Source organism: Monodelphis domestica, chromosome 7 (assembly GCF_027887165.1).
Source record: "Monodelphis domestica isolate mMonDom1 chromosome 7, mMonDom1.pri, whole genome shotgun sequence".
NCBI classification, from domain to species: Eukaryota; Metazoa; Chordata; class Mammalia; order Didelphimorphia; family Didelphidae; genus Monodelphis; species Monodelphis domestica.
This window is the reverse complement of record NC_077233.1, coordinates 32,156,965-32,229,053: the sequence shown is the minus strand read 5'-3', so window position 1 is coordinate 32,229,053 and position 72,089 is coordinate 32,156,965. Positions and strand designations below refer to the sequence as shown.

Genomic DNA, 72,089 nt, shown 5'->3' with positions numbered 1-72,089 from the left:
CTATTCAACATAGATGTAAGGGAAAAGAATTTCGCCAAGACCTCTTTGGATAATTTTGTGCATACAATTCAATTTATCCAGGGTGTCCCAAGAGTGTTAGTCTAATTTTAAGTTCAAATAGCTTAAAACGGCACTAAGTCTATGGGTAAACCCTGCATTAATTAAGAACCAGTTGTGTACAAAGCTGTGGATACAGACAGAAAAGGAATGAATGAAAAATAATTTCAAAAATTCTTTTTTTCCTGCATATCAAATCTATACAGAGGGGAAACAACCTGTAGAAGAAGATACTGTAGCAAGTCAAATGGAAAGAACTAGTGGATTGTATGTAGGTATAGCAGCAAAGCATTTTGGTCATACATCATCTTTCATTTAATTTCCATTGATAAAACCATTTCTATTTCTGATGCTAAACCATTTGACCATACAAAGAATTTTAGTAGCAGTCCTTCTTTTCTGAATCTTCAGAAAGCTTTTCCTCCAGCTTCGCTTTGCTTTCTTCATTTATAAAATCAAGGGATGCAACCAGATGACCCTCCCAGTTCCTTTTCAATTCTAAATCTATAATCTTAAGAAGTGCAAGAGAGAGCCAGGATGTTATGTCTGGATAGAGAATTCAGTTCAAGCTAGGGAGGGATTCAGGAAAAGCTTGCTTCCTGGAAGCACCTGTGTAAGTCTAAAAACCCTTTCTCTGTGAATGAGGGCACTTTGAATGGATACACAGGCCTCTGACTTTGTCCATACCCAGATCAGAATAACAAGTGATAAGGATGGATAAGGACATGGGAATCAAGGTGATTTAACTAAATTAAGATCCATCGTCTCACATGAATGAGGAAATGAATCATTTTAAGGATTCTTTATCCCCAGTGATTGTCTTTTGATTTTTACCTTCCCATTATTTTATTTCTGTTCTCACTCAATTCTAACATCTTGTTTTTCTCCTCCATTCACATTACTATCGATTAATCAGGCAATCAATGAACAAGCAGTTATCAAGTGTTTACTATATGCCAAGTAGGGACTATATTGGGTGCTGAGAATACAAAGACAAAAACAAACAAACCAACAAATGAGTGAATGAACAAGGAATGGATAAAAGAAGTAAGAAGGAAGGAAAGAAAGAAGGAAGAGAAAGAAAGAAAGAAAGAAAGAAGAAAGAAAGAAAGAAAGAAAGAAAGAAAGAAAGAAAGAAAGAAAGAAAGAAAGAAGAAAGAAAGAAAGAAAGAAAGAAAGAAAGAAAGAAAGAAGAAAGAAAGAAAGAAAGAAAGAAAGAAGAAAGAAAGAAAGAAAGAAAGAAATAGAAAGGAAGGAAGGAAGGAAGGAAGGAAGGAAGGAAGGAAGGAAGGAAGGAAGGAAGGAAGGAAGGAAGGAAACCAAAGGACTCTCTCTGATATGAGAACTCAAGAAACACTTTAGTGGTGGTCAGAAAGAAAACCCCTTCATTTTGCAAATATAGAAAGGTTTCATAATTTGCCCAAGGGCACAGAGCTGACTAGTTGAGGATCTAGCTAAAACCCAGGTCTTCTAACCCCTTGGCACAGAGTCCTTTTCACCACAAAATGGGAGTCCAGTTAAAGGACACACTCACACCCACACAGGGCTGTTCACATAAGTTCACACACAAATAAAACTGTAATAAGTAAGAAATAAATATTAGATGGTTTTCTTCCATGTCAGAAATGGAGAATTTGGAATTTTTAGTCAAATATTACATGGTTTCCAAGCCAGCTTAAACCAGATCATGAGAGCTGCTGGTTAAACTTTTCATGTGAGCATTTCCACCTAGGAAATGGCAAATACTAAAATTGGGACTTGGTTTATTGTTTTATTGATTGTCTTTTCTTAAGGATGTGATGGAAAGAAAGAAAGAAAGAAAGAAAGAAAGAAAGAAGAAAGAAAGAAAGAAAGAAAGAAAGAAAGAAAGAAAGAAAGAAAGAAGAAAAGAAAGAAAGAAAGAAAGAAAGAAAGAAAGAAAGAAAGAAAGAAAGAAAGAAAGAAAGAAAGAAAGAAAGAAAGAAAGAAAGGAAGAAAGAAAGAAAGAAAGAAAGAAAGAAAGGAAGAAAGGAAGGAAGAAAGAAGGAAGGAAGGAAGGAAGGAAGGAAGGAAGGAAGGAAGGAAGGAAGGAAGGAAGGAAGGAAGGAAGGAAGGAAGGAAGGAAGGAAGGAAGGAAGGGAAGAGAGAGAGAGAGAGAGAGAGAGAGAGAGAGAGAGAGAGAGAGAGAGAGAGAGAGAGAGAGAGAGAGAGAGAAAGAGAGGAAGTGAGGAAGGAAGGAACGAAGGAACGAAGGAACGAAGGAACGAAGGAACGAAGGAACGAAGGAACGAAGGAGAGAAGAAAGATTCCCTTGCTTTCAAAAGCTTACATTCTATTGGGACCTTACATTCTGCATCACACTCTTTTCATTTCAAATGGGAATCAGCAGCTTCTTACCTTTAGTTCATTCTTCATTCATTCAACAAAAATTCTCTTTGAATTTGACTTCATAGGTTTAGAGGGTCCTTGAGGTTCCCTCCAGCTCCAGCCTCTGTTCCTTTGGTCTTATGATACTTTGGAGTCAGTAGATCTGGGCTCATGTCCTACCTCTAATGTCTGTTACTTAGTTGTTCATCCTTCATTTCAAAGAGGACCAATAATATCAAGGATATTTGTCCCTTTTTTTTTTTCCTAACTCCAATTCACACAAGACCAAATTCCTTGTAAGGCTGTCATTTGTAGCACTGGCGATTTCTGAGGTATGAAAGCTTATGCTGAAAATCTACCAGGTTCTTTAGAGCTCTTCTGTAGCTAGTTTTAGCCAAGGCACTTCAGATCATAAGCTTATTTAAAACAAAAGTCAATGTGGATTTAAAGAGTGGGAAATGACTTACATTTTATCCAAAGCAAAACATATAAAGTTAATCTGTAGCCAAAAAATTCTCATTGCAAAACCAAATGGAAATTATAATCATTTTGGAATAAGTCACCTTTCCTTACTATACACAGAACAACTTGCTTAAAATAGTCCTTTAAGGGTGCTAGTATAAATAGTATTATCTTTGTTTTACAGATGAGGAAACTGAGGCTTAGAGATGGAAAGTGACTTGGGGGCAGGGGAGAGGGATATACTGTTTTAGTATTAACAAGTGTAGGAGCTGGAATTCAACACAAGGTCCTCTGTCTCCAAATCCGATCTATTTTTTACCACTGTATGATTTTTAGTTTATTTACAGTGCAATATCATCAGTTCCTTTTCACATGGTCACAAGCAACAATATACATCATTAGGTAATACTCCAGTTTTGCCCCTCTCTTTCAGTTAAACCCAGAAGATAACACAAAGTTCTGCCAGCACCTGAATCTGTTCAGAAAAAATAGTTCCCTTTTTTCTTCCCCTCCTCAGTTTCCCTTCAAGGAAAACATATACCCACATGTATATATGCATATGTACTTACCCAGAGTAAAAGTAACCTAGGATAGAAAGGCACTATGGTATAAAGGGAAAAGAATGAAAATGAGTTCAATGAAATATGAGTTCAAATCCTCATTCTTTTACCTGAATTGGAATTCAGTTTGCAAGATCAAAAAATTTGAGCTGGAAGAGGTGGAAGGGACCTTGGAGGCTATTAAGTTTAAATCCTTCATTTTAACATAGAAGGAAACTGAGGCATCAAGACTTGCCCAAGGTCATACATTAATAAGTGTCTGAGGCAGAATTTGAACTCAGATTGTCCTGATTCCTAGTCCAGGATCCAATCCATTGTGCCCCAGTTGCTCACAAAATGATTTGCCCAAGGTTGCACAGAAAGTAATAGGGGAGCTATGATTCTAACCCAGGACCTGTAACTCCAAGTCCAGTATTCTTTCCATTATACCACACAGCCCCTTTCTCATTTATTAAATGTGGTGCTTAGATGAGATGATTTTTAAGGTCTTTTAAAATTTCAAATCCTTTGAGAAATCCCTTGAACTCTTTTAGCCTCAGTTTCCTCATCTATAAAACAAAGAGATTACACTATGCCCACTGGGAGTGAGACTTTTGTTCAGTTGTTTCATGACTCTTCATGGGCCCATTTGCATTTTCTCAGTTGGAGTGATTTATCATTTCCTTCTCTATCTCATTTTAAAGTTGAGGAAACTGAGGCATACAGAATTAAGTGACTTGCCCAGGGTCACACAGCTAGTAAGTGTCTAAGGCCAGATTTGAACTCAACAAGAAGTCTTCCTGAATCCAGGCTCTGGATTATATAGATTCACTGTACCACCCAGGTGCCCTGGGAGTGAGATATCCAAAGTCAACAATTGAGGAGAGTCTTTTGCAGATGGATAAGAACCCTGGATTATGTTCAGATGATCTCTAAAGTCCATTTCCTGATTATCCTAGTTGGTGGTCTTTCTTTCTCCTTTTGAAATTATTTTGTTTTACTTTGGTTGTACAGTATCTTATACTTTTTATCTGTTGTTTTCTTCCAGGAGGCTGTAAGTTCTTTGAGGGCAGGAACTGGCTTAATTATTTATTATTCTTCAGACTTAAATGCGTCTTGAATTGAATGGCCTCCACAATCTATGGTATACATGGCTATTTTTAATGTTGGTAAAATTTATACCCAATGAAAGCATGTCTCTATTTTTTTGGTGGGGGAAATCCCCTTTGGAGCAAAAATGAATAATTATTTCCCTACATTTGAGTGAGGACTCAAGATTCCAGGATGATTTTTTCGCTCAGAGAACTCCTTACCACTTTTTTCCTCTGTGGGGCGTATCCTTCACCAAAGGAAACAGCACTCTCAGCATATCTTCTAGCTTGGTGGAGAAGGTACAGTCTGTACCATATTTATCTTGATTTCTCCAGCCATCGATGACAACTCTTCTGGGATTTTGCCAGATTCACAGTAAATGTCACTCAGATGGACTTGAGTGCCCTTTTCCCCTTTCTTTTCTTTTCTTTTGCTTTGCTAAGATTATTTAAGTAGCAAACCTCAGGTGTCATCTTCTTTTGATTTTCCTGTTGTGCTAGGAGGCTCATTTAACCTGAAATCATTTAAGTTGGAATCCTGATTCAATTCTAGGATCACAGAAGGATCATAAATCTAGGACTGAGAGGGATCTTGGTCCAACTTCCTCATTTTACAGATGAGAAAACTGAGTCCAAGAAAGGAAAGTGATGTCCAAATCACACAGTTAACTACAATGACAATAGTAATTAGCAGCTAAAGACTGTGCAAAGTTGCTGCCCTTAAATCCATTTCTTGAGTGCGTATTTGCCCCTATTTTACAGATTTTATACTATTGTGAAGGTATCTCTTACCCACTCCAGTCCATTCTCCACTTAACCGCCAAAGTGGTGAAGACTATGTGATCCTTCCTACTCAATAAACTCTCACGATTCTCTATTATCTTCAAAATCGAATATAAAATCCTTTATTTTCTCTTCCTCCCTCCTCTCCTTCTTTTCTTTTCTTTCTTTCTTCCTTCCTCTGTTCCTTCCTTCCTCTCTTCCTCCTTCCTCCCTTCCTCCCTTCCTTTCTTCCTTTCTTTCTCCCTTCCTTCCTTCCTTCCTTCCTTCCTTCCTTCCTTCCTTCCTTCCTTCCTTCCTTCCTTCCTTCCTTCCTTCCTTCCTTCCTTCCTTCCTTCCTTCCTTCTTTCCTTCCTTCCTTCCTTCCTTCCTTCCTTCCTTCTTCCTTCCTTCCTTCCTTCCTTCCTTCCTTTCTTTCTTTCTTTCTTTCTTTCTTTCTTTCTTTCTTTCTTTCTTTCTTTCTTTCTTTCTTTCTTTCTTTCTTTCTTTCTTTCTTTCTTTCTTTCTTTCTTTCTTTCTTTCTTTCTCTTTTCTTTCTTTCTTCTTTCCCTCTTTCTTTCTATCTTAAAATCAGTACTGGGTATCATTTCCAAGGCAGAAGAAGAGTAAGGGCTAGGCAATGGGAGTTAAGTGACTTGCCCAGGTTCACACAGATAAGATATGTCTAAGGCTGGATTTGAACTCAGGGCCTTCAATATGCTGATTCATCTAACTGCCCTTGTTTTAAGATATTAAAATTACCTTAATTATGTTCTCTTGTGTGAGCCTCATATCCCCTCAATGAAGTAGCTACAATGATTATTACACCCTTTTTATAAGTAACTCAAGTGCCTCTGGATGTGGACGAATGCATTATGAGAATGAGAACTCAGTTTTAAATATGAAAAGAGATAACCAACTCATATTCAATAGTGTAAACTTCAGACTGACTTTAGGGGAAATTGAGGCACTCCCAGTGGGGACTTTGAAAGACTCTTTGACTCCCTGCCTTAGTGGAGAGTGAGACTAGAAGAGTCTGAAGCTAAGATCAGAGAGAGGATATTAAAGGTTCAAATCCTTCCTCTGCTTTTAGCTAGCAACTACTTAAGTCATTTCTTTCTTTCTGTTTTATTTCTTTTTTTTAATTTTTTTTAAACCCTTACCTTCTGTCTTGGAGTCAATACTGTGTATTGGCTCCAAGAAAGAAGAGTGGTAAGGGCTAGACAATGGGGGTTAAGTGACTTGCCCAGGGTCACACAGCTGGGAAGGGTCTGAGGCCAGATTTGAACCTAGGACCTCCCGTCTCTAGGCCTGGCTCTCAATCCACTGAGCTACCCAGCTGCCCCCTGATTTCTTTATTTCACTGATTATTCCCCATGCATGGAGTACTCTCCTTCACCTCTGCCTCCTGGCTTCTCTAGTTTATTTTAAATTTAAGTTAAAATGTTACTTTCTACAAGAAGTCTCTTCTTATCCTTTTTGATGCTAGAGCTTTCTCAACTGATTATCTGTGTATATGCCTTGTTTATACATAAAGTTGTATGTCATCTCTCCCATTAGATTGTAATAGGGTAAAGACTTACTTTTGTCTTTCTTTGTTTTCCCAGATTTAGCCCAGTACATAGTAGGAGCTGTCTAATAGTACATAGAACATAAATAGGCCAGAGGTTTAAACTTTGTAGGATTGGAGTTTTGTTGTTGTCATCCTAGTTTGGGGCTCCAAACTATAGTTGTGAGAAAATATGTTTTGATTTGTTTATTAATAACTAATAAAGTTTATCCCTCATTGTTGGTTACTCAAAGGCTTCAGGAACTCTCCAAGAATAAATGACCAAATAGAGGTTTAGATCAAAGTAAGGTTATACACAGGATCTACCCATATTCCAAAAATGGTAGAGGTTAGAGGAATGGAAAAGTGAGTATTCTCTTAGTTTTCCTTTATGTATCCAACCTTGCCAGATAGCGCCCCCTACTGCTTATCTATGGGTGAGGCATCTAGGGGTAAAACATTACTCATAGTCATGTAAATGAAAAATATCAGAGGCAGGATTCTAAACTACCTTTCCTTCTTTAAGTCCAGCATTCTACTTACTATGCCAGGTTACTTTATTATCAAAATTTATCAGATATGTCCAAAATAATAATATTATTTTAATCATAAAAACTGATCAAAAGAGAGAGTATGGAATATGTTTATGAATTCTTCATGTTCAAATGCATAAGAAAGCATGGCAAAGTTACTAGAGTAGAGGATGGAAACAAGCACTTATTAAGTGCCTACTGGGTACCAAGCACTGTTATGCACTTTATAAATATGATCTCATTTATTCCTTACAATAACATCAGTAAGGTAGGTGCTATTATTATCCAGAGCACTAGGCTTAAATATCACCTCAGTTACTTGCGCACTCTGTGACCCTAGGCAAGTCACTTAATTTCCTTGATCCTCAGTTTCCTCATCTCTGACTTGGGGATAATAAAGACATTTATCTCAGAGGGTTGCTGTGAAGTTTAAACAAAACAAGCAGTGCTCTGTTAGGCTGGAAGAATTCCTTAAATGTGGTTAATTAAATAAATGAATTTTCAGTTTCAATGAATGCAAAGAATAATTATTTATCCAGTTGTGCTAATTATGATATACATTTCACCAAAAAAATAAGAATATCATCCATGTTTGATTTTTAGTAATTCCTATTACTAAATATACTTATCCAGAAAAAAATATTAATGGAAACTATGGAAGATCTTGTCGGAAATTTATTTGGCAGAAACTGCCCAATGGCAAACAGATGGATTTTTCTTAAGGTGCTACCGAAGGTTGGGAATGAAAGAATGCCCAGGCTGCCTTGGAGAAGATTCATTGGTTTCACAGGCCCCTCCCTTTGGGGACTCCAATTACTTGGTGTTTGTTATTGTAAAGACACCAAGTGACCCTTGATAATCCCCCTATTGCATTACAGTGGGCTGCAGTTGGAAACAGTCTCCAGATAAATATTTTTCCATTTTAGTCTCCTCCATCATACATACAAGTATGTTGGAAGGGATGTTAAATTAACGTTACATGAAAATAGTTGCTGAGCAACAGTGAGGGGGGAATTTAGCCCCAAAAGATAGTGAAGGGCGCTTAAAAATCAAGTAGAAGTATGGAAGCCAATGGTGCAAAATGTGTTGGGAAGCATTTAGAGGCAGCATATGTCCCATTAATTATCCTAAAAATAGAACCCACTCAATATGTCAGGCACTTAAAGAATGGTTTTCAACCACAAGGTCATGGATCCCAAGAGGTAAACATGAAAAGTTGCTCCGTGCACACCCAAAGCTCAATAGCCATTCTGCTTTTCTAAAAGAGGGGTTTAGGGACTGGCCTCCTGGAATGCAAACTCCTCAAAGATTCAGGGGTTTGGGCTTATTTTCTGTCTTTGGAACTCCAGGCCTACTAACATGGTGCCTTGCAGAGCATAAGAACTTTCAAATACATTAACTGAATTGCTGAGTCAAATATGTTTGGACTGAAATTAAAATCAATAAACCCAAGTTCTAATTCCTACTTTGCCACTTACTCTTAGAGTTACCTTGGCCCAGTCATTTCCACTCTCCAGACCTCTGTTTCGTCACTTGTAAAATGAGGAGACTAGGGTGCTTCTTAAATGAAAAAACAGTAACGGTCCTAGAGAAGAGACAATTTCCCAGGGAAACGTGTAATGAAACATACTATATTCCTCCCCGGGAAAAAGGCGAGGGACCACCTGGGCAAAATGATGCATATGCTATCATACTTGGCACATTGATTTTACTTAACTGTTTTCCTTTGTTCTTAGTGGAAAGACCAATTGGGATAGGAGGAAGGAGACAATACAGAGCTGACTTTGACATGAAAGCAAAAGGCATTGCTGAAACCTGCACAATGGTATCAGAGAAAATATCTGCAGAACGAGAGACCCATTTCTGGACATGGCCAAAGTGGGAATTCATTTTCCTTCATTGGTCAGAAAGGTTTTAATTCTATTTATTTTCCTTTATCCCAAGCATATGTCTTGGGAGGGGGAAGGGGGGAAGAAGAGAAAATAAATGTTTTTTAATTGAAAAATAATAACAAAACTAATTTTAAAGAAAGAGTAAAAAAAAAGGGGGGGTCGTGGAGCACGTTTGGATTTGCCCATTCTGGTGGGTTGTAGAGAACATGCACAGATACTCTCTGCCTGCTTTTAATCCAGTCCTCAACAAGGAAGGAGGGGGTGGGATGGAGAGGGGAAGGTTGGGAAAGCTCCTTTTGGACATGCATAGACCCTGTGATGAAGTCACCTAATTGTCTGCTGAGCCAGAACTCCACAGAGACACAAAAGGGCAGACCTACTCCTCCACCTTTCAGCTTAATGAGCCAATGAATAGGAGAAAGGGGACTCTATTTCCCCTAATTAGAGATAGTAATGAGCTTGCTCCTCAAATGCATGACCAGTTCAGGACAGGGAAGAGCCAATGTAGTGCCAGCAGCAGTTTTATATCTATATGTACACACACAAAATCTTCACACATACATATATATGTATATATACATGCATAATATTTTATATACACATAAACACACACAAAACATTTATATAAAATATTTTACATGTATATTTCATGTGTAATATATTTATGCAATGTATGTAATATAATTTTATTCATTATTTATATTTTGTACATTTTACATATTTTATTTTCTATATTATAATATATTTATTTTCTAGAACATATTTAATTTATATTTTATTTATTTTGTATATTTTAATATATTTATTTTATAGAATATAACATAATTTAATTTACTTTATATTTTATTTATTTTGTATATTTTAATATATTTATGTTATGGATAGAATATAATTTAATTTACTTTATATTTTATTTTGTATATTTTAATATATTTATGTTATGGAATAGAACATAATTTAATTTACTTTATATTGTATTTATTTTGTATATTTTATTTTGTATATTATATTTTATAGAATATAACAATTTACTTTACTTTACATTTAATTTATTTTGTATATATTATTTTGTATATTATATATTTATTTTATATAATGTAACATACTATAAAGAAATAATGTAAATAAATATATAATATAAATATAATATTTATATAGTATATATATGTATATATACCTTTTTTTTTCCAGTTCAAACTAAGATCTCATCTAGCTCCAATACTGAACAGCTCCAAAAAACTACAAACTCTCCATTTACCATAATAAAAAGGCTCAAGTCACATCTGATGTGCTTAGAAGCTGGAATTTTTACCTTAAAATGGATGGCTTTCTTGTTTGTTTCCAATTCCAAACTTATGAAACTGATTGTGCCCAAAGAAAAAGAATGAGTAAGCAAAAGTGGGTTCACTTGTGAGGGCTGCTGGGACCTGCTCATTCTTAATGTGGCAGCCTCATCCAAATGGCAGGCGTGGGTTTACTGGGTTCCTCATCACCATTTGATGCAGTGGGCAGCCCGCAGGGCTTGCTATCTTGTACAATGCTATGTTATTTTCAGTTCAGCCTACTCTAAAGAAGCCAGGCAACCTCTGACGCCCTTGCTGTGTAAGGGGACACCCTGGGAGCTCTCCAGCCTGCATACAATCCCAAAGCGATAAGAACTCAGCCCTGCTTGGGGGAAGGGGGCAGAGAAGGGGATTGGCACAGCCCTTAGTGCCAGCTACTTTGCCCTGGGAGAAACTGTGTTGCTAAAGCAGAAAGCCAAATTAATGGGCCAGGACAAATGAATTTGCAACAGCACTGTTTGTTTTGACTGTCTTGGTTAATTATTCATGCTCTACAAAGCACCCTATGCCCTGTGAGGCTGGCTACAAGCCCTCCAGTTCCCTTTCTTTGTGGGAGTCTCAACCAAATCTACTCCTCAAACCCTAGGATTTTAATTTAAATAGAGGATTAAAAATACACAAGCCACAGTGTGTGGGCTTTCTCCAAAGGGATCCAGGTTTTCTGCCCCCTTTGAAGGCAAGGAAAGTTGTCAGTCCTTGGTTTTCTGTGAATGTCAAGAGGAACTACTTTGTAGCCATTTCTGTATGCTAAGGAGTTTCTTAGTTTTTTATGAACTATGAAAAAGTCAGCTCTCTATGGTTTTGAGTAATAGGCAGAAGAAGGCAGGCAAGACTGTATTACTAGAAGATAAATGGTGTAGTGACATTTAGAAATGACTTGGTTCTCCCGCGAAGGCAACAGCAGAAGCCCAAAGGAGAGAGTACATGTAGAAGGAGTGCCTGGACAAAAGGGAGATGGATAACCAGGTGTGGCTACTCTTTCCCAGACTTGCCTGTAAGTTGATGCCCAGAGGCTGCCAAGAGGAGGATTGGATGAGTCCTTTGAGCCCTCCCAACTGCGAAAGAAAGAAAGAAAGAAAGAAAGAAAGAAAGAAAGAAAGAAAGAAAGAAAGAAAGAAAGAAAGAAAGAAAGAAAGAAAGAAAGAAAGAAAGAAAGAAAGAAAGAAAGAAAGAAAGAAAGAAAGAAAGAAAGAAAAGAAAAGAAAAGAAAAGAAAAGAAAAGGAAAGGAAAGAAAAGGAAAGAAAAAGGAAGAGGAGAGGCTTCCATTAGCTGAGCCACCTGGCTTGATTCTGGATAAGCCACTGGTATAAAAATTCACCAGCTGGAACTGAAAAAGGTGAAACTTTTCCATTTGGAACCCAATTTTAGATATCTCTGCAGGGAAGAGAAACATGTACAGGGACAAGTGTCATAAAAAGCTGAAAATGTAAGGATTAGTCAGTTTATTTCACTAAGTGGGATCCAACTCAATAACTGAATTCAGCAAAAAAGGACGACTATGAGGATTTCAGAGAAACATGGCAAGATGGAGAGAGGGAAGAAAGAACAGTTTGATACCCTGCAGGTTATAAAACAAAAGAGCCTGGAGTCAAGAGCCCCCGCTTTGGATCCCAAAGTTTCCTTACTTCTATTTTACCTCTCGAAAAGGTAATTCCTTAGCTTTCTTGAGCCTCACAGTGAGAGGATTGGACTAGATAACCAGTGAGGTCCCTTCCAGCTCTGATCCAACAAAGAAGTATTTTTTAAGCAGCAAGGTGGCACAATGGATAGAGTACCAGACCTGGAGTCAGGAAAACCTGAGTTCAAATCTAAACTCAGACACATGTTAGGACCTTGGACAAATCATGCTAGCCTGTTTGCCTCCATTTCCCCATCTGTAAAATGAGCTGGAGAAGGAAATGGCAAAGCAGTCCAGTATCTTTGCCAAGAAAACTCCAAAACAGGGTTACAAAGAGTCTGACATGACTGAAATGACCCAACACCAAGTTCCAGATATTCTTTGAGGTGCCACGGATACGAGGCAGAAATGTAAACAAGGATCATCTTCAAAAGAGTTTATGTGCCACTGGTGGCAAACAATATACCCAGATAATATATATATATATATATATATATATATATATATATATATATATTATAAAGTCAACGTCAAGTAATGGCAGGAGGGCAGGAAGAACTGACCATTGGGGGATGGGGAAAGGATCATAGAAGGAAAACACTATGTACGTGGAATACAATGACATAAATGACAACACTGGAAAGAAATCAAACTCTGAGTGGTTCTAAGAACCAAAACATGTCTTGGAAATCAAATAATGAAACAATAAACCTCTCTCTTCTTGGCAACACTTTGTGTGCAAAATGTAGTCATTATCTATTTATCACTTCAGTTCCTTAACCATTTTTTCTTTGTGATGAGGGAGAGAGTCCATTGATGGAAGTACAGGGGTGCTGTAAACAGAAGGGGTATTTAAGCCCTATTCCCTTCTCTCCCTTTTCTCTCTCTCTATCTCTAATCCCTTTCTTCCTCCTGTTGTAATTAAACTCCATAAAAGGTTGACAGCTGACTTGAGTTTTCATTTTGTAAACCTCAAATTTCCTTAGACTTATAAATGTTGGAAATTTCACCATTGGGATATTTCATACTTGGAAAATTTCTTACTGATAGTCTATTGGAATGGGAACTCCATTGGCATGGGAGGTTCCTTCTCTTCCCTTCTTAAGATTACTTTAGGACAGAAACCCTTTGCTGAACAATGGAAAGGACTTTGACCTATGCTTGAGCATAGAACAGGAATTTCTTTGAGTCTTGATTGATTTTAGAATTGATACAATGGAGATACTCCACCCTATTCAGTCCTAATAAGATTGAGTAAGGGCTGCAGCCTAGATCAAAATTTAATTATTCTAATCTCTACCATACTCAAGTTAACAGGATTTAGAAAGGGCTGGAACAAAGGAGTAAAGATTTAATCATTTGAAAAATATGACCTTCAACAGACATGGGCAAAAGCCAAAAACCTCTGGGCGGTCCTGGGTTAAGCGAGAGCCTCCATTGACAGGGAAATTGATGAAGAGTGATTGGTAGATGTGAGGACTGAGGGGAGGCAACTTGGATGGTGTCCTTAAAGATAGGAGGGTCTGGAGACTCGGGGGAAGAAGTTGGAGTTTTTGGAGCGGTGTGGTTCCTGGGCTCTGAGGAAGCTTGCTCTGAAGGAAGCTGAAGGTGGGGGCCTCTGAGACTGTTTCTCCATTTTGGACACGTGAGTGAAAGGGACTGATCTCTTTTCTTTGCCCCAGCTATCTAAGGGCTTGGGCCTTTTGGCCCAGCCTAAACAGAAGGGGTATTTAAGCCCTATTCCCTTCTCTCCCCTTTCTCTCTCTATATATATCTCTAATTCCTTTCTTGCTCCTATTGTAATTAAACTCCAAAAAAGGCTGACGGCTGACTTGAGTTTTTCATTTAGGAATTACATAGCTGATTCCTTGGCGACCTTAAATTAATATATATCAGTCTTTTAAAGTGATTCCCTTGTAACCTTGTGGCTGACCACACGGGAGTCTAAAGAATCCTCTCAATAAAACTTTTTCCTTGCTTTTTTACTATACTGTTTCACCACTTAGTCCTTTTTTTTAAAAAAAAAAAAACTTGGCTTAAAGACACAGCTGCTAGAACACGTGAGTATAAAAAACTTTTTCTCTTTTCTCCTTAAGTTAAATTGGAATCAGCAGTTTTTTCTTTTTCTTCCCTTTAATCTTAAGGGACAGCTGGGTAGCTCAGCGGATTGAGAGCCAGCCCTAGAGGCAGAAGGTCCTGGGTTCAAATCGGACCTCAGATACTTCCCAGCTGTGTGACTCTGATAGACAGAAAACAGCTGTTTTTAAATCTCAGCAACAGGACTCTAAAGTCCTGGCTGGAAGAACTGTTTCTAAATATCCTTTCCCTTAAGGAACAACTTCCTGGATTAAAAAAAAAAAAAAACCCTGTGGAAAGTTTGTTGCTTTGCCCTGCTCCCCACGTGTTTTGTGAAATTACAAAATATACATATAAAAATGAGTACTACATTCTTTGACAATTATATGGCAGCTGAAGAAGTAGGGGCATTGAGGAATGAAGGATACCTCCAAATTTTTATATTAATAGGTACTGTCATTTTTGTACTCCTCAATACTATATTTAGAGATGAAAAAATAAAAAATATTGAGGATAAAATAAAACAAAATGAGGATAAAATAAAACAAAATGAGGATAAAATAAAACAAAATGAGGATAAAATAAAACAAAATGAGGATAAAATAGAAAATATTGAGGATAAAATAGAAAATGTTGAGGATAAAATAGAAAAAAATGAGGATAAAATAGAAAATATTGAGGATAAAATAGAAAATATTGAGGATAAAATAGAAAAAATTGAGGATACAATAGAAAAAATTGAGGATACAATAGAAAAAATTGAGGATAAAATAGGAAATATTGAGAATAAAATAGAAAAACTTGAGGATAAAATAGGAAATATTGAAAATAAAATAGGAAATATTGAGGATAAAATGGGAGATATGGAAGATAAAATAGGAAAAATTGAGGATAAAATGCAAGCCCAATTAGAAGATCTAAAATGTTTCTTACAGGATCAATGGGCAAACACCCACTCTACCAGAAACAGACCTGTTTCTGAACCTTTGAATGAGGAAATTTCCTTCCCTGAAATAGAGATGGAAAACACCTTCCCTATAGCCCAGTTAACAGACTGCTTCTCTCGTGCAGTGCAAATCTTGTCTGAATTTAATCCCCAAAACCCTTCCCCTGCAATCCCAGCTTCTCATGTTCCTTCTCCTACAGAAAACCAAATTCCAATGCAAGGGAGATCTTGTCCTCCTAGAGAAACCTGTCCTTGTCAAACTGACCCACAGGTGCAAAATTCAACTAGAGGCCTGTTTCCTCTAAGAGAAGTACCTGAAATAGGACGAAATGGGGATGTGGTGACTTTAAGACATAGGATACCGTTTACTCCCCAAGAAATAAATGAATTTACACGAAATATCCCCACATATGAACAAGATCCTTTTCTAGTAACAAAAAAGATGGGAGACATATTTTTTCAATATAATCCGTCTTACAAGGACGTTGAGAGCTTACTACAGGCTTTTTTAAGTGAACGTGAAAAAAATAAAATAATTGCTCATGTCAACAAAACCCGGGGGCGTAATGCAGCACATTGGCCATCTCAGGATCCCGAATGGGACTATAATAATCCTGAGGACTATCTACAACTATACCGTTGTAGAGAGGCCATCCTCACGGCCATGAAGGAATGTGCGGACAGTACAGATAAGTGGATGGAACTGGAAAAAATTAAGCAAAAGGAAAACGAAACACCCTCCAGATTTATGGACAGAATTATCGAGTTTGGGGACAGATACTTAGATTGGGACTTAAATAAAGAGAATAGTTTAAGACAAGTTAGAAGAATCTTTGTAAATAATTCTTGCAAAGTAATTAAAAATTATTTTAAAACACAATGCCCAAGATGGTCAGATATGGACCTTGAAGAATTGCGAAAAACAGCTATATATGTTTTTAAGGGAAACGAAGAAAAGGAGAAAGAGAATAATGATGACATGGAGGAAATGAAGAAAAAAATGAGATGTGTAATAGATAGGATAACTAAATTAGAAAGTGGGCATGATAATGAACCAACGACAATTGCCCCTCTCCAGAAATCCAATTATCAATCCATTACTTGCCACTTCTGTGAGAAGAAGGGCCACAAAATGATGGAATGTAGAACCTTTCTTAAGATGTTTGGAAGGAATACACAGTTTAATAATGGTTTTAGAAATAATAACTATAGAAATTATGATAATGGTTATAGAAACCAGAATTCTAGAAATTATAATAATGACTATGGAAATAACTATAATGAATATAGAAATAAGAACTTTAGAAACCAGAATTATAGAAATAGGAATTGGGAATTTAATGACAATGCTCAAATTGAAGAAAATTTTAATGATAATACTCAACAATATATGAGAAATGGCGCTCGTCCAAAAATTACTCGAGGTGCTAATGATCCTCAGAGAGGTGCCCTTCAGGAGGGTGCCCAGGGAACTTCCCAGTATAATAAAGATGATTCTTCTTAGATTGTATTGATTTTGTTGATATTAATTAACCTTTTTCAGTTTTTTTTCTCCTCTCCAAATAGTAGGAAAAATGAATAAAGAACTTCACCATTTGAGATGCTTTTTGGACATCCGCCTATACAGGCTAAGCCTTTCTCCCCGGCTTATACATCGCTATTAGGGGGAGATATTACTATTGCTTCCTATATACAGGAGTTACAGCACAAACTACGTGAACTTCATGAATCTGGAGCTGCAGTACAAGCTGGACCATTAGACTTTTCTCTGCATGACCTGAACCCAGGAGATAAAGTTTATATCAAGAATTTCAAGCGAACTGGAGCAACTGAACCTTCATGGGAAGGACCATTCCAAATATTATTAACTACTCCAACATCTATAAAGATTGGAGAAAGAGACTCTTGGATTCACTGCTCACATGTGAAGAAAGCATCTTCTGCTGAGACTGATTGACTCTATCCTATCATATGAATTGTGACTCTATCTTATCATAAGAATTGGAGATAATAATCCATAGACAAATGGATGCTGGTTTTTTTTCTCTCAAGAATATATTGAATTACTGATTTTTTTTCTTATTTTTTCTTATTTCTTTTCTTTTATTTTTTGATCAGAATATTTGATTTTTTTTCTCATTTTTTGTACTGAAGGTACACATAATTAATATTAATATTTTTTTCCCTGCAGTAATACAAGTTAATATATATACTCTTGCTATAATATCAATATATGCCTAAAAGCTTTAAACTATGGGAACCTGCCATTTATTGATAAAATATTATAGGACTGTGATTAATGTTTGTGTCTGATTCCAGGAAAAGGGATAAAAACAAGGAGCACAGACTAAACCTGAATAGTGCCAATAGAGCACACTAGAAATATTAAAGTGAGACTCGAGGTTGCGACGCTTAACTTATGTTTAAGTCGTAGGACTTCCTTGTATCTACACTCTTTTTGAAGTACTCAAACAAGTAAAAAGCTTGACTATCATGCTGGCTCCCTATATCTCTGAAGGAAAAAAATCAGACAAGGGAATGACATTTCCCCATCAAAATAGAATTCTAATTCTTTCCTTCTTATATTATGGCAACTTCCTGTAGTCTTGGCTACAAATGGCTAAGTGAAATATTACTGTATTCTGTCCTACATACTTGTGGGATAGAAATTACTTTAAACTGGACCTATACAAGGCCTATTTTGAATTTTTCTTATGTTTTTGATTATTTTTCTATTCTTTTGATAATTGACACATATACCCCCATAACTGAACATTGCATTCTGAGCTAAACTTGATATATTTTTTAAAATACTTACTTCAGGGGGGATTGTATTTTAATTTAAAATCTAAGAATTTTTGAATTTTTTTTTGTTTGAGATTTTATTTTTATAAAAATCCAAGACTTTTGTTTAAGATTTTACTTTTAAAAAAAAAAATTCAAAGACTTTGATTTTGTTTGAGAAAAGATCTTCAGGAAAGAAGCTTGAAACTTTTATATCCAGAGAATGAACTGTTGCAGAAAGATGCCAAAAACCTACACTTCATCAAGAAGATCAAGAATGAACTTTGGATGTGATTGATTGGACTGAACTTTTGATTGAACATTTATTGTAACATTTATGCCAAAAGGGACTGCCCCTAATTTGGCTTTCTGTCAATGCGCCTAGCAAACATTGGTTTTGCTTTCTTTTCTTTTCTATTTCCTCTCTCACTATTCTAATTTCTCTTAGAAAATTGAATATTGTGTATATCTTTAGTTAGAAGTGAATTTAGAACTACAAAATGATTATGTTAAATGATCAATGGGGAGACTAGTCTCCCAATGATCATCAGGGGGGATTGTAAACCTCAAATTTCCTTAGACTTATAAATGTTGGAAATTTCACCATTGGGATATTTCATACTTGGAAAATTTCTTACTGATAGTCTATTGGAATGGGAACTCCATTGGCATGGGAGGTTCCTTCTCTTCCCTTCTTAAGATTACTTTAGGACAGAAACCCTTTGCTGAACAATGGAAAGGACTTTGACCTATGCTTGAGCATAGAACAGGAATTTCTTTGAGTCTTGATTGATTTTAGAATTGATACAATGGAGATACTCCACCCTATTCAGTCCTAATAAGATTGAGTAAGGGCTGCAGCCTAGATCAAAATTTAATTATTCTAATCTCTACCATACTCAAGTTAACAGGATTTAGAAAGGGCTGGAACAAAGGAGTAAAGATTTAATCATTTGAAAAATATGACCTTCAACAGACATGGGCAAAAGCCAAAAACCTCTGGGCGGTCCTGGGTTAAGCGAGAGCCTCCATTGACAGGGAAATTGATGAAGAGTGATTGGTAGATGTGAGGACTGAGGGGAGGCAACTTGGATGGTGTCCTTAAAGATAGGAGGGTCTGGAGACTCGGGGGAAGAAGTTGGAGTTTTTGGAGCGGTGTGGTTCCTGGGCTCTGAGGAAGCTTGCTCTGAAGGAAGCTGAAGGTGGGGGCCTCTGAGACTGTTTCTCCATTTTGGACACGTGAGTGAAAGGGACTGATCTCTTTTCTTTGCCCCAGCTATCTAAGGGCTTGGGCCTTTTGGCCCAGCCTAAACAGAAGGGGTATTTAAGCCCTATTCCCTTCTCTCCCCTTTCTCTCTCTATATATATCTCTAATTCCTTTCTTGCTCCTATTGTAATTAAACTCCAAAAAAGGCTGACGGCTGACTTGAGTTTTTCATTTAGGAATTACATAGCTGATTCCTTGGCGACCTTAAATTAATATATATCAGTCTTTTAAAGTGATTCCCTTGTAACAATTTAGGAATTAGATAGCTGAATTCCTTGGCGACCTTAAATTAATATATATCAGTCTTTTAAAGTGATTTCCTTGTCACAATCCAGAAAGGGTTATGATGTAAAAACAAAATCATCAATAAAATTTATCTTTGGAAATCTGATGCAAGGTATTGTGTTAGGAGCTAAATAAAGAGGAAAGTCCCTGTCCTCAAGAACAGAGGTCCCCAAACTTTTACACAGGGGCCAGTTCACTGTCCCTCAGACTTTTGAAGGGTCAGACTATAAAAACCTAACCCTAACCCTAACCGGGCAGCAGCATACACAGTGCAGAATCCCCTCCCCCAGATCACTGCTCACCATGCTGATGTCTTCCATTGTACATCCACATAATCCTTTGCGTGGCACCTTAGAATGAGGCACCACGCAAAGGATTATGTCTCCGGAAGGAATATTGTATGTGAGCAACACCGCAGTTTGTGGCGCTGCTACATACAGTGCTCCTCTCACTGACCACCAGTGAAAGAGGTGCCCCTTCAGGAAGTGTGGTGGGGGCTGGATACATAGCCTCAGGGTGCACATGTTGCCCCTGGGCCATAGTTTGGGGACCCCTGTTCAAGAAGTTTACATTCTATCCACTACTACTAACACTAACATTTAGATTTCCTCATTTGATCCTGGAAGGATGCAGTTCTACTCAGATTAGAATAATCAGGGCTGTGTTAGAGCCAGCTCTAAGAGCCAATTGTTAAATTTTGAGTGTGACCTTGGAAATTGGCAAACACTGCCAATTAGGGCTTGATTTATTGGTTTTTTTTTTTTTTTGGTTACCTAGAGTTTAGAAAGTGTTGGAGAAAATGTTAATACTATAGATTAAAGTATGTGTTGCCTATATTTTCCCTTAGAGAACTGATTTTTATACATTTACCAGAATGGCACTAAATAATACAGGAGAGGGTATATGAGGGAGAGACTCAAGAGGAACTCTAAGCAAACTGCTCAAAAATTTTTTCATTTTCAAGCTGATTATTTTTGGCTTTCAAGAAACTATTTTCTGTTTCCAGATGATTTATTTTGCTTTTTAAGTTCTTTTCCCAGTTGTCTTCAGCCTCTCTTAATTTTTTTTTTGTATTTTTTGTATTTTGAGTTCTTCCAAAGCCTGTTTCCGATTCACTGGAGTTTCTATGTTTTTGCTTGGTGTTCCTTGATCTTCCTCTGTTTTATTTGCTCTTTGTTCATTGGCTGGATAGAAACTATTGATTGTAATTTCTTTTTTCTTTTTCTGTTGCTTATTCATAGTTCTCCCTTCTTTCCCTGGCTGTAGTTGCCTGTAGTCTTGCTCCTCTCATTATGTGCTAGAACTGTGGGTTTGGGCTATTCTGTCCTGAGGGGCTTATTTTCTGTTCTGCTGTTTGATCAGGTTAGTAAGATCTTCCCAGGCTGACAGCAGAAGCTGAAAAGGACTTCTCACCTTGTTGTTATGGTTGTTGCCTGTAGTTGGTTGCTGCCTTTGCCCCTTGGAACTTAGTCAGCAAGGCTCTCAGATCAGTCTGTGGGGGAGGGGTATTGGAGCTTGAGCTTCCCTGCCCTCTGAAGGCTTCTTATCTACCCTATTGATGAGATTGAACCAGGGCAGAGGAGTTGATCTGCAAAGCTGAATGTGCCCTGAGGCCAAAGTCTCCAGAAAAAGGGGGGGGGGCAAGATGGAGTGTCTTGGCTGATACTGGGTTGCCTCCTCTCTGCTTCTCCTCTAACTGCCTCTACATAGCCTGTGTTTTACACCCTGAGCCTGGCACAGCTTTGCCGGCAAGGTTTTCCCTCTGGACTAGCATCCTTGCCCACCCCAAGATCTCAGTCACCGCTGGAGGCTCAGCGCTGTAGGTGAGGAAAGAGTCCTGGGTCCTTCCTTCTTCCTTCTCATTAAATCTGTGTGTTCTAGAGTTCTAGAGTTTGGGGGGGCATACCTTTTAAGTTGGGTCCAGGAGGAAGGTTCCCTAGTTCTGTCCTGTTGTTAGATTTGGTTTTCAGTCTCCTCAAAGCATTGTGTTTTTGATGGGTATGAACTTTAAATTATTCCACCCTACTTATTCTAACAAAAACAGGAATGTCTACACCCATACTTAAAGATTAAGTATTTAGGAGGATGGCCTATGATAGACATGTGCTAGCAAATGACAAATCAGAAACAACTGACAGACCCCTGGGCTGTCCTAAGTCAAGCTTAATTTACTATTGGTACATATGAGACTCAGGAAAGTGATGTAAAAATCGTCTATATATTTCACGTCACTTCCTCTCTCCAGCCTCTTTGGGAGTGGAGAGGTGGCTGGTGGCAGCTTACTGAGTGTGTCGGCATCTTGGGTGGCAGCTGCTATTGTCCGGGTTTAGTGGTAAGTTTTCCTTGATACAATACTGGAGGAAGCTGAGAAGCCTAGTTCAGGTGAGGCATCTTAACTGACCTCTCTCAGAGTTTAGGCTGATTCCTTTCTCCTTTACCTTCCAAACATTATCCTCTTAGAAAGCCTCTAATCTTCTTCAGAGACCTCGTGGCAGAGGTCTTTGAACTTCCCCTGGCACAGGCCAGGCGGGATAAATCCTATACCCTCCCTCTCTCTCTCTTCTCCTTAATCCTTCCCTCTATGTTAGTTAGAATCACCATAAATTTCCAACTGACTTGGGTATTTTATTTGGGATTTCCTCTGGCAACCAAAATTAATTTAGATTTGAGTCACAACCCTAAAATTATCCTTACATGGGTGAGGAAGGGTTTATGGAGGTCTGAGCTGTTTCCATCTCTAAGCCACCATCTTGACTCCCTCAAAAAATTTTCTAAGCACAATTTGAAAGCTGGAAGGAGCCTTAGAGGCAATCACATCCAACTCACTCATTTTCCAAATAAAAAACAAACAAACTTGGATCCTGGGAGATCATGACTTGCCCAAGGTCTAACAGATTATAAATAGCAAAGCCAGGATTCAAACCAATTCCTCAGACCTGATTTGAATCCTATCCACAGTAGAAGTCACTCCCTTTAGGATGCACCCATTTTACATTCACTCAGTCTTCTTACCTCAATGGGGCATATCAATGCAAGGACATGGTTTAGACGCTCAAAAGAGCAGAAGGGCTATGAACTAAGTTGGGTAAATATCACAGCAAATTATTTTCCTACAGTCTAATGCTCATTTGATGTGCCAATGGGCAGGGTATAGAAGAGAAACATGAGACCACGGCAGACAAATAATTCTCTATGCTGGAATGCAGAAGGGAGAATGGTGATAAGACAATCTAACTGTACTCTTAGCATGTTTTTAAACACTTAAATGTTGAGAGTCCAGCAATGGGAATTTACAGCTTTCAAGATGACTCCAGTAAGTCTAAGGATGAAAGGCTTTAATCTTTACTTTGATGTTTTAAAGATTTGTTTGCAAAGAAGAGAAGGAATCCATAAAATGGATTAGGTTTTAATAAGCTTCAGCATAGCTAGTAGAAGATTTTAAGATTCATTTCCACATTTAGACCAGGATCTTCCCCTTCCTTGGATTTTCTTTATACTGGAGAAGAGTTATGGTGCCTAACCATAGAGATGGTGCTGGTTTTCAGGTCAGTTGGGTTCTATTTGGGACTTCATCCCCAAATAACCTACTGTGTGTCCATGGGTGAAAGTATGACAAAGCTTTCACATCATATCTTGAGCTTTGCAGATTTGTCTCTTGAAGAAATTCTTCCCCTTCCAGAAAATTGCTCTTGCAATTTAGGTATGCGACAATCAGAGAAGGGCAACTAAGTGCCACAGTGGATAGAGAGCCAGGCCTGAAGTCTAGAAGACTAATCTTCCTGAGTTCAAATCTAGTCTTGGATACTTATTAGCTGTGTGACCTTGGGCAAGTTGCTTTTCTCAAATTCTTTGACTCAGCTCTTGGGGAAATTACTCAGGATTTAGATGTTGGCTCATGTCTAGGGTCTTCTCAAAGGGAGAAGGAGAAAGGTAATCAATGTACAATATTATCAAATTGAGGCAGTTTAAAAAACTTCTTACGCATAAAAGAAATGTTTACCAGTCACAGGTGAGCATTGACAAAGACTTCACCAAAGTAAACAAACAACTGTATTATTGATTCTCTTCAGGGATGTTGATACTTAAAACCTATACATGAAGCAATTTTAGGACTGCTGATGAAGCAGTTTCTATCTTTCTGTCTCCACCAAAGTCTGCGTCTTCTGATGAGCTAGATCAGGGATTGGGCTCATACATTAGCCAGGGGTTGTTTTCTCCAATATTGTGGAGACGGGTACTGATGACTCCTTCCAAAGGGCAGCCAGCATGGACCCTGGAGCTAGAATCTCTGAACCGAGGGAACTCAGAAGGTACCTTCAAGCCTGGACATGCTCATCTTGGGACTGAAACGCATCTAAGTTTCAGGATCAGGTAAGATCAGGAAAGAACAAAGACAAAAAGGAGCTCAAAACCCAGCATCAAATTCACCCACGGAGGGCCTGGGCTTTAGCTACCAAGTGCTAATGGCCACATGGCAGCAAGGATAGGAAATAGGGTGGGCTTCCATGTCCCTCAACCCTTCCCTGGAGGGTCACTGGCTGTACATAGAATCTAAGGATAAAAAAGGTAGGAGGGAAGGTTGTGGGTTTTTTTTTTTAATATTCATAGAGTTATCTGTTCTTCCTACTCAGAGGAAGGGTTAAAAGAAGATTAAAAGGGTTAAAAGGGCTGACTTGTCATCTGAAAGGGTCAAACCTCAGAGGTGAGGAACTCTTAAGTGGCCAAATGGAAGTAAACAGGAATTTTCGTGTCTCCAGAAGGTCCACAGGTTGAGCTAGTACATATTGTCAGTCAAACTCAGGAAGGGCAGATTTGAAATACCCTGTCAAACATCAGAAATCTATGGTTATGGGGCAACCAGGTTGCTCAGTGTTTGAGAGCCAGAACTAGAGACAAGAAGTCCTGTGTTCAAATCAAGAAGCCTCAGACACTTCCTAGCTGTGTGACCCTGGACAAGTCACTTAACCCCCAATGCCTAACCCTTACCACTTTTCTGCCTTGGAATCAATACTTAGCATTGATTCTAAGACAGAAGGTAAGGATTAGGAAAAAAAAAACAAAGACAGAAGGTTAGAGTGTGTTAAAAATCTATGATTGTAGACACTATGGATTCTGTTTTTCATGGAATCATAGAACCTCAAAATTGGAAGATACCTTAATGCTCATATAGTTCATTCTATATGTAAAAAAAATACCTTCTAAAATATATGACAAAATAATTGTCTGCTATATATTTTAAATCCTTACCTTCTATCTTAGAATCAATACAGTGTCCCAGTTCCAAGGCAGAAGAGTGGTAAGAGCTAGGCAGTGGGGTGAATGACTTGCCCAGGGTCACATAGTTTTGAAGTGCCGGAGGTCAAATTTGAACCGAGGTCCTCCCATCTCTAGGGCTGGCTCTCTATACCCTGAGCCACCTAGCTGTGCTCCCTCCCCTTTTTTTCATATAATTTTTGAGTAAAGACCTTCAGTGAGAGAGAATCTATTCTTTCCCTAAGTCAACCCAGGAATCTCTGCCTTCTTCCCTTCCTCCAACCCTCCTCTCCCACTGCATTCCCCTTTTTAGCTTCCTTTTGGTGTTGTCTTTGCTCTTTAGAAGGTAATCCCCTTGAGGAAAGGACTGGTTTTCTTTTCTTCTTTATATTTGTATTCCTAATACTTAGCACAATGGGGGCTTGCACCTAGAGATCACTGAATAAATGTTTCTTGACTTGACTTACCCAAAGCCTAAACTGATCGCTGTCCAACTTCCACCTGAGTTCTTTTTTTTAATAGTATTTTATTTGATCATTTCCATGCATTATTCGTTAAAGACAAAGATCATTTTCTTTTCCTCCCTCCCACCCCCCTCCCCCGTAGCCGACGTGTGATTCCACTGGGTATCACATGTGTTCTTGATTCGAACCCATTGCCATGTTGTTAGTATTTGCATTAGAGTGTTCGTTTAGAGTCTCTCCTCTGTCATGTCCCCTCAGCCATTGTAGTCAGGCAGTTGCTTTTCCTCGGTGTTTCTACTCCCTCAGTTTGTCCTCTGCTTATGGATGGCGTTCTTTCTCCTAGATCCCTGCAGATTGTTCAGGGACATTACACCGCCACTAATGGAGAAGTCCATTACGTTCGATTATACCACATCCACCTGAGTTCTTTAGAGCCAAGGAGGACAAATCAAATCCCTCTTCTAGATACTCAGTCAGTTATCAGGTCTTTTATCATGGCTCAGGGGTGAGCCATCTCCTCAATATGGCATCATCAGCTGGAGTTTCTTTGGCATATTAATGGTTCCTCTGAATACTACCCAGAGAGCCCAAATTTCCTTCTTAAAGTTCTACTGATAGCATTTTGCCTCAGTATTTCCATATTTCATTGTTTTCTTTATTAAAAAATAATAATATTCTATCATATTAATATATCACAATTTTAAAATTAAGCCATTTTCTATTTGTAGTTCATATAGATTATTTTCAGATTTTTGTTCAATTATAAGCAAAATCGCGTTCATAACTAGATAGAAAAGGGAATTTTTTCTCTCCTTTTACACAAAATAGTTAAGATAAATATATCCATTGTATCAAACGCATTGATTAATTCTAGGAATCATTGCACAATCCTCTCCCAAAAGTTTTGTGAAAGGGAATTCTTTATTCCTTTTGTCTATTTTGATTTAATCAAATCAATAACTTAAAGTACCTAGATAACCATTTTTAGCACCTAGCTAACCATTAAGTAAGAAAGTTCATGAGTCACTTACTGGAGAAAGCTCATACCTCCAAAGGCCACTGCCCCCCATGGGCACTGCTAAGCAAAATGGGAGACTGTGATTGGTTCCTGTGAAGTAGGGAGCAACAGGAAGTGACATTGAGAAAACTGCTTTAAAAGGGCCAGCCCAAGCATCCATTCATTCACTCTGCATTGGTGAGCCCAGCAGAAGAGAGATTCTTCTTGGATTCATTCTACGTTGGTGAGTCAGGCTGAAGGGAGACTCTTGGAGGCAGTTACTTTTTCCTGAACTCATCCTGGTCTGGAAGCATTCTGCAGTGGAGAAGCTTGCTGGGTGAGTGACTTGGGCTGAAGAAAGAAGCTTGCATTGGTGGATTTCTGACTGAAGACACCACCGAGACTTCCACGTGGAGATTGGGACTTGAAGGAGCCTTTGCCAGGTGCTGAGCTGGACTTCACTGGTAGGCCAGACAATTCTTTACCTACTTCCTATATTTTCCACTTTAATATCTCTACCTTGTTGTAATAAATAAAATAAATAAAATTGTTGTAATAAATTAAAAAAGAAAGCTGCTAACAGTTTTTCTTACTTAAAGGTCAATATTTTGTAAATGGCGGCTACAATCTTTTATAACTCTCATATTTAGTCAAACCTATTTTTACATCTTACAGTTTGCAACAGTCTGCAGTCTCACCAACAATGTAATAGAGTGCCAGTTTCTTCACAGTCCTGTCAACATTAAAGTGTGTTATTTTACCCTATTTTTGCCTGCTAGGATTTAGCCCATGTGAGGTAGTAGCTTAAATTTGTCTTGACTTGCTCTTATCTATTATGAAATTTAAGTGTTTTTCATGTAGTTATTATTTATGTCCTTTAATTATTACTCCATTAAGGACTGTGTGTTATTTTTAAAAATATTTATCAGTTTATTTGGCCTGAAAATATTTTTCCCATTCTGTTTATTTATTTTCAATTCTAGAGATATTAGTTTCTATTACACAAGATCTCTTCATCTTTGTATAATCAAACACATTGATTTTCCCTCCAATGATTTCTTCTATTTGTTTGACTAATGTCAAAGTGCTCTTTCTCTCCATGTTGGTATTGTTGTAGTAAGGGGTTTCTAGCAGGGCATAACAGGGCAAGCTGACAGCGTGAGACCCTGCAGACCAATATTCCATCAGAAATCCCAGAAATAACCATTTAGCACCCCTGGGCTCTCTTGACTGCCAGAGGAAAGCAGCCTTACTCTACCAGAGTTCACCAACTTCTTTCTGCAACTGCTCTGTCTCCAGTCCCAGTTTCTGGGACTTACCAAAGGGCCAACAGGCAGAGAGGGTCTTTTCACCAAAGAACCAAGGAAGGAATCACTCCACTCACCACCGCAGGATACAAGGAAAGAGTCTCATCCTCCAGTCCAGCTCACAGATATACAGTCCAAGACTGAATCCCCGAGCTGGCCTTTTAAAAGTAGTTTTCTTGATGTCACTTCCTGTCCCTCCCCCACTTCACAGGAACCAATCAGAGTCTTTCAATTTGCCTAGCAGTGGCCTCTGGAGTTGTCACCCATTGTAGCAAGTGACTTGTGAACTCTCATACTTAGTGACTGGTAAGGTACTAATTAGGGATACTTAAGTTTTTGATTGATTAACTTAAAAGTTGCTGATTGATAGACAATGAGAGCTTGATTCACTCTTCACTCTAATATGTAACAGCAAATAGAAATTTTTTGTCTTCCATTTCATGTTATATTATTGTTAATTGTAGAATATATGAGGCAGCAACATGGCATGGTGGATAGAGCACCAGGTCTGGAGTTAGGAGGTCTTGGGTTCAAATTTGACCTCAGATACTTCCTAGCTGTGTGATCCTGGGTAAGTCACTTAACCCCAATTACTAGCTCTTGCCACTATTCTACCTTAGAACTGATACTAAGACAGAAGGTAAGATAAAGCAAGTTATGAATCCAAATCAAATCTTTACCATACAGCTACCTGATTTTCCCATGGTTTTATTAAGTAGTAATTATATTCACAATGCTTTTAAACCTTTGTGTAATTAGAATTGTAAGATTTAAATTAATATCCAATAACTCCAAGTATTATATTTTATAAGATTTATTAATAATCACTTTAAGTAGAGGAAATAGAAAGGCAAAAATAAAAAGCCTGAGTAAAGAGAAAATTTTCCCAACTGCACTAGCTGGAGAAGAGAGAGCGAGGGTGGGATTACAGAAACTTTATTTCCAAAACGTGGGGACGAAAGTGGGATTCTGGGAAATCGAGTCCCGGGGTACAAAATTCTAATTACACACCTTGATTTGTAAAACACAGACCTCTCATGTACATTGAATTCTATTGCTAGCTTTCCCGCTCTACTTCACTGAGCTAGTCTCAACTTTTTTCCACTGACATTTTAAAATAATTTATCTAAATTTTAAAATTCATTTTGATACATTTATATACATTTATTTTACATGTTTATATTTCATATAGATTTATTTTATATTTTTATAAAACAATAAAATTGCATGCTTTTTTTACATTTTCTTATTTATAGGATATTTTAAAAGCTAGGATGAGAGATCCGTACATTCTCCAGTTCTTTTTCCTGATCTTGTCTGTCTACTTTTCCATTCAACTCAGTTTAAACCAACAAATATTATTAGTCACTTCCAATGGGCAAGGCAAGCAGGCAATCAGTAGCTTATTAAATGTCCTCTCTATGCCAGGCATTGTGCCAGGTGCCAGGGATACAAGAACAAAGACAGAAACTATCCATAAGGTATAGTCATTTCCAGGGAACTTAAACTCTACAGAAAAAAAAAAAAACAACCATGAGGTTAACTTCAAAGAGTTGTATTCTACCAGGGAGATGGAGCATCCATTTAACATTCATACTTCAATGAGCCTGTTGCTCTCTCATCCCTCAGAGAGTACCAATTGCAACTTGTCCTCACTTGAAGTTCACTCAATGCTGAGGACTTTCCTCCAGATTTCTTGAGCTTAGTTGAGGGCTACTGGAGCACAGAAGCCATCCATCTAGCATCCTTCACTCTCCTTTACCTCTTTTTCCAATCATCCATTGCTTTCATTGTAATTTTTACATTGATTCTTTTGTGCATTTTGTCATTGGGACTATAACATAGCTACTTATGGCCATCATTCATTTCTCTGTCACTCTTTGTGTGATTCAAAATTTTGATTTATCTGAGACCGGGTATTCCACAATTTACAGACATATGATATAGTTGCTAAAAAAAAAAGAAAGAAAGAAAATAGATGAGTTTTTGTTTCAGGAAGGAAGTGGGAATTATTAAAAGTATTTTCCCAGGGCCAACTAGGTGGCTCAGTGAATAGAGAGCCAAATCTGAAGTTGAGAGGTCCTGAGTTCAAATCTGGCCTCAGACCATTACTAGTTTTGTGACCCTGGGCAAGTCATTTAACCCCTGTTGCTTAGCTCTTATCACCCTTCTGCCTTGGAACCAATACTTGATTCTAAGTTGTGTAAAAATGGAGATTTGAACCCCAGACTTCAGTCCCCAGAAGTCCTCGGCAGTTCCCAGAATTCCCTATAATCTCACTGGAGATACTCACCTGGGCCAAGAACAAAATGGGTATTTAAACTGACTATATCACCTATTTGGTCTCTCTGCTTCCCCTCCTAAGCACATGAGTCTCTCAAGATGTCGGAAGTGAAATTGAATGGGCTCTTCAGCCCTCCTAGACACGTGCTTTTCTTATTTTATATTTTCTTATTTCCTTGATTTCTAATAATCTTTAATAAACCTCTAAAAATATAATACTTTAAGTAGAGAAACTAATTTAATTTTTACAGATGGAAGGTAAGGGTTAAAAAAAATTTTTTTTCCCAAATGTAGTGCAGCTCACTCTCTCTCTTTCATGATGGAGCAGCTCTATCTCTATTGGTTGTCCATTCAACTATATGACGTTATCTGAGCACTCGGTTTCTAAACTGTGCTCTCTGCTGAGTCCTCCAATGAACTCTTTTATTTTTCATTCTTTACAGTTTTTAAAATATTCTGTTTTTTTTCAATTACATGTAAATAATGCTAACATTTGGTTTTTAAATGAGTTCCACATTCTCCCTCTCCTTCCCCTCCTCCCTCATAAAGAAGGCAAGCAATTTGATATAGATTGTGTATGTATAGTCAGGCAAAACATATTTCCACATGCAATGAGCTCCTAAGGATACTGCAGGATATTTTCAATTTCTGAGGCAAATAGTGGTTGAATATTTGCTGTTTACTACTAACACTCAGTGAATCCTAATTCCATTCTGACATCACATCTTTGCAAAATTGTGATAACCAAATACTGGGGCAGCTGGGGGCTTCAGTGAATAGGGAACCCGCCCTGGAGTCAAGAGATCCTAGCTTCAAATCTAACCTCAGAACCTCCCAGCTGTGTGACCCTGGGCAAGTCACTTAACCCCAATTGCCTAGCCCTTAACACTCTTCTGCCTTAGATCTGATACTTATATTGATTCCAAAACAGAAGGTAATGTCTTTTTTAATGCCATTATTCTTTTCCATGAGCATATCAGGAACTGTGATGTTAGACACTCCAATGTAGACACTCCAAGGTTATTAAGGAAAAGGGTACACATAATGGTAAGCCCAAGGTCATTTGAGGAAGGAGAGAGAACTGACAGCTGGGGATCAAAGAAAACTGCCTAGAGGAAGTAGCACTCAAACAGAATCTTGGGAGAGGCAATCAGAGTAAAGTGACTTCCTCCAGCCTGGGTCATTCCAACCCTCTGCCTTGTCAGGGAATGCTCCCTGACTTCTGGACACATTGCATCTAGGCATTTCCTAAGGGGGGACTTTAGGTCCACCAGAAAGAGAAAAAGAGGGAGAAGAAAAGGAGAGAGAGAGGGGAGACAGAGACAGAGACAGAGACAGAGACAGAGAAGAGAGAGACAGAGAGAGACAGACAGAGAGAGAGGAGAGAGAGAGAGAGAGAGAGAGAGAGAGAGAGAGAGAGAGAGAGAGAGAGAGAGTGAGAAAGAGAGAGAGAGAAGAGAGAGTGAGAAAGAGAAAGAGAGAGAGAGAAGAGAGAGAGAGTGAGAAAGAGAGAGAGAGAAGAGAGAGTGAGAAAGAGAGAAAGAGAGAGAGAGAGAAGAGAGAGAAAAGAGAAACACAGAAAGAGACAGAGAGGCAAGAAGGGAGAGAGAGACAGAGACAGAGAAGAAAGAGACACAGAGAGAGGAGAAACACACAGAGAGAGAAGAAAGAAACACAGAGACATATTGAAAGACAGAGAGTGAGGTGAGGTGAGAAAGGAGAGAGAGAAAAGAGAGAGAGATGGAGGAGACAGAGACATGGCAAAGACATCCAGAGAGCTCGGGTTCACATTGCACCCTTATCCTGCTTCCCTGCCAGGCTCTCTTTCTCCTCTTGCCTTTTCTCCAGGGTCCAAGCCAAATTACCACTTGAGTAACAGTATTCGGGGATCTCAATGTCTCCTGGCATTTCAATATACTAAAGTGTTCTTTCCTTGTGCCTTTCACTGTTTTGTGCCACTGCTATGAGCTGTTAATTGCCTTTTTTTTCCATCTGTGAGAGGGCTGCATTTTAATGAGGTAAAATGAGACCCAGAAAGGGGTTCTTTGCACAGTAGCCCATAGACTTTCAAGTGCACAAAATAAGATACCTTCAGAATGAAAATAACCAGTTTCTTGATCCAAATAATCCAGCAATAAAGATATCGTGATAGAAAATAATTTCCTTTTGCTTTACATAGGAAATAGAATAATTAAAATTTGGGGGGGGGAGCAGCTGGGTGGCTCAGTGGATTGAGGGCCAAGCCCAGAGATGGGAGGTCCTGGGTTCAAATCTGGCCTCAGACCCTTCCCAGCTGTGTGACCCTGGGCAAGTCACTTAACCCCAGTTGCCTAGCCCTTACCACTCTTCTGCCTTGGAACCAATACACAGTATTGATTCTAAGACGGAAGGTAAGGATTTAAAAAAATTTATGGACAAAAGTGGCCATCTCAGAGTCATAAAACTTCAGCATTAAAAGGGGATCTCTCCATTGCCAACTATTCCAATCTATACCTGAACAAATTCCCTCTATGACATATCTGGCAAGTGTTTTTCTTTTGATCATCTCTAAAGACAACCCATTTCATTTGGGGATAGCTGTAATTGTTAGAAAATATTTTCTTATTTCAACATCTTAGATTTGAACTAGAAGGGTAACAAAGACAATCTAGTCTAACCCCTTCATTTTACAGGTGACAAACCAAAACCAAGAGAAGTTAACTGCCAAGGTTAAGTGGCAGAGGTGAGATTTGAACACAGATCTTCCTGACTTCAAATCTCTCTCTCTCTGTCTCTCTCTCTCTGTCTGTCTGCCTGTCTGTCTGTCTGTCTATCTATGTCTTTCTGCAATCATTCATCCTAGTTCTTTCTTTTGTGGCCAAATAAAATAAGTCCAATTTCTCTTCCAATTGACAGTCTTTCAAAAACTTGACAACACCTAAAAATAATTATAAAATCTCTGATACTCCAATAGGTCTGTGATTCATGGATGTGTGCACTGTAGCCAGTGATGCAGTTTGCAATCTATCTCTACCTGTCTGTCCTATGATGCTCTCATTTATGTCTTCTCAAAGGATCATCCCCATGGATTCCATCTTTGTGCTCTGAAGCTATTCCTTGAGCCCTCTTCCTTCTCAAGGATACCGATGTCACACGTAGGCTGGCCATTGGTTCTTCCTTCAGTCTAACTACAAAACTAGCCATCTTTTTGAGCCATACATTTCCACAACATCCATTCAACCTATTGTATGTCATGGATCCATTTTATGAGGCACTTGGTTTGCACAGTGGATAGAGTGATGGATTTGGAGTCAGGAAAATCTGATTTCAATTCTAGCCTCTGACACTTACTGTGCATGTCAATTAACCTTTGTTTGCCTCAGTTTCCACAACTTTAAAATAGGCATAATAATAGAACTTGCTTTAAAATGGGCATAACGATAGCACCTACTTCCTAGGGTTGTTGTAAGGATTGAGAGTTAATATTAGAAAAACACTTAGCACAGTGACTGGCAGATAGTAGGCACTTGATGTTTGTTCCTGGGGCAGCAAAGTGGCTCAGTGGATAGAACAAGGCTTAGAGATGGGAGGTCCTGAAATAAAATCTGGCCTCATATAGTTCCTATCTGTGTGACTCTGGGGAAGTCAATTAACCCCATTGGCCTATTCCTTATCGATCTTTTGCCTTGGAACCAATATTTAGTGTTGATTCTAAGAGAGAAGGTAAGAGTTTAATAAAAGTTTGGGTTTTTTTTAAGTTTGTTCCTATCACTTCTTCCTTTTTGCCTTTTGGCAGCCTGGTAAAACCTCCTCAGAATGTTTTTGAATGCATAAAATAAAATACATAGTATTGCAAAGGAAATGAATTCTGTTAAATAAAGATGAATTTTTTCTCATGAAATTTCACAAGTGCCCTGAAATCCACCCAATCTTTATATAAATTCTAGGTTGAGAATCCCTATTTTAAACAGTTTCTCATTTGAAATGTTTTGTTTGTATTGTGCAATATGGACCACAAACCTCCCCCTTGCCCTTTCAGTGACGGTCAACTTTGTTTCTTCAGAGACTGTGTGGAGTTTATGGATTTTAAAATTAATAATCAATAACTAAAAATTATATTTTATAAAGTTTTATTGATAATAACTAAAACAAAAGAACTGCCTGACTTCAGCCTGGTAAACAGGTCCAAGAGAGGAAGAGGGAGGAATTACAGCCATTTAAATACAATCACGCAAAATGCAGGGACGCAGGAAAAGGGAATTTTGGGAAATACTAAGGGACTTCTGGGGGATGAAGTCCAAAGGCTCAAAATCTCCATTTATACAAGTTCCATGTCTCCTAGACCGGCAGCAAAAATGATCTCAACTTTAGTCATCCTCTACTTTATAGCTTCTTTATATCTTTTCTTATCAAAAAAATTTGGCTGCCTGGGACCATGAGTACAGCAAAGGAAATATAATTTCTTAGTTTAAGTTTCTCTGATTGCTAGAGGCTAGCTTCGAACAAATCCTTTTCTCTAAATGTGACTAAAATGACAATTTAATGATTCAGTCAAGTAGGACAACAATTTGATCTGAATACGCCCATCCCCAAATATAGGCGACATTCCTAAACTCAGATTGGTGTTTAAGTATTTAAGGCTGGAAAGGACCTCAGCAGGCAACTAATCTAACATTTTGTTTTACCGATGGGAAGACTAAAAGCCTCAGCATTTTAGTCCTTTATCTAAGGGTCCGTAGCTATAGGGGGAGAAAAGTGCATTTATTTAATTGAGAAGAATTTTCTTTAACTACCCTATAAAGAAGCAGGATGTTCACATCAAACACTTATTGGAGGGTCACAGCATCATAAAGTTAGAGGTGAACACACTTATCTTGTTCAAAAGCCTCATTTTACATATGAGGAAACACGTAAATGGTCAGAATCTATTCTTATGGACGATGGTAGGGAAGTCACTCTTCACTTTCCTCCAGAGTAAAAGAAAAGGTCAGACTAGATAAGTACTAAGTATCCATCCAGCTGAGAGGAGATGACCAGCAATTGCATTCTAGAGTGAAGAAAACTTTGAAAAATCAATTTCAGAGGGCAGCTGGGTGGCCCAGTGGATGGAGAGTCAGGCTTAGAGATGGGGAGTCCTGGGCTTAAATCTGGCTTCAGACACTTCCTTCTTAGCTGTGTGACCCTGGGCAAGTCATTTAACCCCCATTGTGTAGCCCTTACCGCTCTTCTGCCTTAGAACCAAAACTTAGTATTGATTCTAAGACTACTGTGAAAGGCGCATTTTTGTACTCAGGGTTGCTGCTCCAAAAATGGGTTGCCATAATCATTCGAGTAGAATGGAAGCTCTATACACATACACATCATTTTCAAATGCCTTTTCCTCCAAGATGGTTCCCAATTTATATTGTCGAGGCAGCTAGATTGCACAATGGTTAGAGCACTGGACCTGGAACAAGTTCAAACCTGGCCTCGGATGCTTACTAAACCAGGCAAGTCACTTAACCCTGTTTGCCTCAATTTCCCCATCTGTAAAACGAGCTAGAGAAGGGAATGGCAAACCATTCTGGTATCTTAGCCAAGAAAACCCCAAATGGGATCATGAAGAGTCAGGCATGACTGAAACAACTAAACAACAAAAATGTAGTTGTTTTTATATCATTGTACTATGAGCTCCTTCAAAGCTGGGATTATTTTTGCCTAGTTGTTTTAATGCTTATCACATCACTTGGCCATAGAAAGAACTTAATAAATGCTTGTTTTTTTTCCTTTAAAATAACTTTTATTAAATATCAAAAACATTTTTGAGACTAGCCCTTTATATTTAAAAAGTCACTCTGATAGTGGAAATTGTGCAGAATCAAAATGCTTGGTTTTTTAAAAACCCTTAATATCCACGTTAAAATGAATACTGCGTATTGGTTCCAAGGCAGAAGAGAGGTAAGGGCTAGGCAATGGGGGTTAAGTGACTTGCCCAGGGTCACACAGCTAGGAAGTGTCTGAGGCCAGATTTTAATCCAGGATCTCTCATCCCTAGACCGGGCTCTCTATGCACTGAGCTCTCTATCTGCCCCCTTAATAAATTCTTGTTGAATTGGGAAAATAAAATATTATTTTTAAAATGCTTGTTGACTTACCTACATCAATGAAGGTACTTTTCTCATTTTCAGGTCTCCTAGATAAAAGGAAATTTTCACAAATTCGATTTAACAATTCTTTATTAAGTATCTATTACAGGGCAGGTGAAGTAGGAAGTGCTAGGGAGACCAAGATGAAGAGAAAATAAAAATGAAAAAAGTCCATGCCCTTGAAAAGCTTCCATTCTACTCGAATGATTATGGCAACCCGTTTTTGGAGCGGCATCTCTGAGTACAAAAATGTGTGCCTTTCACAGTTAGAAAGTCAGTGGAGGATGACTGCAAGGTCTGGGGGAAGTGTTGCCTCCATGCAAGGTCAAGCAGAACGGTTAGCCAACCTGCCTCCCCGACACATGATTTAATGCCAGGAGCAAGTTCTGGCGAGGGCCACGCATGCGAGGATTCCTTTGACACAGCCCTTTGCTAGCTACAGAATTCTCATCTTGTCTGAAACCAAACCTCTCCTGAGGCCCCTTTCACTTAGCAGCTGGCCCCCCAATTTGAAGATTTCTCCCCCGATATTTTCCAAGGCTCATGCTTTGACCCATTGGCCTGCAGAACTCTAAAATGATCCAGGGGAGGAAACAATGTCTAGCATCCCACTTTCCAATTTTTCTCTTTGCCTAATTTAGCCACTTTCCTTCAAGGATCCTCTTGTCAATGTTTCCACCCCCTTCTCTTCCCTTCCCTTCGCCTCGATGTCCACTTGGGGACATACACACACATGCACACACCTATGCAGGTATGTCTGTGTGTACTTCTTCCCTTTTCTGAATTTTTTGGCAGGTTTTCCTTTTTCAAAGAAAGTGCCAAATACTTGTGTCATATAAAGATAATCACACAAAACACATTTCTGCAGAAAAAACTATATATATGTATGTATATATATATATTGCCTTATCTTCTGTCTTAATATCATAGAGTTATATTCTAATACACAGACTTAATACTCTAAGACGGAAGAGTAGCAAGGGCTAGACAATCAAGATTAAGTGACTTGCCCAAGGTCACACAGCTAGAAAGCATCCTGAGGCCACATTTGAACCCAAGACCTCCCATCTCTAAGCATGGCGCTCTATCTACCAGGCCACCTAGTTGCTCCAATACTCTTAATAACAATTTATTCCCTTCTGCTTTTCCCCAATCCCCCCACTCCCCTCTGCCTCTCTGCAATGGCAAAGTCAGGCTGAGGGTTCTAGGGAGCTGTTGGTACAGGATTGAATGAGGGTTGTTTGTAAGAGTCATATGTATAGAAATAACTAAACCCAAAGGAGATGTTGAGGTCTCCAAGAGAGTGTGTACAGTAGAAAGAAAACAGGAGAGAGCTTTGGAGTAAACTCACACAAATGATGTGAGAAACAGATGGTGATCCAGTTAGGGGTTACAGAGCCTGGGGCACTGGGAGACCTGAATTCAAGTCCAGACACACTTACTAGTTGGGCAAGTCACTTCACTTCTGTTTGCCTCAGTTCCCTCCTCTGTAAAATGGGGATAATTGTGGCACCCACTTCTCAGGGATGCTGAGACCAATTTTGCTTTATGAAGTTTCTATGGATACCATTGAGAAAATAGGAAAACGGACTGTTGACAACCAGCGTCATATGTTCTAGAGATTATGTTTCAATTGAATGAAGCCGTAACAATAGGACGAGAAAATGCAATAATAATGTAAGAAGTGCTTAGCACAATGCCTGCCACATAGAAAGCACTATATAAATGTTGGCTGTTATTATTATAAGAATCCAAAGAAATGGTCAGACAATTAGAAAGAGTCTAGAGTAAGGAAAACTCAGGAAGAAGAGAATATTTAGAGAAGAGAGTGGCCAATGGTACCAAAAGCTACAAAAAGATCGTGAAGGATGAAACCTGGGAAAAGATGGTTGGATTCGGCAGCCGAGAGATTGTAGAGAACCTCAGAGAGAATAAATTGAGGTTCTTGATAGAATCAGAAACCAGCCTGAATGGAGGAGAAATAAGCAGGAGGTGTGGACCTAGAATACAGTTTTAGACATCTTTTTCTAGTCTGAGTGAAAGAGAGAAAAGAGGGTCAAACAAAGAGCTGAAGGGATGCCAGTGGTCAAGTGGGTTCCAGTTCCAGGTTCATCTTCTCCAAACCATCTTCCTTCTGAATGTATTTCCTCTGCTACAAAATAATACCCTGTGTATATTTGAATGTTTATATGAATATTTGTGTGTGTGTGTGTGTGTACTTCATAAATGTGGGTTGTCATTGTTTCGTGTGATTTTATTACTGTAGGAAACTCCCATTGGGGAGATTCCCCACCTACCATTGCCATTTTGCAACTTAAAGGTTTATCCAAGGCACAGAGATGATACAGGACTTGCTCAGTCACAAAGTCAAAATGGGAAAGAACTAGGAGTTCTCACTCCAAGACCAACTCCTGGTTGTTTCTCAGGTCATTGCTCTTCTTGTCATTGTTGTTGCCTTAGTTAACATGGCGCCCGTATGCATCAGATTTGGTCCTTTTCTCCAGATAAAGCATCTCAATTCCAATTCTGCCTTTCCCATTTCCAATTTAAGACTGACACACGCAAAATGATACCGGGAGGAAGCTCAGAGAAATCATCTGGATACCAGGCTAGAGTAATTATGCCAGACAAAGTAATCATCATCAGGATCCAGATAAAGACCACAATGGAGGCAGATGGTTTAGATTTCCCAATTTCCTTTTACTCATTCTTTCAGAGGCAAGTTAGTTTAAAGGAGCAGTGAGTGGTGAATCATGGACTCAGCTTTATCATCAGTGGCTTATTGGTTAGACATAGACTGAGTGAAGTTCATCAGAATAGAATTTGAATCTGAAAAGCCTCTAAGCACCAATTCAGATCATTTCCCATATGACAGCACTCATATGTAAATGGTGATTTCCTCAGTTCTTTTTATAAAGTCCTCTCCAAAAAGTTGCTCACTTGCTTTCTGTTGGGGGACAGTGAGGGTGAGGGGAGATGTGGGAAAGATGTGGAATATTCTCTTTTGCTCATTTCCACTTTTTTTTAAACTCTTATTTTCTGTCTTAGTAACAATTCTTAAGACAAAAGGGCAAGGACTAAGCAAGCAGGGTTAAATGACTTGACCAGGATCACACTAGGAAGTGTCTAAGGCCATATTTGACCCCAGGGCCACCTGAATCCACTCTATCCACTGCGTCCTCTAGCTGTCCTTCTTCACTCCCTCCTTAAATGTAATGTTTTGGACTCAGTAGCATACCATAGAACTGATTGCATATGATAACTGGACCAATTTTGCTTCATGAAGTTTCTATGGATACCGCTGAGAAAATGGGAAAATGGATCATTGATGACCGACGTCATATGTTCTAGAGATTATGGTTCAATTGAATGAAGCCATAAGCAATGCTTTTCTGGTCCAAACCAATGATGCATGTGTGGCACCATTGATGGTGACACCAAGGGACATTTTGGTACGGAAAGGGGGTGTCTTCCATAAGCTGAACTCTCCCTTGTCATCTATTAGGGACCGTTATCCAGGAAACTGTCCAAAACCTTCTCCAGTCTACTTGGATTTTCACTTGAAGTTGGGCAGAATATTAGAATAGCCACCATCATTTTAGATGCCGTGCTGTGTCTTTGCTTTTCAGTGTACCCTCAATGCTGCCATATACATCTAAAACACATCCAAATCCTACCACCTCGCATAATGTCCACAAGACTGCATAAGCCATAGATTGTTTCTGCCCTGCCAGGAAGAATAGAAGCTCATGGCTAGCGCAGAACTTTGGATGAGCCTGAAGCTCACCTTCTATTACTTCTCTTGGATGGTCGAACCACTTCTGGCCCCGACTCCTCTACCCTCAATCCTGGATTGTCTGATTGCCAACATGGGCTGGAACTCATTCCTTCATGCTGGCAAACATCTCTACTGGGGGTCTTCTTTTCATAATACTCTTATTCTTTCTTTTTTAAACCCTTACTCTTTCTTAGTAACAACTCTAAGACAGAAGGGAAAGGGCTAGGCAAAGGGGGTTAAGGACTTTCCTAGGGTTGCACAGCTAAGCTATGTGTGAGGTCAGATTTGAACCCAGGTCCTCTCAACTCCAGGCCTAGTGCCCTAACCATTGGGTCATCTGGCTGCCCCCCATACATTCTATCTTAAGGATTTGAGGACTTTGGCTGTCCATTTCTCCCCACCTCTACTTCCACTTTCAATTTAAAGCCTCCTTAATCAACTACAGCAGTCCCTGGAACCATCTTTTTATAATTCTATGACAAATGAGCCTGTCGAGGCCCTTTTGGTGGATACCTATGGGACTGGTCAGTCAGTTTAAAAGTACCAACCCCTACTCTGTGCTGGATGTTACAGGGTACATAGAGACAATATGGTGTAGTAGGTAGGACTCTGGGCCAGAAATCAGAAAAACCTGGTTTCAAATCCCACCTCAGATATATGTGACTCTGGGCAAATCATAATACCTCTGAGCCTCAGTTTCCTCATCTGTAAAATAGAGAAAATAATAGAACCTACTTCATAGATAGGATCAAATGAAATAATGTGTGTAAAGGTCTTCATATGCCTTAAATCTACAGATTAGCTATTATTACAAAAAGAATCCAAGACACAATCCCTCCCACAGGATGTCAAAGTCTTCTAGGATCAAAATAAGCTATATTCCTAAGTAAAGAAATAGGAACACCATCTTTACTCCTAGAAAACTAAACTACAAATGAGCAAGACCAAAAGCAGAACTGGAACCCAGGTCTACTTGACTCCAAGGCTGGATCTCTATCCACTAAAGCATACTGTCTCTTATTTGGAGTTGGGAAGAAAAAATATTAGCAGCTAACAGACATTATTAAGGTAAAACACAGGGCTATAGGTCAGAGGTAACTTGCTCTTCAGTAGACTCTCATAAACTAGACACAAACTTTAGTGTGTGTATTGGAAATGGTATTTCTGAACAATGTGGGACACCTGAGACCTCACTTTTTTCCTAGATCTCTGAGCATTGCTTATTTCTGCTGATAGAACCCAAATCAGATGTTTACATTTAAGCTAGGAAACAGCTTTTATGGAAACATTGGTAGACTTTTTTCTATTTTTCCTCCTTCCTTTATTTCTCCTATACGTCCTGCCTTTTTTCTTCCATTTCTCCTTTCCATCCATCCTCTTTCCATTCCTTCTCTTCCTTCTTTCTTCACTTCCTTCCTTCCTTGTTTGGTTCTTCTTTCCTTTTTCACTCCTCTCTCTCTCTCTCTCTCTCTCTCTCTCTCTCTCTCTCTCTCTCTCTCTCCTCTCTCTCTCTCTCTCTCTCTCTCTCTCTCTCTCTCTCTCTCTCTCTCTCTCTCTCTCTCTCTCTCTCTCCATCTCTCATCAGCTCCTTTTGACTAACCTGATTTGTCACTCTGACTTAAATTCTTGTCTCTCCTAAACACACCATTCTATTCTATCCTCTTTCAACACTCTCTGGTTAAATATGACAAATTGTGTCCAGACTAGGGTCATGCTGTACCTGTTACAGAGTTAGGACCATCTGTTTAACAGAATTGCCAGCTCCATGGGGTGTCTAATTTTAAGATTCCCCTGGTGGAGAAGAGTAAAATAACCCAGGGATACTTGTCTTCCTTCAGTCTCCCCCCAAGCATGTTACAACTCTGAGCAGGGGCTCCTAAGAACAGACTAAACTAGCATTGGAGAAGTATTGACATGTGTGCTGGCCCCAGCATGGGGGAGCTGCCTCATTCCCCCCCTTCCCAAAGCCTGAAGACATTTTTTGCATGTCCTACCCCTCTGTCCAACTGCCCAAAGCAAGGACTTCCTCCCTCCGTTCTCTCAGGTAATGGGGCAGGGGACAGCTTTAATTTGTCCTCTGAACACTTGAACTTGAAAACCTTTGCCAACATTGGACTAAACAAAGAGAATCTTCCCTATGATCTTTTCATCAGTCTCCTTACCAGAAATGATGCATGATGACAACTTTCACCAATGGAAATACTCACCCTGAATCCCTCTTGTTTTGATTGATGCTTAACTCAATCACCTTTTACTACATCTAAGTATGACTACAGCCATGTTTTATTCCACTTCCCAGTTGTTCTCCACATCCACCTTGCTTATTCTCCCCTCTGCACCCCACTATTTTCTGACAAATTTCTATTTCTTGAACCATAATCAATTCAACTTTGTCATGGTTCCTGGAAATTATGTTAATATATTGCCCTATGGCTTTACTTGTAATTTCCCAAACCAAAATCCTTCCCATTTTACTACTCCCTTGAGAGTTGTCTTCTTTTAGAATGTAAGTTCTTTATGCCTACAAGGCTCAAAAATTCTGCATACCAGGGCAGCCGGGTGGCTCAGTGGACTGAGAATCAGGCCTAGAGATGGGAGATCCTAGGTTCAAATCTGGCTTCAGACTCTTCCTAGCTGTGTGACCCTGGGCAAGTCACTTAACCCCCAATGCCTAGCACTTACCACTCTTCTACCTTGGAGCCAATACATAGTATTGATTCCAAGACGGAAGGTAAGGGTTTAAAAAAATTCTGTACACCCTTTGATCCAGCAATATCACTACTCGATCTATATCCCAAAGAGATCCCAAAAGGGAAAGGACCTATTTGTACAATAATACTTATAGAAGGTTTTTTTTTGTTGTTGGGGTGTGTGTGTGTGTGTGTGTGTGTGTGTATGTGGTGGAAAAGAACTGGACATTGTGGGGATGCCTATCAGTTGGGAAATGACTGAACAAGTTGTGGTATATGACTAAAATGGAATACTATAATGCTATAAGAAATGACAGGCAGGATGATGATTTTGGAAAAACTTGGACTTTCATGAACTGATGCAAAGTGATGCTAGCAGAACCAGAAGAGCATTATACACAGTAGCAGAAATTATTCTCAGGAATATAATCATATAAGATGTTTAAATAAGTTACTTGAAGGTAGGGATTATCTTAACACTTTTGTATTTGTACCACTAGCAATTAATAGTACTTAGCACATAGTGAGTGATTTTTATTCCTTCCTTCTACCAGTTATTCATTCATATTAATATCCTTTATTTATGTTAATTACAGAGATTAGGCTATGCAGGAAACCACATTTTCTTTATTGTTGCTTACTGATCATCAGATCCACCCGAAGAAATAGGTGGTTTCACTCTATTTTACAAATAGGGAAACTGAGGCTTCAAATGAAGGATTGGCTTATACAGTATTACATCTTAAGTAATCGTGGGAAAAGAACTCTGAAGGACTGTTAAACTTCAGCCAGTCCAGTACAAGTCTTTATAGGAATTCATAGAATCAGAGCTTTGGAAGGGACCTTAGAGATAATCTAATCCAACGTCCTCATTTCATAGGTAAGGATTAGAGAGGATTAAATTACAGTAAGAGGTTTAAATTCAACCATTAGGATTGAGGTATGATTCAAATCCAGGTGCTTCAACTCTAAATCTAGCCCTTTTCCAACTGTGAGTGCCCACTCCCCCCAACTTACCCATTTGTGCATGCAGATCCAAACATGCTTGATGCTTTCCCCAATAGAATGTAAAGTCTTTGAGGGCAGGGAATGTTTTATTTCTGACTGATGCCAACACCTTGGACAGTGCCCATCACATATCAGGAGCTTTAAAAATGCTTGATGATTCATTATCCCACTGTCTGCCCAGTCTGCTAGGGAACATAGATTTAGAATTGGAATGGACCCTGAAGGTTGTCTAGTCCAGCACATCATTTTACAGATGAGGAAACTGAGACTCAGAGAAGAAACTCTATTTATTGTCACATAGATAGTGAATAGAGCAGCTAAGATTCCAACCCCAGTTTTCTGGCTTCAGATTGTAGCAAGGGAAGGAGCAAAGTAGAGTGCAAGGAGTGATTAACAGCCCTCAAGCCTGGATTCTGTAAGAGAGCTGACTGGGTCAAGATTCTAAAGGGTTGGACAGCTTTCAACTCTCTCTGTCTGAAGCTGGATTTCAACACTGAAGCTGTGAATCTGGGACTCTCCCTGGAAAACCCATCTTTCAAGCTGCCTGCCTTAGATTATCATCAAGAAGGGGTTGAGAGGGAATCTCCATTCATTCTGGTGGACAGAGTGATTTTGGAAGAGAATTTCTCCCTTTCCTGGATCTTGTAAGGACTTTACAACTGGATTACTGCAGCCTGACTCACCAAGGACTCTGGGGAGAGTGAGAATCTGGGATTCCTGTTTAGATTTTAACTATTAATTAAACTTTAATTTAGTTTAGACAGGTTAAGCTTAGTTTATAAACTATATTGAGTTAAGTATCTGGGGTTTTAATAATCAGATGGTTCATTAACCCCTTTCCTTCCCCATCATTCCCTTCCTTTATTAAAACTTATTTACATAATTGAGTGTTTCCCTTTCCTACACCCTTTGCCCCTTCCCTAAATTCCCTATAACAAGATCCAGAGCTTAATTCTATGCTACCACCCTTAGAGTGAGTAATAATAATTATTGCAATAACAATAATAAATAGCTAGAATGTATATTGTGCTTTATGGTTTACAGAGGAGTTTGTAATTATTAACTCATTTGATTCTCACAACAACACTGTGAGGCAGGTGCAACCCCTTTTACAGATAAGGGAACTAAGTCACAAAGAAGTTAATTGACTTGTCTATGGTCACACAGCTATTATATGTCTTAAGCAGGATTTGAATTCAACTCTTCTTAACTTTGGGTCCAGCCTTCTCTCCACTATGTTACATAGCCAAAAGAGTACATGTTTATGTAGTATTTAAAGGTTAGGCTAGACCTTGGAGATGGTATATATTATTGGCATAAAATATATACCCTTACCTTCTATCTTAGTATCAATTCTAATACCGAAGGGCAAGGGCTCTGCAATCAAGGTTAAATGATTTCCCAGGGCCTCATAGTCATTATGTATTAGAGGCAGGGCTTAAAATTGGATTTTCTGACTCTGAGGTCAGTTCTCTGTCCTCTCTGCTATCAATGATTTAAAAAACAAAGTTTTAAACTTTTAAAAAGAACTTTTCCTGCATTATCTCATTTGAGTCTCATAATAGCACTGTTATGTCTTATCATCCTCCTTTAAAAAAAAAAAGAAAGAAAGGGGTTCAGGGACAGTCAATACTAAGGAAACATCTAGATAGAATTTGAGTTTGTGTCTTCCTGACACCAAGTTCAATGCCATATCCACTATGCTATTCTGATTTTAATGGATTAATAAATAAGGGACTCATGTAGGGATCAAAGTTCAAACTTAGGTAAGAATTTAACTCCAAATTTATTGATTTAATGACTCACTAGAGAATAGCCTTTCAGACTTGTTATCTTTACAAAAAAAGTGAGAATATGAGTGTCTTGACCTAGAAAAGGTACAATAGAAAGATCACTACCAAATAACAATAGCATGAAATGTTTCCCCCATGAGAGTTGCTAATATTCAGAGTCATAACTAGGGTTGGGTAACCAGGGATTTTTCTAAGGATGCTGAATTTAGAGGGTGCAGAAACCACAGAATAAACAGATCTCAAAGCAATAGAATTTAGCTACTAATTAATAAGGACAATTAAAGTAGAGAGCTACCAAATAGTTGGCATGGGGATGCTTTTTACTACTACATTCAAGCCTTGCCCATTGTTTGCTGGTTTCCTAGGACTTCTGTCTTCCCCATCCCTTCCTTCCAACTTCGTCCCATTTCATATTACTTATCCCTAGCAATGCTCAGTTTATGATATTTCCCCCTTGCCCCCCAATTTTTAGTTATATCTCTACTGATCCTGAATGTCTGGGGTCCAAGGAACCTAGCCTTCCAACTCAGAAAGTATGAATAGACAAGGAAAGAGAATCCTTAATTTCCATAAAATGTTAGTTCAAGGGCCACCTCCTTCATGAAACCTTTCCTGATTCTCCCACCTAGTCATATCTCCCTCCACAAAAGTACCTTGTGTTTATTTTGCACATATTTAGGCATGTACATATTGTTTCCACTGATAGAAGAACATAAGCTCCCTGAGGGCAAGAACTCATTCATTTCTTCTGTTGTATCCCCAGAGCCTAATTCAGTGTCTATTAGTTGCTTAATAGATGCTTGTCAATTAATGGATTTATCTACATCCATTTTAAGCCAAACAAATGAGATCTGGACAAAATGGGCTGGCTGTTTTCCTCCCAAGGCATAAGTCATTCCATGGATGTAGTCTGGTGCTCAGAGACTTGCATTTCTACTCTCAACTATTAAATAACAACTCAATGCTTGGGGGGTGGAGTGGAATTAATGCTACCAGGGAGTAACTAGGCAACAGGGAGAATGGAGTCCAAGATCCAGTTGCTAAAGACCAATTGGACATTCCATTTCGCCAGTCCTCACTCAAGGACTGACTCTGACCCTGGAGCTACCCAGTGTATTCCCAATGATGGGATGAAGTTGTCAATAAGAGGCTGGTGAGGGCTCAGCTTACTCAGCTGGTAAATTATAGAACAAAGCTCCTACTCTCGTTGGAGGTGGTTGCATCTGGGTTGTTCTTGCCCTCTGAGTTATGTCTTGAGCTAATTTTAAAGGCTTGAGGATTACCTAGTTTTGTCTTCGGGTCCCTTTGCTCTGCTCCAGAATTCAACTTGCTGTTCGGAAAGCTTCCCTGGGAGACCAGAAAGCCAAACGTAAGTTTATTTCAGCATTGACTTTGAATCAATGAATCTACTTTCAGTCACCCTTGAAGGATTAGTTGGTTTTTGTGCCAGTGTGTGTAGGGAAAGGGGTGGGAAGGAGAGATATGTTTGTGGATTCTTGGTTACCAGTAGTTAAAAGATCTAGGCTCAGTTTTGTTCCTTTAGAAGTCCCCTAGAAAAAAGTCTCTCTCGTGCGTGTTACTCAATGGTGTCCATAAGCAGCTGCACTAAAATGTCAGACTAATTTGCACAGCTGACTCGGGTCGCTGAAAAGGGAGGAGAGTAAGAGTCCCATAAATCCACTCCTTCCAGCCAAAGCCTGCTTAATATAGAACTAGCATGAGCCCAGCAGTGGACAGACTCTCAGGCTCTCTTTGACGAGTGTTTTGGAGGAGGAGGGGAGAAGGAAGAAAAGGCTGCTTAAAAGTTGGTGCAGAAAGACACCATCCTATCCCCTGAGAACCTCCTTGAAGCCTCAGCTTCATTTGTCAATTCTTCATTTCCCCTTCCATCATCTAGAAAGATGTCTGAGCACAGCAAAAATTCTGATCAAGATGAACATCTTGGGGAGGATATTGATGAAGATGAAATCCTGGCCAACCTGTCCCCCGAGGAACTCCGAGAACTACAGTCGGAGATGGATGTCATGGCTCCGGACCCCCAGCTCCCCGTGGGAATGATTCAGAAAGATCAAACGGAAAAGCCCCCCACCGGCAACTTTGATCATCGTTCTCTCGTTGATTACATGTATTGGCAGAAGGCATCCAGGCGCATGCTGGAAGATGAGAGAGTCCCTGTCACCTTTGTGCCATCCAAGGTAATAAGCAAAAGCTACACGTATATCTTCGTAAGGGTTTTGAGCTTACAATTTGGACCGCCACTAGTTTCTTGTTTCTTTAGGACTCACTGTTTTTCTTCCATGTACATATCAACATACAACATTGAGTTCCACATGTGGAACATGAGAATTTTTTTTTAATCTAACTTAAAGGTTTTTTCGGAGTGAACGAGTATCTCTTTTGAGTTTTTCCTTCCTTTGAAACGTGATAGCAAGTTTACAGTATAAGATTACACTGTATAGAAACCAAATGAGTACATAGAGATGCCCCAGAGAAATAATGAAAATAATGGATATTTACATAGTGCTTCAAACTCCGCAAAGCACATTATATCAATCATCTCATTCGAAACTCATAACAACCCTGTGATGTACTGGCCAGAGCTCTGGGCTTGGAATCAGGAAGACCTGAGCTCAAATTTGGCTTCAGGCACTAGCTGTGTAAACCTGAGCGTCACTGAGACTCATTGTGCCTTAGTTTCCTCATTTGTAAAATGGAGATAATAATAGCATAAATAGCATCCCAGAGCTGTTGTGAGTGTCAAATGAGACAATAATTTAAAAGCACTCAGTACAGTGCCTGGTGCATAGTAAACATTATATAAATGCACTTATTAAATGTACTTATAAGTACTATAAGTGTTTTTGTTCCTATTTAATTGATGAGAAAACAGACAGGATTTGCCAATGCTCATAGAGCTCACAAATATAAAAGGCAAGAAATAAACCCAGGTCTATCTGACTCTCAAGTCTAGCACCCTGCCCATTATTTGGTGCTACAGGAAAGCAAGACAATGAGAAGAATTCACATAACTTATCTAGAATCTATAGTGGCTCAATATATAAGGAACATCAATGGACTGCATGATTGTGGCTGTTGACCGTCCTTTCAATCATATCTGACTCTTTCTGATAGCATTTGGGGTTTTTTTAGTTTTTTTATTTTATTTAGTCAATTTAGAACATTATTCCTTGGTTTCAAGAATCATATTCTTTCCCTCCTTCCCCTCATTTGGGGTTTTCTTAGCCTTGACACTGAAGTAGTTTGCCATTCCTTCTCTGGTTCATTTTATGGATGTGGAAACTGAGGCAGGCAGAGTCCCCAAAGTTACACAGCTGAGAAGTGTGTGAGGCTGGATCTGAACTTAGGAAAATGAGCCTTTCTGATTCCAAGCCCAGAACTCTAACCACTGTACCACTTAGCTAGCTATCAAGACAATAAAGAAACTGGTCCTTGTTACTCATTCTCAGAAATGTCTTTTATAAAAAAAAATTCCAATTTATTTAAAGTTGGAAATTTTAAATTTGGAAATTGGAAAAAATTTAAATTAGAAAAATTTTTAATTGGAAAAAAATTTTAAGTTGAAAATCAAGATTAGGCTCACTAATCAAAGTTGAAAGGGTAATAATAAGAATAACTAACATTTATATAGCACTTACTATGTGCCAGGGATTGTGCTAAGCCCTTTGCACAAATATTATCTCATTTGGTCCTCACCACAACCCTAAGAAATGGGTGCAATTAATTTGCCTCATTTTACATTTGAGGAAACTGAGGCAAACAGAGGTTAAGTGATTTACTCAAGATCACAAAGCTAGTAAGCTCTCAGAGATGGATTTGAACCCAGGCCTTCTGACTCAAGAACCAAGGCTCTTTCTACTGTATCATACTGGCTCCAATAAAACGATTTCGTTCAATAACCTGACTGTGAATTCATCCATCTGCTGAGCCCAAAGATTTGTTTCATATATCACTAATAGACGATTTGCTGAATTAATGAAAGGGCCCTCCTATAAAGTAACTTAGAACCTCCCCACAGACCCAGATCCACCTGTGACCCCGTGATCAGGCCACTTGTAATTCAAGATCATTGTAAGTGGTTTCCTAGTCAGTGGAGTACGCACTTTATATTCAATGAGTTCCCCAGCATGGCTTTTCTAAGACAAACATGGAGCCAGGTCGCATTACATTGGTATGCACTTTTACAACTCATGGACCAGGGACCAGCAGCCTGCTCTGTCCTAGGTCATCTCTTCTGCATTAAAAAAAAAAATTCTTTTAAGTGTTTTCTCAGCAGAATTTAAACAACTTGACTAACAGCACCCCCTGCTGGAGCCAACAAAAAATGTGACTGCCAATGTGACTACCAGTTCAAATACAGTATTAATCGACTACCGACAGATTCCGGCTCTTCCCAGGGAAATCAATCCTTTACCAAATGAAGTCAGCATCACAGATTATATATATAAAAAAGTGAATATTTGGTCTATTGCATAGGAAAGGATCTTTTTGATGTTCAAAAGAAAGAATCAAATGAACATCATTACTAATATTTCAAAGGTTCTAGAGGTGGAAGGTCCTCAGAGGTCAACTAGTACAACCCCCCTCAGAGGAACTTGAAACCCAGGGCTCTTACATAACTTGCCAGGGTTATATAAGCTAAAGATAACAAAGTCAGGACAGCTAGGTGGCGCAGCAGATGGAACCCAGGGCTTGGTCTCAGGAAAACTCATGTTAATGAGTTCAAATCTGGTCTCAGACATTTATTAGCTATGTGACCTTGGACAAGTCACTTAACCCTGTTTGCCTCAGTTTCTTCATCTGTAAAATGAGTTGGAGAAGAAAGTGGCAAACTGCCCCAATGTTTTTGCCAAGAATTCCCAAATGGGGTCACAAAGAGTTGGACACAACTGAAATGATTCAACAATAACAACAGAAGCCAAGTCACATTTAAACTTAAGTTCTCTGACTCCAAATCTAGTGATCTTTCTGCTATTTAAAGCAGGAAACCTTTGTCTTCCTGTCCTAATCAATTATTTCCGTTATTAGAAATTATGGAATATCCATGGGAGGTGACAATTGAAGAGTCAGAGTGACAAATCATGTTAGACAAAAGGAGCTGATGAAAGAGAGAGAGAGAGAGAAGGGGGGGGAGAGAGAGAGAGAGAGAGAGAGAGAGAGAAGAGGAGGAAGAGAAGAAAAAACCCTAGTGAAAATATAATTAATTAATTAACAAATGTTTATTATGTTCCTACTACGTGTCAGTCATGGTGCTAGGCATTGATGATACAAAGATGGAATAAATTTTTTGCACAATGTGCGACAAGTTGTATTTTAGTGGTTAAACATTTCTCTTACAGGACAACCCTGCAGAGGCCCATGAAGAAACAGATAAGGATAGCACAAATGTACCAGGGACTTTAATAACAAAAGTCAATAAAGAAAATGAAAAGAATGAAGCAAAGTCAAACAGCATCGAAAGTACTAAAGAAACAAAAGATGGAGTGGAAGAGGACAATGAAGAGGACGAGGAGGACAGTGAAAATGAAGATGAGGAAGATGGTGGAGAAGAGAATGACAAAGGCACTAATGAAGAAGAAGAAAGGAAAGCCAGAGAAAAACAAAGAGAAGAAAATAAAAACAGCTTAAAGTTACTGACAAAGCTCTTTGCAGAGGCAAAAGAGTGTCCGATATCACTGGAAAAAAGTGAAACCAAAATCTCAAAACTGGATCCCAAGAAATTGGCCCTGGACACCAGTTTTATGAAAGTGAGCGCCCGACCTTCAGGAAATCAAACAAATCTCGATGAAAGCTTGAGGCAAGTGCGGAAAAACGATCCAGAAATGAAAGAACTCAACCTGAATAACATTGAAAACATACCCAAAGAGATGCTATTGGACTTTGTTAATGCCATGAAGAAAAACAAACACATCAAAACATTTAGCTTAGCCAACGTGGGTGCAGATGAAAATGTTGCATTTGCGTTGGCCAACATGCTACGGGAAAACAGAAGCATCACTACTCTCAATATCGAGTCCAATTACATTACGGGCAAAGGCATCGTAGCCATCATGAGGTGTCTCCAGTTTAATGAAACATTAACAGAGCTCCGCTTTCACAACCAAAGACACATGCTGGGCCATCAGGCAGAGATGGAGATATCAAGGCTCCTGAAGGCCAACAACACACTCCTTAAGATGGGCTACCATTTTGAGCTGCCTGGTCCTCGGATGGTGGTCACCAATCTGCTCACCAGAAATCAGGATAAACAGAGACAGAAGAGGCAAGAGGAACAAAAGCAGCAACAACTCCGAGAGCAGAAGAAATTAATAGCCATGTTGGAGAATGGGCTCGGGTTGCCTCCTGGGATGTGGGAGATGCTGGGGGGCCCGATGCCAGATCCAAGAATGCACGAAATACTGCAGGATCCTCAAGTCCCCATCTCCCAAATGCCTCCCTTTGGCCTTCATCGGAGAAATGAAATGAGCAAGAATCCTAGCCAGCCTGAACCGTATAGAACTGACCCGGACTCCTTTAAAGTGGTCAAACTCAAGAGAATTCAACGCAAATCTCGCATGCCAGAAGCTCGAGAGTCACATGAGAAAACCAACCTCAAAGATGTCATCAAGACCCTCAAGCCGGTGCCGAGGATTAGACCTCCTCCTCTAGTAGAAATCACACCTCGAGACCAGCTGCTGAATGACATCCGGCACAGTAATGTTGCCTATCTGAAACCTGTAAGTATGATTAGAGGGGAAGGAAATGGATGTCTACTCACAGAACTGTGTGTTTTGAGTTGAGAAAACCCTCCTCGTTCAGCCTAAAGGGACGTGGAGGCAATTTGAGTGAGTGATAGGTTTCCATTTTCAAATACGTGTCACTTTTCAGTCTTTTGGGTCATGGGAACAAAGATCTATTGATTTTAGAAGCCAGATAGCTCAATCCACTCGATTTAAAGTCAAGAAAAATTGAAGGCTAGAAAGACTTAACCTGGGTCAGAAGTAGGGTCTGAAATGAAGTCCTATCGCTTCTATGGTACAAAACGGGCTCTATGTATCTATAATATGGCCAATTCGATTATTTAGGAGCTAGCAAGTAGAACTGCCATGAGCCTACTTGAAGGAATAAAGAAGAATGTTCTGTAATTAGTGCATTAATAGAAATGCTTGAGAAAAGTATGGGAGATAGCCCTGGAAAGTGGAAAGAGTCTTGTGTGCTGGAGTTAGAGAAACTGGGCTCATAGTCCTGTCTATGTGAACTTGGGCTGATCCCTTTGCCTCGGTTTCTTTATCTGTAAAATGAATTATCTTCAGAGACTTCTTCAAGTTTAATTCTAGGATTCTCTTAGATAGTCATCATTTCATTGCCAGATAGTCAGGACTTTCTACAGGTACCTCAACCAAAGTCCCTCTCCGATGCTTCATTGAGGCATGGAGATGACCCTGGGTTCTTGAGGGCTATACAAGAGAAGTTACTGCCAAATTGTATGCCAACTATAATGCTTGGTGTAGGCTATACTTCTGCTATTCAAAGACTGGTCTAGCTAAGTTAGAAAAGGATCAAACGTAGAGAGATGGCCACTAACCACCAAGAAGCTACGGGAACTCAATGAAGAGAGCCCAGGACCTGGAGTCAGAAAGACTTGACTTCTATTCCAGCTTCCGACATTTACTAGCTATGTGAGCCTGGGCAAGTCTCTTAATCACTATTTGCCTCAGTTTCTTCAACTGTAAAGTGAGGATAATAATAGCACTTACCTCCTAACCTCTGCTTGCATCAGTTTCTTCATTTGTAAAATGGGGATAATAACAGCACCTACCTTCAGGAGTTGTTGTAAAGAGAAAAAAATATATAATATTTGTAATGTACTGAGCACAGTGCCTGGCACATAGCTGGCACTATATAAATGCTTATCCTTTCCATTCCACTAGAGATGACATGATAGCTATCTTCTATAGTATTTGAAGAGCTGTGAAGGAGAGGAGAGGCTGGACCTTGCCTCATTTGGGTCCAAAGGGAAGAAGTAGGAACAATAGGGAGAAGTTACAAAGGAGAAAATTTGGGTTCAGTGTCAGGAAAACAAACCCAACAGCGCTGTCCAAAGGCAGAATGGGTTGCCTAGAGAGGCAGTGGGCTACCTTTCCTTGGACATCTTCAAGCAGCAGCTGGATGACACTTGTCATGTATGATATAGTGGGAAATTGTTTCATGTATAACCACTGAGGTCTCTTCCAAATTCTATGGCTCTATGAAATTTATTTTGGACACAGCATCTCCTGAAATCCATCTACAAAGGCATGGCAGGGCTATAATCCTCATCCATGGAGGAAATGACCATACCTGTGCTATTATAGATCCTTGGACAAGTTTCTCTCTCTCTCTCTCTCTCTCTCTCTCTCTCTCTCTCTCTCTCTCTCTCTCTCTCTCTCTCTCTCTCTCTCTCCCTCTCTCTCTCTCTCTCCTCTCTCATTTATTAATTTCTCTATCTATCTAGGATAGAATGCTAGGATCAAAACTCACAAAAGAAGTCAATTTAGTAAGCTGTAAGGACCCACTAAAGATATTTGAATAAAGGAGTAATATGGTCACAGCAATGCATTGGGGATTTTAAGGAGGTAGCAGGTGCAAAGACGGATTGGAAAGGAGATAGAAGGAGGGCTGGAAGATCTAAAACAGCTATCTTCTTCACTTCCTTGGCAGTCCACCTGTGCCTAGGTAATGTAGAAATTTAGATCAGTGTCTGATGAAATGAGAAGGGTCAAACATAGTGAGATTTTATTGTATTTTCAGAATGATCTATATTTTTTACATTTAGAGAAACTACCCCTTCCTTAACATTATTTTGTAACATCCTGGCTCAGTTTCCAGTTTGACACTTATCTGTTTTTGTTCATAACAGATACAGATGGCAGACAGAGAACTGACAGCCATCGCAATGATGGCCATCACTAGATGTAGAAAGATATCCACATTCAGAAAGCATAGGGGCTGCCACACTGACCTTTTGATGACAAATCTAAGGTCTCTCTCCTCTCTAATTCTAAGACCCCATGACTCTATAATCTTATGGTCCAGTAACCAAACATATGTGATTTTGTCAGGAAATATAATTGGTAAAAAGGTTCCAGATTATAACATGGGATCACTCTATTTTAAAATCATTATTTAAAATTTCCCTCTAAACTTTAAGAAATGTATCTGGTGAATGGATCATAAAAACATTTAGCTTCTTCCCAATACAAAAATACTTTATTTTCTACTTAAATATTTCTATTTACATGAAAAACTGTAGCATCCCAATAATGTCAATTTATCATTCTTCTTATCTTTTCAATTCACTTCTGTCTCTGCTTGAGGCAGGATCATAGGTTCAAGAGTTAGATAAGGGACCTCTGAGATCATTTTATACACATACAAACTTCCTTATTTTATACAGAAGGGAAATGATGCCCAGGAATTTGAAGTGCTTTCCTTAATGATTAAAGCTAATGATTGAAACCAGATCTCCTGACTCCAAGTTAGCTTTCATTCATTGCATCACCTGGTCTATACACATGGAGGCAAAAAGCCAGTACAAGTAAATAAGGTCATGCCTTGTTCATCATGACAAATTGCTATATTTACTCTTTCCCCAGCCAGTGCAGTCCTTAATGAGGAAATTTCTGGTCTAGTCCTAAGAGGGATTGACTCATACAAAGTTTCAATGATGCTATCATATCTCTGGAGAGAATTACTAGAGATTTAACTATTTTTTTTTTGGATGTGAGTTGACCACTTTCTCCCCTTTTCTTTTCTTTTTTTTAACCCTTACCTTCCTTTTTAGAATCGATGCCATGTACTGGTTCCAAGGCAGAAGAAGGGGCTGGACAATGGGGGATAAGTGACTTGCACAGGGTCACACAGCTAGGAAATGTCTGAGGCCAGACTTGAACCTAGGACCTCTCACCTCTAGGTCTGAGTCTCCATCCATTGAGCCATCTAGCTGCTCCTTTCTCCCCTTTTCACAAATCTGCCAAGTAGCTATTCCTTATAGACACACGTTTCCATGTCACTTCCTTACTCCAGCCCATTTCAGGATTCTATCAAAGTGATGGTCAACTGAAATCTCTCCTTCTTAACTGTAAATCAGTTTCCACATCATTGGGCTTCTTTTGGAGCATAGAGAAGAACAGATCAGGATCTTCTGCCTAAAAACTCACTGTAATTGAAAACATCGAGATGCAGTAATGTAGCCAGCTGCAAAATCTGCATGACCCACCTTTAAAAGGTTTAGATGGTGGCAGCCTAATATTTCATTTAAATATGATATTAATACATACAAGAATTATTTATGGTCAATAAAGCGAGATGTAATATGCCTCATTTCCCAGATCAAAGGGTTTTCTCTTTTGAAAAAGCCAGAGATACTGAATTGTAAATAACTATAATAATGATCAAATTTTGTCCCTAGAAAAGAAATAAACAAATGTACCTCTCTTCCTTTGTTGAGGTAGAGACTATAGGTTTTAAACACTGAATAGATTGACAATTTTGTGGAGGTCTCAGCAAGTTTTGATTCTTTGCCTTTCCCCGCCATCTTTCATTTTTTTATTCTTTGCTCACTAAGTAGGAGAGGAGAAAAGACATATTCAGAAATGAAGGTGATGCCAAAAGAAAAGACATCAATAAAAATGTTTTCAAAAGAAAGAGAAAGAGGGCAGTGGGTCATCCCCAAGCTGCTTCCTTTCAAGGTGCAGTTTAAAAGCTATAATGATTTTACAAATAAAATTGGGCAATATTTACCCATGTTCCTCATCTAGAGGGTTTTCTGAACCACAAGGGGGTCAATTGTTGGCCTCATTAAATGTCTAGAGAGCTGGGACCACAGCTTTGCCTTGCTGATCAAAGATGGGGCCAAAGGAAAGACTAAGCAAAGCAGACCATCCCTGCTATAGAATACATGCCTTGTTTCTAATTTCTTCTCCCTGGATCCTTGGGTTTGGTTATTCTGCTTTATCTGAAGGGCTTCTGACCTGAGCTTACCAATGCCCTCCACTTTGCTCTTCAGCCACATCCTCACTCCACCCCTGCCCTGGCTTGACTGGTGGGATTTTGTTATGGTTCAGTCATTTCAGTCATGTCCAACACTTCCTGACCCCATTTGGGGTTTTCTTGGCAAAGATTCTGAAGTGGTTTGCCATTTCCTTCTCGGGCTCATTTTACAGATGAGGAAAACTGGGGCCAACAGGATTAAGTGACTTATCCAAGGTCACCCGGCCAGTCTGAGGCCAGATTTGAACCCAATCTCCAATCTTTAGGTTCAGTTTTCTCCATCCACTGAGCCTCCCAACCCTTTAATACTACATCTTAGAATAGGGATAACCATGTGTTTCTGAGTATAAAGATATTTTTAGTTTAAAATTTCTAAGTAGTTCACCAGCAGCCATTTCCTGACAAAACACATGACAAAAACCAACTGTTTATTATTTAAAAGTATTATTACTTTTCAAGGAAACTGAATTTTATGGATGATGACAGCATTTATATACATTTGAAAGTAGTTTTTAGTGTGTGTGTATATGTGTAAATATAGTATACGTCCTACAGGACACCATAAGTAGCTTTGCTTACTCATGGATTCTGTACACTTTGCAGTAAATCCATTGTCCCCCAGGGGTACACGGCCCGCTGGTTGGGAACCATTATTCTGGAATTTAGCCAGGAACCCAAATCAAGCTCATTTGTTTGCAAATTTGATCCTTCATCATTTACTGAGATCTGGACAACATCTGTCCTCTAGTCCCATAGTGTCGCTTGACTTCTTCTCAGTTTGTCATGGATCCCCAGTAACAGCTTTGAATTATATCTTGTCAGGGGCAGAGAGGTAGCACAGTGGACAGAGTGCCAGACCTAGAGTTAGGAGGATCTGGGTTCAAATCTGACCTCAGATACTTCCTAGCTGGGTGAGTCACTTAACCCCAACTGCCTAGCCCTTGCCACTCTTCTGTCTTAGATTTGATACTAAGACACAAGGTAAGAGTTTGTTGTTTTTTTCTTTAATTATATCTGTCTGTTCTTTCCATACCCCAAGATGTCATTCACAGTATCCCTCTATAAGTGGTCCTCCCTTATCATCTCACTCATCCTGGATTTCAACTCCCTCTGGGCTTTTTTTTTAAACCCTGACCTTCCATCCTAGAATCAATATTATATATTGGTTCCAAGGCACAAGAGCAGTAAGGGTTAGGCAAGGGGGGTGGGGGTGGCAGGGTGGTTAAGTGACTTGTCCAGGGGAGTCAAACAGCTAGGAAGTGTCTGAGGTCACATTTGAACCCAGGACCCTCCAGCTCTGGGTCTAGCTGTTCTCAATTCACTGAGCTACCTAGCTGCCCCTTCACCTCCCTGTCGACCATTTTTGCTCAGTTTTCCATATTCTAAAAATCCTTTTCCTTGAAGGAAACCACAGGAACATTCTGGATGTCATTTTCATTGCATCAAAGATAACCTCAATATTCCACACATGGGAGGCCACTTGTCTGAGAACACGAGGATGCCATAGACAAAAAGAGTGAGGTTGGAGAAGAAAACAGAGAGGGGGGAGGGAGTGTGGCCAATGACTGCTGTTTGGGATGGGTTGCATCTGACGTGCCATAAATGTCATGATGGCCACTCGAGATGTGTGTCTGAAGCTTAGCAGGGCCAGTGCGGGGCTCCAGGCATTGGTTTGGGAGTCACAGCCTTGAGTGTGAATGGGACTGCCAGTGAGCGTTGAGGACAGACTCTTGGGGAATGTCCCTGTTACAAGGTCAGGAAGAAAGTGAAGAGCAAGTAGAGAAGAAGGCATGGGAGAAGAGTAAAAACCAGGAAAGGCAAGAGAAGGAAGAGCATTCAGCAAAAGAGAATTACAGCAATGGAGCAGAAATCAAGAGGGAAGAAGTCTAATTGTGGGTGGCCCCATTAGAAAGACATTGAAAGAATGAATGGATGAAAAAGAATAGGGAACCGTTATTTAGAGGAGAGGAGAGCTGAACAGAGAGGAGAGAGGAGAGAAAAGAGGAAGAGAGAGGAGAGGGGAAGAGAGGAGAAAGATGGAGAGGAGAGGAGAGAAAAAGGGAGGAGAGGGCAGGAGGAAAAGGAGGAAGAGAGGGGAGGAGGAGAGAGGAAAGGGGAGGGGAGGAAAGGAGAAGAGAGAAGAGAAGAGGAAAGAGGAGAGGAAAGCCATTTCAGTACTGGCTTTGTCTGTGGAGTGGATTTCTAATTAAATCCCAGGTGATCATGACCTGGAGCACAGGGTTTCTATTTCCTCTTGCCATGAAGCAGGACAAGTCCATTTCTTTATTCTTTTTGTTGCTTAGCTCTATGGGGAGTATTAAGGGACTCGGCAGGGAATGTGTGTAATTAGGAGCAATATAGAAAACTCTGTCCATCCCATCCCATTTTCTCCCTCTGGTTGGAATCAGGTCTGAAATCTTGGAGCTCTATCTTTTGTTTCTGTCTAATTTCTGTGACTTCCGGTTGATCTTGACTACTGATGAAACCTGACTTAGCCTGTATCACAGTGTTGGGAGAGCGAGTTGGCTTTGTTAAAGAAGGTAATAATAAAAAGAGCAGAGTGAGACCAACCCAGGATCTGGACCCCCTTGAGGTGACTTAATGTCTGCCCATGCAGGGGTGTGCTAGAGTCAGTTCAAGACTGGTTCTATGAGAGCTGATAGTTAAAATTTCAGTAAAAGCATTTGTCCTTTGGAAATAAGCAAGCGTTACAAATCAGGGTTGGGTTTTTTGTTTTGTCAATTTGTTAATAATGCAGATTACACTTTTAAAATGTGTTGGGTATGCAGTTTTTATTGAAGTATTTTTAAATATAATTCACTCCAAGAGCTGGTTATTAAACATTTGCCAGCACAACCAGCAGTCCACCTTTTTATTTTTATTTTTTGGAACCGTTCCTTCCATCTTAGAAGCCTTGGAACCAGTACAGCCCTAAAACAGAAGGTAAGGGTTTAAAAAAAAAAAAAAGATGAGCAGGAATTTCACAGGCAAACAAATCAGCTGGCAGCCCCTCGAAGAGACATCCAGCATGTAATAATCATAGAAAAAGGCTTTGACCAGGAGTTAAAGAACTTTGGTCAGTTCTTAGCTCTTGCTACCTGTGTGACATCTGAGAAGTCTCTGCTTTCTAGGCCTCATATATCAATTAAGGGGGATGAACTAGAAGAACTCAGGTTTCTTTTTTTTTTTTACATTGTTGGTATTTGAAGCCTTACTTTATTCTAACCATCAGAAGATGGTCTTTTTTTTTTTTTTTAAATATATTTTATTTGATCATTTCCAAGCATTATTCGTTAAAGACATAGATCATTTTCTTTTCCTCCCCCCCTCAGGTTTCTTTTTGCCTAAGTCCCTGAACCTATAATCCTATAAACTGCAACTAGGATAGGAAACAGGGGCTCTAGCTCAAAGTACTGAATTTAAGAGGGTACCACATTTAGAATTCCAACAGCACTTGTAGTCCTTCAGAGTAGAAAGAACAGAGGTTAACATCTATTTATTAAATATAATTAAATTAACACAACTAATTAAAAATTAAAATTAAGTTAAACTAACTAAAAACTTAAATAACAAAATTAATTTATTTTAAAATAAAAAGTTAATTTAACTCATTGAAAATAAAATTAAGTTACTATAACTAATCAAAAATAAGTTAAATTAGCCCCAAATTAAAATGAAACCTTAAAATTAACTTAATTAAAATTAAAATGAAAGATAAGTTAATTTAACTAATTTAAAATTAAAATAGCATGTGTCTTTCTGTGTACATACTCTGCCCTGGATTGCTCTTTTTATAACCACTGTGCAAAAAGAATACTTATGTGGTTGTCCCAGAAGCTACTGCCCTCAGCCAATATCACAAAGCCCGTCTGTCCCCCACAGGACAGTGTCCTATTCTCCTTCCCCAAACTATGGTGTGCTTTAAAAGTCCCCTGTCCCATGTGCAATCGATGGCGGACCCAGCCAAACCATGGCCAGAGCCTGACGCCTTTTGGGAGGAGGAGCCACTAAGAACAGTGGAGAGAATGCCCAAGATTAGGAGGAGGGAAGGAGCTCTGACGGATCCTTCCTGTGTGTCCTTAAACAGGTAGCCTCGCTTTTCTCAGCCTCAGTTTCCTTTTCTGTAAAATGGGGAGGTTCGACTCAATCAGCCCAGATCTCTGAAGCCAGGGGACCGCTGTGTCAGCACTGGTTATATTCAAGCTGCCGCCGCAGGGTCTCGGGGCTTTGGGCACCTCCGCAGAGCCTGGTAGTGTCGGGTTGCGGTGGCTCCCAGCCCGTCTTCCTTGGTGAGCCAAAGGTCTTCTGTTGCCTAGCACCACCCTGGTGCTCTCTGTATTTTTAACTGAGATAAAGCCGGGTCTGCTGCAGCTGTCTGAGTGATTAGCGTGAATTACATTTAATAATAGCTAGTAATATTTCCTGGCCCCTTTAAGGCTTGCAAAAGAATGTTACTTGGGTTTTTTCGTTTGTTTGTTTCCATTTGATTCTCATAGCTAGTCCTGTGAAGTAGGTGCTATCATGACGTCCATTTTACAGATGAGAAAACTGAGGCTGAGGTCACCTAGCTAGTCAGATGATTCGAACCCCTTTCTTCTTGACCCCAGGTCTGCTATATCAGGTCAGAAATCGTGTCAGCCTTTAGTGGACTCTAGAGTGAGCTCAGATCTTGAATGAGCTCATGCTCCCTTGTTTTTGAACCCTTACTTTCTTAGTAAGCACTCTAAGACGGGAGGGCAGGGGCTCCTGGTCCCTTGTGCTCGGAAGCATAACTCCCGTAAAAAAAAAATAATAATAACATTAAATTTTAAAAAATTAAGACTTGAAGTCAGCGTGCGGGTTTCAGTCTTTCATTCTAGCACTATCCAGCGAATCCTGGAGCTCTTTAAGGCGGACAAAGCCTGCTCCACAATCAGTTCCCAGAATTCCCACCACCCCAGCGAGGTGTGCGCCAGAGCTCTGAGCATCTCCAGTGATGTACCTGAGGAGAGAGTCTGAGGGAGGTTAAGTAATTGACCCATTCCGGGAAATGGCTCCCAAACGGTCCCCATACCTCTCAGAGCGGAAGTCTTACTGACATTGACAAAGGGAGTGTCCTCATTAGCAATGCCCAACCCCAGTGAAATGCCAAGTCCGGTTATTTTCTAGGTCCCATATGGCTGATGGGAATAACGATAAGCATAGAAACTGGACCTTTGACTCCATTGATAAAAGGAACTCCCAGATGAGGGAACTCCCTCTACCAGTGTAGAAGAGTATCTTGTAACTTGTTAAAGGGTGTTTGAGAGGCCATGCCCAGCCAGGATGAGTCAAGAGCTGGATACAGACAAAATCAAGATAGTCCCTGCCTGCCTTCCAGGACTGTAACGTGCAAACATCGCCATAGACAGTAGACAGCCTTCTTCTTTTGGTTCTGGTTTTGTTTTTTTAACCTAGCTTTCATTCAGGATCAGGCCAACCAGGATGATGTCACATTCCATTAAAATTTTGCACTCTTTGAATTGGAAGCAGCCCCGCCAGCAGCATGAATCCTTCCATCATGGCCTTGACAGCTGCTCATCTAGTTTGAATTCTTCCAGTAACTGGGGGATTAGACCACTGGTTGGCTGACCCAATGGTAATTAACAGCCTGGACAGCTGGTGACATTGCTGGAAAGAGGGAGGAGTGAATCCCTTCTGTGTGTCACATCAAAATGGTCAGAACTCACATTTATATGTGGCTACCAAATCTGTAGAGCCTTCACAATTTCTGCAGGTGTGTATGTGTGTGCATGCCCAAGTTTATGCTCAGAGGCTCATTCTTTTCTACCAAATGCTAGTTACACAAAAGGTCATCACAAATAGTGAATAATGAATAAAGCATGCAAAAAGGAGAGGAGAAAAACAGTTTCAAATGGACCAGAAAATATATGGAATGAATGTTCTCTAGAGATGGGAGTGGCTTAACTCAACCAAGAGATAGATTCCCCTTTCAACCAAAGAGAAATTCCTCAAAGTGTTTAGAAAGGGAAGTAGGAAATTAGAGTCAAGTTGAAAGTCTATCTCCTGTCTGTCTATTTGTCTGTCTCCACTTGTCTAAAGTCAGTTCTCAAGATATAGATTCTATGGGATCACCCTGGTGCAAATATCAATAATATGGACATAGTTCTTGATCAATGACATACATAAAACCCAGTGGAACTTCGTGTTGGCTATGGGAGGGAGTGAGGGGAGGGGAGGGAAAGAACATGAATCATGTAACCATGAAAAAATATTCTAAATTAATTAAGTAAAAATTTCCAAAACTTAAAAAAAAAATGAACACACACACTAAAAATAAAGTCAATCCCCCAAAAAGTTTGGTACCACCAGAGACATGCTGGTAAAAATTTAGGCTCTGTGGAAAAAAGAACTCAAAGAGTGTACAACACACTTTTAAATTAATCAGCGTTGTTATCATTTTTTAAAGTATAGACAATCATCAAAACAAGTCAATCTCTGATTTTTAGCATTTGCCGATTTGCAAGGTATGAATACTTACAACTGAAAGTTTAACATTGATTCTTAGGAGCCAGTTTAAGATGATTCCAGTATACCCCTGGGTACCACATAAGTCCACTCAAAGAAGGTAAAGAGGAATGTTTCTCTTCTCCAAAGATCTCACACCTACTTCCCCTACCACGTAATTACTGGTCCCAATAGGTACCCACAAAAGGCCCCGGGCTTGGCTTCCAACTTGAATTATTTTTAAGGTCCCTTCTAGCACAGATCTATGATCTCATCAGATCATCAAAGATACCGTGGGAGGTAGGGACTAACATGCATTATCCCCTTTTTATAGAGGAAGAGATTGAAACAAAAGAAAAATACACATTTCCAATATTAATGGTCTCTTGCCTAGTTTATACTCCCTCTCTCCCCCCTCTTTTTTTCCACCATAGGTACAACTACCTAAAGAACTGGCATAAGAGACACAGAATCATCTGGAAGAACAAGAAAAAAGAAATGTTGTACAACCATCACTGGAAAGGCCATTCTTCAGAATCTTGGTGGTGGACATGGGAACCATGCAGACGACTAGTGGCATTTGTTAAAATCAGTGTGTTTGAACAAAACAAAAGAGGGTTTTCTGTGGGAGGTGGAGAAGAAATAATCCTAAAAGTTTAATCTCTTGGGGGTATGATTGTCTTATTTCATGTGTATTTTGGTGAACTAGTTGAAACATAGAGTAACATTTCAAGAACATAAAATAAGGGGAAATTTTATGACTCTCTTCATTGAATTGTGTTGTCTTGGACACAGCTTTCTACCAATAAATATGCCAGAAACATTAATTGTGATGTTGCTATCACTCCTCCTGCCTTCTCTGCCACATTTGTGAGAACATGAGGTCAGGCCTCTAGCTAGATCCCTAAAATAGCTGCAAATGTCCAGAAAGGGCTCATCTGTGACAGCATTAGGCTCAGCCCCTGGTCTACTTCACAGGATCATCTGTCCCCCATCCTTGCCCTCTCTCAACAATACTCTAAGTAAAATTTTGAATATATAAGCAGCAGTCACATTCAGCATAGGACATGGTACCAATGCTAGCTGACCCATGAAGGATGTCTGGATGAGTGTCACACACACACACACACACACACAAAAGGAAAGAAGAAATACCTGCATACAAAATTCCCTGCAGTAAATTTCCTTTAAAGTCTAGGAGTCAGTAGAAGACATCATGTAATATTTTGAGGGAGAGAAATGTTTTGATGAATAAAATATCTCTATACAAGTTACTTGTTTTGTTATGCATTCTCTTTCATAAAGGAAAATTTTAGTTTGCCAAGGAAGCACTCAGCAGGATCCTTGAATCCTTTTCTTGTGTGTGTGTGTGTGTGTAAGAAAGAGAGAGAGAGAGAGAGAGAGAGAGAGAGAGAGAGAGAGAGAGAGAGAGAGAGAGAGAGGTGGGGGTGGAAAGGGAGAAAGAGAAAAAGAATAAGGGGGAGAAGGAGAAAGAGAACAAGAGAAAAAGAGAGGGAAGAGGGAGAGAGAGAGGGAGGGAGAGAAGCAGAGAAAGAGAGAAAGAGGTGGTGTGGAGAGGGAGAAAAAGAGAAGGGGAGAGGAGAAAGAACAAGAGAGAAAAAGAGAGAGGGAAGAGGGAGAGAGCACAAACCCTTTTCTGATGATATTCTATTAGATAAGTTTGATGCCATGATGCACTATGAAAGGGATTGCTGCCTAAAATTGCACCCTTGATCATGACACCCTCCAGTTTAATATTATTTAGTGGCTCCTCATCAATGTTCATGTTCCTTAGTCCTCTTCTTCTGGCCCTCTGCAGTTTGTTCTGTCTTTGGGGCCCTGATTTCTTAGCTACTTGCTATTATTAGCAGAAATTCTCATTCCAGGTGTTTGGAACAGTGAAAGCAAAGTCCACCATTTCCCCCCACTCAACTCTTGGAAGGAAAATGGGTCCCAATGAGTTGCATTGATAGCATGGAGAAAGCTGCTTTCTGTCTACTAGTGGGGCAGAATCCTGTTGTTTCAGAATTGATTCCTCTCTTGGAAAAGAGGAGAGACCAATTCCCATCTGGCAGAGTAAAAAACATGGAAGCTGTTGCCTCCAACTCTTGAGAGAGCTGAGATGAGCCCACATGGAGCCTAGCCTATAACCTGACTATTTCAGACGTCACAAGCAGGCATTCAAGACTTTTGTCTTTTGTGGTCTTTCTCTTGGCCCTGCTTTCTTTCCTGCTGACTGATCAGATGAACAGAAGCTTTCCTTGGTTCCAGCTTATTCTTTTCCCTCTAGAAAGCCAAAAAAAATAGCTTTCTTTTTTCCACCTGGATTTGACTCTTAGGCAATAATTTGTCAATCCCTACTTGATTTGATGTAGATAATTTAACTTGTTATAAATGTAAAAAAATCTTAATAGATTGAGGGCACTGAGATGTTCAACATTCTTTTTCCCTCAATGCTGACCCAGAAGTCCATTTCCCATCTCCGGGTCTTTGCCTTACTTGTCACACCTGGAATACACTCCTTGACCTTCACTTCATGAAATTCTACTTTAGGACTGAAGCCACATCTTCTATTTGAAGTCTTTGTAGATTCCCTTGAATCCTCCCGGTCCAAAGGCTAGTGCCCTTCCTCCCATAATAATATTCCTCCATAAATAACTGGTATTTACGCTCCATACACACACACACACACACACACACACACACACACACACACACACTCTTTTTCCTCCTTTAAAAGAGAACTTTCTTGAGAGGAGGGATTGTTCCAGTCTTTGTATCTGTATCCCTAACGCCTAATCTAGTGTCAGGTTCAGAGCTGGTATTTCATTGACCGATGGTCATTCATAATAAATTCTACGTGATTCCCAATCATGTAAAACTTACTTTTCCTCACTTGAGTGCTATAGTGGTCATTGTCACAGCAACCTACTCCTTCAATGGCTTTCTACTGACTACTGAATGAAATCCTAGAATGTTGTCACTAGAGTCTGATACCCCCCAAACGATCCCCCGGATGATGGCTCTCTGGCAAGTGGTGGGTTGGCCATCTGGTGTTCAGATGAACCCTTCCGATGATAGGAGACATTATGAAGTGCGTACTATGTGCCAGGCACTGTGCTGAGTGCTAGGGACGCAAAGAAAGACAGAACAGAACCCAACCGACAAACAGTGCCAATTTTGCAGGAGCTCAGTGTAGTGGGAGAGATGCCACACCAACCACCAAGTACAAGGAAGAAAGGGATGAGATCTAGATGGGGAAGGACTCGAGAAAAGGAAGGAATCAGCAGTGGGGGAAGAAAAGCTGCTGGCAGAAGGTCAAGTCTGAGCTGGCACGTGAAGGAAGCCAGAGAAGGCAAAAGCTCTGAACTCTTTGGCTTCTGCTCCCCTCCATGCAGAGGTCACATCACACTATCCCCAACTTTCTTCTTCTCTATCACAGTCCAAGATGCCTTTGTTGCTTCCTCCTGAGATGGTAGTGTCTGCCCTCATTTCCTTCTTTTGATGAGAATCAAATCCAAAATAGCCTTGTCCCCCTTCATAGCTCCTTTACCTCTTGAAGGATGAATTCTTGTTAAGGTAAATTAAGAAATGATCAGTCCTTTGCCTAAAAACTCCTTGGCGTGGTGTGGAATGGTCCTCCAGAATCTGGCACCAACCTACCATTTTAGACTCTGCCTACTCACTGTCACAGATCACCTACATTCCAAATGGGACTACTCATGGACCCCCAAACACTTCAAGCTTAAAATAGGGGGCAGCTGGGTTGCACAGTGGATAGAGTCAGGCCTAGAGATGGAAGGTCTTGGGTTCAAATTTGACCCACCACTCTGAGAGGGAGCAGGTGACATCTTCTCTCTCTCCTCACTATCTGAGGTAAAAGAAAAGAAAGAAAAACCAGAAGGAGCTAAATGATTTTCCTTTTCCAACTTGGGAAACACTAGTGACTATCTATTGCTGTTCCACAAATTGTTTTTATATCTGAGAAAATAAAAGAAAGATCTGGTCTTTGGTTTAGACTCTTGAGTCTGTTAAGGCTCAGAGTCCCAACTTGGTTCTTGCTGAGGCTCAGCCAGCTGGCCTTTGTTATTTTTATAACTTGGAGACAAAGTGAAGAAGTATAAGGAAAATGGTGTTTAGTTTATTGTAAAATCCTGAAAGTTTGGGTTAGTCAGATCAGGAAGGATCAGTGTAGCCTGTGGAAACAGGAGAAGCTGTTCCTTGCAGAACCAGGGAGTTTTATTTGGGTGGAGTTGGAATCCCTTAGAGTAAGAAATCCTTTTTTTATGCTTATATTCTCAACAAATAATTTATTTTATATAACAAGAGTCTCCTTAGCGTTATTGTGCCTGGCCCTGAAGAGATCACTTATGAGCTTCACTTCACTGATATAACCTGAAGATACTTTGTAAGCACAGCAAGCAGAGTATCAAATCAGTTTATAAATCAATAATCAATTCATTGCCCATTATTTTTACAGTTTCAAGCAGAAGAGCAGTAAGGGCTAGGCAATGGGAGTTAAGTGACTTGCCCAGGGTCACCCAGCTAGTATCTACAGCCACATTTGAACCCAGGACTTCCCATCTCCAGGTTTGGCTCTCTCCCCACTGAGCCATCCAGCTGCCCCCAATAGATATTCGTTGACTGGGTGATTTAGCTGCACCAATGGAGGGAATTTCCTCACTATTGCTAAGGTCTGGGGACTAGCTCCCTCTTCCCATGGCCTGTACTGGCCCTCATATGGCCGTGTTATGTCTCTCAGCAGAATCAGCACTGAGAACAGACCACCTGCCTTTGTAAGGGCTCAGCACAGCGCCTGGCACCTCCATCATTAAATGCTTACTAAATCTCACTGACTGAACACAGAGGCCATTCCACATATCATCATCACAAAGAGATTTCTCTTCTGTTGGTTATGGATGCATGTTCCTCCAAGGCCAAAGAGGTGAATGAGCACTTGTTTAAGAGAAGGTCAGTAATTTTGATCTTTCATTCCTGACTTCTATCTAATATTGACTTATAATATGTACAAATACTCTATCTCATATTTGTGGAACTTGTCGCAATGATGGCTCGTCATCCCGAATCGTGACACACAGCATCACCAGAAAAGGGAGGAGCACCCTTTTACTTCCTGCCTCAGAACACACAGATTTCCTTTGGTAAATACTGAGCCTTGGAGGCCACTTTCATGCAATGAGGCATTCTACATTTCTGGGCAATTCTAACAAGAGGGCAACATGTTCCTGCCGAGAGAGTGAGTCTGCTGTGCCACAGAGCCCCTTTCCAGCAAAGTTATATAAACCCCGTATTATAGAATTCTTTTCTATCATTTATGTCTATAAAATATTTAATCAAGTAGTTCCCGCAGGTGATCTGGGCCCATGCTGTCTTGCTTGCTAGACTTTTTTTTTTCCTACTCCTAAATCAAAGATGGTTTAGCTTAATTGTTATTTGTTTATTAAACAGCCATCATGATTTATTTTCCCACTAATTATGAAATGTCGTCTTTGTTTAGAGATTGTCTCCACACACCTTTGGATTGAACGTGAAAAGGATCCTTGTTGCTTTTCAATAAAACACAGAGATTTTAAATGAATTCTCTATTCAGAATATTTATTTCACTGCGTTCCAAAGGGTACAAGGAGAAGGTAAGGGGAAAACCAAACCAAACAAACAAGAACCAGTTATTGATGGGAGTTTTCTGCCATTCTTCCTAGAACCAAAACAACGAAATGCTATTTGAGTGACATAAATAGTACTCGGTGGAAGTCGAGACTTGTTGCTACACCTGGCCAAACATGACACGAGTTACACGGCTGCCTTCTGAAGAAAGGCAATCCTTAGGCTTGTTTTCTCGCACAAGCTTGCTGCTGAAAAACCTAAAGAACTGATGGAAATCTCACGGCATAGTTTGCTAGACTCCCACACCACAGACTTTAAAGCGGTAAACAGCGCGGGGAGTGCTTATCCAGTTTTCACTGCATGGAATAAAGCAGAGAGAAAAGCAATAGACAGACGAACTCATATCCTAAAAGAGAATCACAAGCAATTTATTACATACAAAAGCTTACCCTGGGATCTGGAGGGGTAGGGAAGAGCTATGTCTCACGTTATCTATTCTAGTTAGCAGACATTTCTATTCACCTGTATGTACCTCCGTGTTTTTATTGATTTCTTAAGGCTGTTTTGGACTCCTTTAAGATATAAACAGTATTTATTCATCATTGTATTAGACAATATTAACACTGATCAATACTTAGAAATATGCTCATTATAACAAAGACTCAGGGGTCACTCTACCCCCTTGAAGAAACACAGATTTTGCTCCGTTTGTCTAAACAGGGACAGACTAGAGGACTAAGAAGGTCTTAGGAGGGTGGGTGACTTTGGACTGGGTTCTCTCCTCTCCATCCCGTCAGGAGTGAGACAGAGTTTGGCCTGCCCGCATCTTGCCACAGAGACGAGCCTCGGGGGGCTCTCCCGATGCCCCCCCCCACATTTCATACACACAAACAAGAAGTGAACTCTAGACAGGAGCAAAGGAAAAGAAAACCTATTCCTGCCGCTGATCAGATGGCCGTCGGGCTGCAGCCACTTATTCTTTGCCTTTACTGATAAAATCAGCGAACTTGTTGAAGCTGTCTTCCTGCTGCTCCAGAGCATCGAGGATGATGCCCATCGGGGTCTTCTTCAGGCCAATTCCTTCCATTTTGTTCTCCAGTTTGTTCTTGATATTCCGAAGTCTCAAAGAAGCATGGATGAACATCACTGGAAAAAAAACAAGCCCCCAACGTTCAGTGTGTGCCCATCTCTCTGGCCTCAGACGTCCCAGGGTTAAAGGCCCCCCCGCCAGGGCCCCCTTCCCCCGCCTCCTCCCCCCCAGCCCCTCTCCAGGCTTCCAAGGCACACTCAAGCAGGACACCATCGGGGCATCTGTGAACAGGGAGGGGGAATCCTCTCAGCTCGATGGGGAGGCCGCGGGGCCTTCACTTACGCAGCAGAGGGAAGGTGATGCCGAACACGAAGACCATGACGCCGCCGAAGAAGGAGATGAGGAAGTAGCTGGCCAGCATGACGGCCATGACAAAGGTGGTGGGGTACTGCTTCTTCAGGCGGCGGAGGAAGTCCTTATTCTGGGCGGCCCACACGAAGCCCGTGAACACCAGCACCACCACGGTGCCCCCCAGAATCATGTTGAAAGGACTCAGGAACCTGCAGAGACAAGGATGGGGATGGGTGAGAGTCGGGCAGGGAAGAGACCCCAGATGGGGCCGAAGGGGGCGAGCACCCACGGGACCCGGGCTCCAGGCAGTGTCGGGGAAGGAACAGAGGCTGGGATGGAATGCGAGGATTTGAAGCCTGGTCTCCCGACTCCCCAGATACACACCAGCTGGGGCCTCAGTTTCCCCCTCAGTAACCTGAGGAAGAGAACGCGCTTAGCGTCCGCGGCACAAGGGCAGTGGAGAGCTGAGGGGAGAGTGAGCGTCCCAGGCATTGGACTGACCTCCCAGGGAGGCTGAGTGCCACTCACTCCTGTGATCCTCACTGGGTCTCTCTGTGGAAGGGACTCCCGAGCTGCCCAGGCCACCCCGTCCCGCTACGGGGGAAGCCCAGAAAGAGAGCCCCTGGACTCCTCGACAGTGCCTCGATCCTTCTCACCATTAACGAGCATTAGAGTCCAGGCCTGACTGTGTGCCCTGTTGGGAGCATTCTTGGCAAAGATTCCCTGGAATCCCACAATGCATTTTGGGACCACTGAGCCAATTAATTTTTAAGTGAATCCTACAAATAACCTTTTTTTTAATGTCACCAAAGTATCTCCCAGGGTTCCTCTGCTCCAAGGGAGCTGTCTGTGTATAATGGAGGACATTTTGAAGGGGGAAAAGGGACAGGAAAAAATCAGCGCTATGTTGAAAAAAGTCTGAAAAGGGGAAGGAAGGCCTACTTCTCGGCCTCGGTCCTGTCCGGAGCTGGGCCATCTGTAACTAAGCAGGAGGAGGCAGTGCAGCGCAGGGGGATCTCGAAGCCCCAGGCTGGCCCCTGGTCTGAGCCCAATCTGGGAGCTCTTCTGGAGCAATGACTCAACCTGGGGAGAAGTCAGGGACGAGGCACCCGCATGGCAGCTGGGACCAGGGAGGCCTGCGAGGCCCGAGAGGGCCGGCTCTTTACTGATGATGCTGTTGGTATTATTTCTGCTACCCCTCTGTGGCCGGGGAATGAGGGCAACAGGTGAGGCAGAGTCAGACTTGCTAAGGCGGCACCAAGGATGGATAAAACAAGAAGGAGCTCATGGGCTCCCCGAAGGCACCAAAGATCAGCAAATGGGTGCCTGCACGAGTCCTTGTGAAACGAAGCGGCTGCTGGGCCTGTCGAACACAGGTCTCACTTTAAAAATGGAACCGACTCCACCAGTACCTCAGAGAACGGCCTCCATGTGAGCACAGGCTACTCAAGTATTCTTAAGGAAAAGCAGCGAGTCCAAATTGAGGAGTCAGCCACAGACACGGACAAGGGGGAGACTCCCTCCCCACATCTGCAGTGAGGCGAAACCCAGCAACTCCTCAAAATTATGTTTTTTTCATTCATAATGAAAGGAAATGACAACTTTTAGTAAGAGTTAATGAAAATAAAGGTTTCCCCTCCCTCCATGTTCATGGACCCCCTGAAAACCTCCAAGAACCTAGCCAGAAAGGACAGAAGAGGAGAAGGAAGATGGGATGACAAAGATGATGAAGAGGAGGGGAGGAAGACAGGGGAGAGGAGGAGGAGGGGGAGGGAGGGAGGAGAGAGGACCATGAAATTGAAAATCTGTTACCCTAAAAAACATTTCCCCAGAGCCCACTGACTTCCTGTTGTTATGTACTTCCTGTAGACAGAGAATATTAGCAAGTGGGCAGCCCTCTTGGGTCTCTTTCTTGGGCTTGCAGCCAGCATGGTGGTGGTGGGTTTTAAATGGGCTGATCAGCCATGGGCATGTGGTCTTTATTTTGTATCCTCTTTATTCCTTGATTTCTAATGATCATGAATAAACCTCCTAAAATATAATATTTTATTATTGAGATTTAATGTTATCTTTTACAGGGAGGAGGAGGGGAAGAAGGAGGAGGAAATTTGCTATTAACTCATTAAACAGGTTAAAATTTGCAAAGCAGGAGTGGACAGAGGTTAAGTGACTTTCCCAGAGTCATCCAGTTAATAATTATCTGAGGCTACATTTGAACTCGGACCTCCCTGACTCCAGGTTCAGGAATCTAGTCGGATGCCCTTGTTATATGAACTAGGCTCTTCTGGGTTCAATGCTGCATTCATTACATGAACTGGATGTCCCTGAGCAACATGGGCTGTGT

At 40.1% G+C, this 72,089-nt stretch overlaps 2 protein-coding genes across 4 annotated transcripts in view; one reads left to right on the top strand and one right to left on the bottom strand.

Annotated features, from left to right (window-relative positions):
* The first annotated feature begins 26,476 nt into the window (after window positions 1–26,476).
* On the top strand, window positions 26,477–64,013 carry LMOD3 (leiomodin 3). Of its 3 annotated transcripts, none has more exons than XM_007500066.3 (4): window positions 26,477–26,726; window positions 47,123–47,420; window positions 50,583–51,959; window positions 63,174–64,013. In XM_007500066.3, the coding sequence occupies exons 2-4, from the start codon at window positions 47,127–47,129 to the stop codon at window positions 63,198–63,200; spliced, it is 1,698 nt and encodes a 565-aa protein (XP_007500128.1). In that variant the 5' UTR covers window positions 26,477–26,726; window positions 47,123–47,126; the 3' UTR covers window positions 63,201–64,013. The 3 variants fall into 3 exon arrangements, with proteins under 3 accessions (XP_007500128.1, XP_007500127.1, XP_007500126.1); XM_007500065.3 differs by lacking the exon at window positions 26,477–26,726 and adding an exon at window positions 46,268–46,594; XM_007500064.3 differs by lacking the exon at window positions 26,477–26,726 and having other exon boundaries at window positions 46,928–47,420.
* Window positions 64,014–68,334: 4,321 nt separating this feature from the next.
* ARL6IP5 (ADP ribosylation factor like GTPase 6 interacting protein 5) overlaps window positions 68,335–72,089 on the bottom strand; it is a 20,552-nt gene continuing 16,797 nt past the window's right edge. The window contains exons 2-3 of the mRNA XM_056804404.1: window positions 69,737–69,954; window positions 68,335–69,510 (exon numbers count right to left, since the gene is read on the bottom strand). Of these exons, the coding sequence (XP_056660382.1) occupies window positions 69,338–69,510; window positions 69,737–69,954 (391 nt within the window). The 3' untranslated portion in view covers window positions 68,335–69,337. The remainder of the gene's footprint in view (window positions 69,511–69,736; window positions 69,955–72,089) is intronic.

Bases quoted from the DNA above. Each gene is read 5' to 3' on its own strand.
- LMOD3 (XM_007500066.3), top strand. From the start codon at position 47,127: ATGTCTGAGCACAGCAAAAATTCTGATCAAGATGAACATCTTGGGGAG. The intron at 47,421-50,582 runs GTAATAAGCAAA...TTTCTCTTACAG, and splicing joins TCACCTTTGTGCCATCCAAG to GACAACCCTGCAGAGGCCCA. The intron at 51,960-63,173 runs GTAAGTATGATT...TTTCCACCATAG, and splicing joins ATGTTGCCTATCTGAAACCT to GTACAACTACCTAAAGAACT.